The 66,309-nt window shown below is 38.0% G+C and overlaps 5 protein-coding genes across 9 annotated transcripts in view; 4 read left to right on the forward strand and 1 right to left on the reverse strand.

Moving 5' to 3' along the window:
* Window positions 1-13,389, reverse strand: part of LOC127662252 (zinc finger protein 106-like) — a 27,451-nt gene extending 14,062 nt beyond the window's left edge. The window contains exons 1-10 of one of the 3 annotated variants that reach the window (XM_052153370.1): window positions 13,287-13,389; window positions 7,248-7,295; window positions 6,930-7,030; window positions 6,613-6,674; window positions 4,299-4,493; window positions 1,658-3,481; window positions 1,111-1,513; window positions 471-540; window positions 230-384; window positions 59-119 (exon numbers count right to left, since the gene is read on the reverse strand). In XM_052153370.1, coding sequence (XP_052009330.1) covers window positions 59-119; window positions 230-384; window positions 471-540; window positions 1,111-1,513; window positions 1,658-3,481; window positions 4,299-4,493; window positions 6,613-6,674; window positions 6,930-6,983 — 2,824 coding nt within the window. In that variant the 5' untranslated portion in view covers window positions 6,984-7,030; window positions 7,248-7,295; window positions 13,287-13,389. Of the gene's footprint in view, window positions 1-58; window positions 120-229; window positions 385-470; window positions 541-1,110; window positions 1,514-1,657; window positions 3,482-4,298; window positions 4,494-6,612; window positions 6,675-6,929; window positions 7,031-7,247; window positions 7,391-13,286 lie in introns of those variants that run through there. The other 2 variants (XM_052153372.1, XM_052153371.1) reach the window with 2 other exon arrangements.
* Window positions 13,390-27,006: 13,617 nt separating this feature from the next.
* LOC127662842 (neudesin-like) lies at window positions 27,007-29,947 on the forward strand. Of its 2 annotated transcripts, XM_052154216.1 has the most exons (4): window positions 27,007-27,298; window positions 27,430-27,488; window positions 28,590-28,695; window positions 28,969-29,947. In XM_052154216.1, exons 1-4 carry the CDS (start codon window positions 27,158-27,160, stop codon window positions 29,143-29,145), a joined length of 483 nt encoding a protein of 160 aa, XP_052010176.1. In that variant the 5' UTR covers window positions 27,007-27,157; the 3' UTR covers window positions 29,146-29,947. The 2 variants fall into 2 exon arrangements, 1 of the variants encoding a protein (XP_052010176.1); XR_007972925.1 differs by lacking the exons at window positions 28,590-28,695; window positions 28,969-29,947 and adding an exon at window positions 28,013-28,386 and having other exon boundaries at window positions 27,430-27,491.
* A 1,587-nt stretch (window positions 29,948-31,534) lies between these two features.
* Window positions 31,535-35,859, forward strand: tagapa (T cell activation RhoGTPase activating protein a). The gene is made up of 10 exons (XM_052154204.1): window positions 31,535-31,630; window positions 31,993-32,071; window positions 32,216-32,269; window positions 32,653-32,722; window positions 32,911-33,074; window positions 33,209-33,370; window positions 33,498-33,607; window positions 33,703-33,871; window positions 34,121-34,229; window positions 34,541-35,859. The coding sequence occupies exons 2-10, from the start codon at window positions 32,045-32,047 to the stop codon at window positions 35,602-35,604; spliced, it is 1,929 nt and encodes a 642-aa protein (XP_052010164.1). The 5' UTR covers window positions 31,535-31,630; window positions 31,993-32,044; the 3' UTR covers window positions 35,605-35,859.
* A 2,126-nt stretch (window positions 35,860-37,985) lies between these two features.
* Window positions 37,986-59,653, forward strand: LOC127662776 (ezrin-like). Of its 2 annotated transcripts, XM_052154091.1 has the most exons (13): window positions 37,986-38,266; window positions 43,950-44,033; window positions 44,879-44,974; window positions 46,676-46,950; window positions 47,903-47,986; window positions 48,215-48,361; window positions 48,669-48,765; window positions 50,427-50,590; window positions 51,911-52,041; window positions 55,781-55,941; window positions 56,091-56,183; window positions 57,728-58,015; window positions 58,850-59,653. In XM_052154091.1, the coding sequence occupies exons 1-13, from the start codon at window positions 38,255-38,257 to the stop codon at window positions 59,012-59,014; spliced, it is 1,797 nt and encodes a 598-aa protein (XP_052010051.1). In that variant the 5' UTR covers window positions 37,986-38,254; the 3' UTR covers window positions 59,015-59,653. The 2 variants fall into 2 exon arrangements, with proteins under 2 accessions (XP_052010051.1, XP_052010052.1); XM_052154092.1 differs by lacking the exons at window positions 37,986-38,266; window positions 44,879-44,974; window positions 46,676-46,950 and having other exon boundaries at window positions 43,975-44,033.
* Window positions 59,654-62,430: 2,777 nt separating this feature from the next.
* Window positions 62,431-66,309, forward strand: part of LOC127662765 (potassium channel subfamily K member 3-like) — a 4,539-nt gene continuing 660 nt past the window's right edge. The window contains exons 1-2 of the mRNA XM_052154070.1: window positions 62,431-62,789; window positions 65,418-66,309. The exon at window positions 65,418-66,309 is cut by the window's right edge and continues 660 nt beyond it. Of these exons, the coding sequence (XP_052010030.1) occupies window positions 62,507-62,789; window positions 65,418-66,286 (1,152 nt within the window). The 5' untranslated portion in view covers window positions 62,431-62,506 and the 3' untranslated portion in view covers window positions 66,287-66,309. The remainder of the gene's footprint in view (window positions 62,790-65,417) is intronic.

Here is a 66,309-nt window from a genome sequence, read left to right on the forward strand (position 1 = left end):
AATAAAATGTATAAGGTAAATGAACGTGCGATAACATGTCCTTTTCTAATTTCTGTACCTTGCATTCCTTGTAGAATTTCAATTCGCCTGGTTCTCAAGGAGTTCATCTCTGTAGTTACCTGTGAAATATTTGAGTGGGTGTAAAATTAAAGAAGCAAGTGGTAGCATAGTGGAAGTGAAAAACAGAATACATTTTTCTCTGCGTTGACACTACTTAATAAGATCTCACCTGTTGTTTAACCATAAGCACGCGCTGCACTTCCAAATAGGCAGATTGCAGGGCAGCACGTGCCTGAATAAGACTACTATCCACTGCCTGAAGAGAACTGTTAAGCTCCTCCTCACGTAGAGATACAGCCAGCAACTGATCCACTTGAGAGCGTTCTGCAAAATATCATTAGTAGACACATTGAAATACCCAACAAAAAGAATATGGTGTAGTTTTGTTTCATAAAAAGTAGTTTCCTTACCTTTCTTAGCCTTGATCTTTTGCCTCTTACTTTTCCTGTCTTCAGTAGGAATCTCTGGAGACAAAACATCCTAGTGGAAAGAGTTAATAGTAAGATCTATCTTGTAAGATATACCATTACCACCCACTATTTTTGAGCTCAAGTAAATAAATGTATAATTTATTCAGGGATCATTTAGAATCATTGTTTGATTTGAAACGAAAGTAGCCTCTCATTAGCTCTATTCCAAAACCTAGTGATTTGCCTACCTAGACAGTATTTTAAGTCATCATAGGTGCACTCCCAACGCAAAGGCTGTTCAAAAGATTCTAAGAAACCTAATTTTTATATAATTCTATGGCAGCAACACATTTACTTTACATTTTTTTGCCACTGATCAACAGAAATGTTGGCTATAAATATACATTTCATTCAATACTGAAACATATAAATAAAAATAGTTAAAAGTGACTATTTACTATTTGTGTGCCATGTATTTTTATGCTTAACTCTAGAATAAACGGTTGCGTCTCTCATGCATTTCAACTGAAAAGTGCTATTTGAGTGCTGCCTATGTAGAATGTTTTAAATCAGCCACTTATGAGGTTCCATTTTGGTAAGGATGCTGCATTAGAACCAACATGGAAGGTATGAAGCTTACCCCAGGTGCTCTGCGTTTCTTCCCAACTCCTTGTGTGTCATTAAGCTCAGTGTCTGATGTACATCCAGAGATTCCTTCAACATCCACTTGACCCTGAGGTGGCCATTTTGAGCCCTGTATCTCAAGATCACCTTTTGGCTGTAGATCTTCTCTCCTTAATTGCTGGGAGGGGCTGCTAGGTGAAGAGTCCGTCATTCGATCTACAGTTTTGAGGAGGGAGCTTGTGCCAGCAGAGTGACCTTTTACCACACTGCTTTCAGACAAGCTACGCTTGCGGGAAGGGACAGGCACTTGACTGAAGTCCAACAGAGTGTCCCAATGAAAGCCCTCACAAAGAGGGTCATCATTTTCATTAATTTGGTTAGTACCCTCAGGTTCACAGGGCACCATTTCTATACCAAATCTGAAAGGATTCAGGACAAATATTGGATTAGTGTGTAATGTAGCTAATGTAGTGTGCAGTACTATATAAACCCAGACATAATGTTGTAATCATGGTTTAATTTTACGAGAGTAAATAGAAAATAAATAAAAACTCATGCAGTACCTTGGTAAGCCCTTGCCTTGCTCTTGCTTCTTGCGATTGACTTCCTGATAGACCTGGTCCCAGTTGACAATCCGCCGGGAGCAAGAGGAGCTAATGAGCTGCCGCAAGGTGGGCTTGAGTCCACAGTCCTTCTCCGATTCAATCTTACGTGAGCCACTTACATTCCTAATACGCCTGGCAATATTCAAGTTGGGTTCATGGGCTGCTGCTTTGCCTTTGGTACCCATATGGCGGTTCAGATCCCTTTTGAGACATGCAGGCAAGGCAAGCTTGCTTAAAGGGGGCACTGAACAGCCTGCTGTTGGTTGGGATAGACTACTATGGGACCCCTCACCAAGTGGGCACATATCTTCATCTAGCGTGAACATTGCTTGTTCTTGGACTGGTATGGGAAGGTTTTCTTCCCTTTCGCCAAATTCCTCATCTTCGTGGTCCATAGTGGAGGTGCTAACTTGCAAGGACTGCAGAGATAGCCTAGTGTTATTTTGCCAACTGCCAATCTGTAGAGATGTCTTAGCACTGGTGAGTTGTTGCTTGTCATTGCTAATATCTTCATCAAAAGCCTGCCCCTCTTGTACCTTGTGCTTGTTCAGTTTCTTCTTATGTTGATGTAATTTTTTATTCTTGTTCAGCTCTAAATTATCTACTTGCTGGGGTTCCTTAGTCTGAGGCCCAGTCTTGGTTTCTTTAGGGTAGTCCTCTGGGCTAGAATTGTGAACTGAGCCTTTTCTATTAAGCAAGGTCTCCTTGGCTTTTCGCAACATCTCTGACAGAAGATGCTCTTGCTCTTCATTAAAGATGGCATGTTGTGGGAATTCTGAGCTTGAAGGGGAATGCAGAAAGCCTTTAGAACTGACAGAATCATGAGTTGCCACTTGTCTGGAATTAGGCTTTGAACAACTTGTCCAAGACGCCCCATTTGCAGGATGCTTGCCAGGTTTCTCTGATCGTTTAATTTTGGAGGTCAATGAGAAGGTGAAACTATCCATGCTACTACTGCCACAATTCTTGAAGGACTGTTTCTGGTTCTGCCTGCAATCATTGTTTTCATGGTAGGGCTCTGCAAGTTTATGCTGCCAATTTCTCTGGTCTGCCTGGAATTTATTTTCCATGTCTTGGCTGCTCTTGTTAAAACTCTGTGCTTTACAATTTTCTTGAGATTCCACAGCTGACTTATCTGAGGTTGGCTGAGGCATTGTTTGAGATGAAGAATCTCCAAGTTTAGATGGTGCCCATCTGTGAGCATTTTCTGACATCTGATCATTACATTTGTTGTAATCATGCTCGCCACCAGATTCTTCTACACACTGTTGGCCCTCTGTCTGGCATTCAATGCTGTTGGGTGTCCTCGGCTGCTCTCTTCCAGGAGGTTTAAAGTGCCCAGGTGACATATATTGTCCCGGTCTAAAATTATATTGACTGTTTTTCCAGGAAAACTGATTTCTCTGTTTTGGTGGGCAGACCCCATAGCCACCTTGTCTACCACCCCAGAAGCTTCCTTGGTTGCGCATACTCCCTCCCTGTCGATCCATGGATCCCCATCTGTGCAAGTCAGGAGGTCCTCCAGCATGCCATGTGGCATACCGAATCTGTTGGTTAGGGTTAGACCAGTTGCTATGGTCAGGGGAGGAAAATCTTGAATTCTGCCATTTGGAGCCTTTGCCCCTTTTGGGCAGCTGAGGGAAATTACGGTAGGGTTGGTCCCAAGAGCCATACTGCTGGCACATCAAAGGCCTTGGCCCCTGCCGCTGAGCCTGATGCTCCTGAAACCTCCTAATGTTCTCCCGCTCCTCTTTAGCCTGCTTTGCAGCAGCCTCTTCTTTTCTGGTAGAGTTGAACATACAATGATAACAGACAATGATTTAACTGACAAAATCTGCTGACAAATATCAGATATCAGAGGATATTAGTTTAATAAGAAACTTTTGTTATGGACAGAAATATAAGATAATGAAAACTTCTAAGAGCTGCCATATCCTGTCGTTTGGAGTTAGGACTCTTAGGGGGTCATATGGTGGGATAAAATTTGGCACATGGCAGAAAGACAGTTGTGTTACCAATTGCTTGAGAAAATTCCACAGCTTTCCCCACCAAACTAAATTGCATTTGAATGTGCAAAGTGTGCTCATATTCATCTATGGAATATTAAACACAAATTTCAGGCTGCTTCCATGGAACAATTCTCTATAATAGCAATATCAATCTTATTTATACGAATGGATAAATAAGGAACAGCAAAGAGTTTGTGTTATTATTAAACGTGTAACACGTTCATTGTAACACTTCGTACATAAAGATAGTTGGTGTGAAAAAACTATTTAAAAGCATTCCATTTATGCTGTTTAAGGGTTGATTAGCTGCAAGGGAGTAGCGTGGTATCCAAGTAAGAGTATAAGAGTGCAAGTGTGCAGTCATGGCTGTTTTAGGGCTCCTGACACATGACTCCAAAGTTAGACCTGTTCGCTGAAAAGTTTAATATAGAACTGTAGGTGTTGTGATTACAAACAGATAATTAAATCAGAGGAATCACAATTCAATTACAAAGCTTTTGATAATTTACACCATACTGTCACTCCATAATTTTTTTCCTTCAGAATTAATCCGTAAATGGGCTAAAAACGTACTTAAAAAAAGTACTTACTTGATAATTTCCTTGCGTTTTTCAATGAGCTGCACAAAATCTTTGTCAAAGTACTCCTCATCTTTGTCTTCATTTAAAGGCTGGTGCTTAGGATCCTCAATGCGCTGTTTGTGTAACAAGCTGGAAATGTGACTGGCGTAGTCGGTCAGGCTCACCACTGTCACACCGCAGACTCGGCACTCATGTCCACAGTCACTGGGGATAGAGGGGCACAAAGGCTGCTCAATACTGCCCTCAGGCATATTTACTGCTTCTGAGTCTAATCAGTTACGGTCCTTTTAAGAGATCAGGAGGCAAACTGACTTATGAAATATTGGAGATGAAAACACATCCACCTAAAAGTTACTAATTAAATAAAAAAAAGAAAAGTGCAATCTTCCTGATCTTGCAGTACGTCTTCGGAGTGTTCAAATCAGGTTTAGAGTGAGCAAGCATGAGCAGGAGGCTCTGAGGGGTGACCACCCACTCAGCAGCAGCTGAGCCTTAGGACGCTGTCATGTCGGAGTCTGCTGTGCTCTGAGACATGGGCTGGGTGTGCTTTTTGATTTGGTGTGTAAAATGCATTCCCCCACCCCCGATCTCCACCTTATTCTGCTCTTTAGGGCTGCAACAAAGGCGGGACTCTTTAGTGATAGCTGTTGTGTAGCCCTCCCTGCCTTTGCTGCTCTATTTAGTGCCAAACTTGTGAGCTAAAAGATGAAGTTGCTGTTGGCATTTGGTTTATCCCCTGAAAATGGTGTCAAGGCAACTTGCCATTTTCCAGTCAGCACTCTTTGAATGTATTATTTAAATCTAAAAGCTTTTGTGTGAGGCTTCAGAATGAGGACTATGATTCATACCTATCTTCTACAGTTCACTTTGACCAATTATAACCAGTGAATTAGTGTTGTCACGGTACCAAAATTTCAGTAGTCGGTACCAATACCAGTGAAATTTCACGGTACTCGATACCATTTTCGGTACCAAAGTAAAACACAAAAACAGGTTACTAAACAACACTCTTAATAACAAAGTCTACAAAACATTAGCAGCAGAACTAAGAACAAAAATATGCCATTGAGCAACACTTTACTTTAAATATAGTATTTATATATTATTATCTCTCAGCCGGGTGCAGTTTCAATCTCTCCCCCTTAGATCGGGAAATTCGCGCAACTTATAGAAGAGGCACCGACCACACAGTGAAATGCCAGTTTCTGAGTATAGTTATTAACATGATCTGGTTCTGTATTATTTGAACTTGAATAAAGATATAACGCATTCAATTTTACTGCATTTAACATGTAAAGCCAGGTTTCCTTTAAAGAGCTCCTCCTCCGCTTATTTCACAACGGTACATGCTTCTGAATGTACTTTTATTTAATCATTCCCTAATACTTTGAGATCTACGTAAAAAAAAACCTCTGAAAGTTTAGAGTGCATCTGGACTGATCTGTGTAATTCTTTCTCCATCAGGCGTGAACTGATGCTCTCACATATCATCGTTACAGTTTATTGTGATTTCATGTTATGCTAAATGAGATCAAACGACTATTTTTGACAACACTACAGTGAATAATCATTGCTCTCAACTATACATCATATTTCTATTACAAACATCTTTATTAATATGAAATGCAACTAGTTAAAATGTGGCAAACCTGTGAAAGACACTGTTTTTGTCAGGCACTTCAGAACTGAATCCCCTCCTCATATAATCTTTTTCTTACTTTCCAAATTCCAGAGATCTACATAACTGTCACATGAGAGAGGCAGTTGTTATCTGTCAACCTTGCCAATGTCCCTATATATACTCCCTAGTTATGGCAGCTGTCTCAGCTTATCCTCCAACTGACCAGAGGATACACATGCCAGACAATACACATGGTTTTCATCATTAATCATAAAATCACATGCTAAAACTGGGTCATGAACTTGGAGTAGTTCAATTGATGGGTGTCATAGATCAGACTATAAAACAAAAAATACTAATGCATTTATTATGCTTCATTTTATCTTGATTTCAAACTGCATTTGGATGCATGTGACTGGAGAGCTTTGAAGAGACTTGCATGTTGTTTAAAGACAGGCTGGAGAAACTCTTGCAAATAAAGTTGTATTTCAGTAATTTATGTGGAACATGTGAGCTAAAGAAACAAGCAGACACTAGCTTACAAATGTCCATCTGTCTGACTTACAAAGAAAACAGACATCAAAACCCCTGAAGGCCTGCATTCTGGTAAATCCAATGATGCATAAACTTGAGAGTATAAGTACTGCCTTATAGTGTTGAACATTAATTGGCTTCCGTGAGCTGCATAACACCGGTTCTTACCGGCCTTTCAGATTCTCTAGCTCCCGATGGTGCAGCATACTTCTCATGTGCTCTTCCATCTCCTACAAAAACACAGAGACCATTAAGAACACTGAAATATTTTATGTAATTTCAGACATACTTGCTGCACAAAGGCTACTTGTAACCATAAATCTCATAAAAGAACAGTGCATGGCACTTGCTTGATATGGGAGTCAGTTGCTTAAACGAGTACTTAAATAACAGTTTGTCACAAAACCATTAAAATTCAGGCCATGTGGTCATATTCTACAGGGACTGGGAGAGGGTGTACTGTAGGTCTATATACCCAGGCTTACCTTTTTGGAGCTGTAGACAGTTTCACAAAGAATGCATTTCTGTTCTTTGCCCATCCTGGATGATGTTATTGTGTCTCAGAGCAACACAAATTAACAGAGTTCTGCACATGGAGACAGAAAATATAAATGATCTCATAAGATAGATTATAGATAGAATAGATTTTTGCAACTATTGTACAATGAGATTGTACCAAGTTGTACATCAGACAAAATTTAGCCAGTGACATCTAAAATTCAGCCATGCACATAGCTCACAGCTGACTGTCATTGCTTGTTTATTTCATACTGCAATAGGTCATATGTAGAGGTTCTTCTTACATTAGATTGTGTGGTATCAGCAATGCATGGGGGTTGGCCAAGCTCCACCTGCAGTCCATCAGACAGAAAAGTGGGTTAGTGTTTCTGGCCCCATATGAGGTTGCCAGAGGACACAAAACTGGGACAGAGCTCAGGTCAAGAGGCTAAATGCAGTATACAGCACTAATGCCAACTGCAAATCCAAAGCAAGGTTGTGCCTTGACATGTTCAATACTCAACAAACATGTTTTGGAAAACATGTTATATGTTACACCTATAAGGTTTTAATAAAAATTAGAGATGCACCGATCGACCGGCCAGGGACCGGAATTAGCCGATTTTCCGCATGCTCGGCCGGTCAGACTCACGTCTTTCCGATTCCAAGCCGGTCCGTTTTGTTGCCAGCGGCGCAGGCAATAACGTCACAGCTGCACGTAAACATGTCATTGGCGTGGAAGATCATCACTGTGAAGAATACATAAAGTTTGAAATGTGTAATAATTGTAAGGCCAAAGTAAACCGTGGGGGAACCACCACAATAACTTTCGGAACAACAAACCTAATTAGACATTTAAAACACCATCACCCAGCTGAAAACGCCCATTTAAAAAAAGAAGCTAATAAGGGAAAGCAGCTAAAGCTAGCCAGAGCTCTGAGCCAGCCACAAGTCAGCAGCCACTCCTACCATTCCTTGGAATGAGCAGCGAAAAGACCAAAGCAATTACGAGGAAAATTATGGAATTCATGGCTATGGATGACCAGCCGTTCTCCATAGTTGAGGACAGAGGGATCAGAAATCTGATACATTTCCTCGATTTTCCGACGTCACGTTGCCAGAGTTGTTTAATCTTGTGTCATGTCACACACGCAGCCTGTTATCTGTCAACATTTGGGTACACAAATCCGGGAGGGGAAGTGGGGTGCTGGATGGCAGAGGCAGGCTAAATACTATACAAATTGTGACGTTGTGATTTAATGTGCCGAGTAGCATAATTTTTCCCACCGTGTCCGATATTAAAATCAGTGCGACACACATTGCAAAAGGCGTGGGCATATTCGGTATGGCTTCGGGATATGAAATTAAATTCTTCCATCCAGCTGTTGTTAAATGTACATGTATATTTTTTTTTTTTTCACCGGAGCACCAGCTGAGTCTTCTCCTCCCCTCTACCAGTGATGCTTGATTTAACATCCCGCGTCTACTGCCTGCGCAGATATCAACAGCGCAAATGGGTTGTAGGTTGCCAGGTTGAGGTCACAAATGATTTGTAATTTGTATGATGTGTTGATTGTGTGAGTAGGATGCGTTTCATTCAAGATCTGGCAACTGGACCACCTTGGAATAATATATTGAAGTGATTATTCATATTACGTGGTTTGGGCCATAGACTGTAAAAAAAAGATGGATGACGCCCCTTCGCTCTTTTCCATTGGTGAGAACTGAAGCCGCCAGTGTCCCGATATGGCGCTGACATCTTGGGACTTGAGTCTGCGCAGTTGCGATTTCGGGACCAGACCTGCGCAGTAGTGAGCAGGAAGTAAAGCTGCAAAATCAAGCCCCGCCCTCACTCTCGCTGAATCAATCGCAAGCACACGCCCCTGCACTTTTGATGGTGTGAAATAATTAATTATAGAAATGTAGATATGAAATTTAAAGCTCCAATCTCCTCAGTCCTCCAAAGATCCCGAAAAAAAGTCTGTTGGTGCTTCATTGACTACTTCGCTCAGAGAACCTGTCAATCACAGCTGTCAAATCATGATGTCACAGCACCGTTTTTATAGCATCAAATAACTAACTAAAAACAAACTTATTTTGAAAACAAACACTTGAAATTACATCAACGTGATAGAAACTGCAGTAAATGACAGAAACTATCTTTGGAAAAAAGATATGTGAAGTGTAATTTAATTGTTTAGTTGGTCTCACGTCCCGTTGAATAACATGGGGAGGCGGGGTTTATGACCTATACTAGGACCAGTCACCGGGGGACGATCGAGACGTTTTGGCTTCACTTTTGAGGGCACACTTGGTTTGGGCCATACAAATTACGGGAGTTTATTTTGGGAGAAATAACAAAACGGGAGACTCCCAGGAAAACCGGGAGTGTTGACAGGTATGGTTACAAGCCGTTCCCGAAGCAGCAATCAGTTTTACAACTGATATTTGGACATCTAACATAAGTTGTTATATAAAGCAACTCATTTGCAGTTAATTGTTATTTCTACCTCTTTCCAGTCACAGAGCACTTTATTTTGAGAGTTGTTTAAGTGAGAGAAGATCCTGTAACTTAGTGCAGTTTGGGGGAAATTGTAATGTTTAATAATTTATTTTATTATAAAAATAAAATGTTACATTGAAAAAGGTAGATTTTGTTTGTATATGCGTTCAATAACAGTTCTTAGAAAGAAAATCAGAATCGGAAAAAATCGGTATCGGCAGGTCACACTTGCAAAAAATCGAATCGAATCGGCCAAGAAAATTGCAATCGGTGCATCTCTAATAAAAATAGGCCTACACACTCTTTGACATATCACCAGGGGATCTGAGATAGCAATTTAATCAGTGGTGTCTGCTAAGGCAAACATAACTATTAGCCTACTATTGCTATTTGAACAAACCCCATATCAATTTTTAAATTCGGCGAGTAACTTGTCTTGCATTGCTTGTGCTATGGACAAGGGATGCAAAAATCCAATACCTGGATCTGTCTCGGTTCTGATACTGCCTTTTTAGATCCAAATCCGATACAGTGTGTCTAGACAGTAACATGTTGTCTAGTAGGGCTGGGCGATATGGCAAAAAAATTCAACCTTGATTTTTATTAAACTTATGGAAATTTCACGATTCACAATTACATTTTTTTAACTTTCAAATTACTTCAACATGATTCAAATAGCATGTTCTTTATTAGAATCCAAGGCAACCTGGTTAGAGAAATCAAAGTTATTTTAATTGTAGGAAACAAAGGGGTGTAAGACACCACAGGGGGAAGGTGTCAACATAGTGTAAATGTAAAATAAATAAAATTTTAATACATCCATATGTTTAGAAATAATAGAACTTCTTAGTTAGTTTATCAAACAACGTGTGTGTATATTCATAAACCTGAGCATATAGAGGTTATGCAGTGCAGCAATATGAAATCATTTCTCATTATAATTAAAATCGCAAAATGATATGTTGACTATAGATACAGTACACTTGAAACACGTAACAGCACAAAGCAATAATTAGTGACCCGTGAATCATCATAGCATTTAGGCAGCATAAAAGTAATCGATACGACTCCAGTTGATCAATTAATGTCTTCTGAACCGAATCGATACATTTGTGCAAAAAATACATTGATAATTAAAACTTTATTAAAATGCTTCCTGCCAGCAGTTGATGCATCATGTTACTGTTGCGTGATATAAGCAAAAACGTCAGTAGCATGCTTTGTAACAGAGCAACGAACATGTCATGCGAGAGTTAAGTAATTTCAAACAGCAATCCAGTGCTGGCCGGAAGCATCAATTTAATGAAAAAATCATTTTAATTAACTTTAATTAAACCTATCGGTTTGCTACCGAAGACATTAATTGATTGATGGAGTCATGTGGATGTATGCAGCCTAAAAATGCCTTTTTGACCGTCAAACAGCCAGCAGCCTGATTCGGTTCTGTTGAAGAACATAAGTCATACACATCTGGGATGGCTTAAAGGTAAGTCAATTGTGACAACCATACTGAGAATATTACCGCTGTCTTTTATATCAGTCCCTGTGTCGTTAACCTGTCATGTTAATTTGGAGCACACCATACACGTGCAGCTGATCAGATCGGGAACAGCATTAAGACAAGCACTGTGAATCCTTTTTCTCTTCCTTCTTCAACCTTGGTGGATTTACAGCGTATCTAGGCTAATTATAGTGTTTGCAATGTTTTATGCAAAATCTTGATTTCTTGATTAAAAAAATCTCTAAACATTACATAAAAGAACCATAAAAGCACAATTAAAGTAGTCCATGCAGTTTATTCAAAACCACTTGAAGAATATGCTGTGTTTAATAAGTAAATATATAGTAAGCATGCGCAGCTTGTAAGTGAATGGCCGACTCTATTGAAACACATACATAGCAAGCACATGCTTTTTGGGTCCTTGCGGCCCTCAGAGCTGTGCGCAATATGTGAGAGCTGCAAACAAAATCTCAGATGTACAATCTCAATAGTTCGGTTTGCTTATTAAGAATGGCACCAGAGGAGCATTTCAACAGATTTCACCAAATAAAAAATTTCAACCGAAGACTGCAATTACTGTTAATTTTGCTGCAACATTATCCAGGACCAATAAAGTTTTACTGAATTTGCTTTACATTTATATTGAAATAACGATTAGTTAAAGGTTTGTGATTCTTAACATGTAAAAGAATACCCCATATAAATATAATAGAGTGAGGATTATATATTATAAAATGATTATGAAAAAAGAAAAGAAAAAAAGAAAACACAACATCGGATCGGTATCGCTGATACTATGATTTCAGGAATCGGAATCTGACCGGAAGAGAAAAAGAGGTATCAGTGGATGCATACTATACAACAATTGATACCTCAGCATTATTATGCGGTTTGCTATTACTTTTCTAAGCCCTCTAACGTAAAATTTTCACCTGGTGGAAAGAGATTTGAACCAAAAAAAGGACCAGAATCACATGTAAAGATAAGTAGCTAGCCTTTATCAAAGACTTGGGATGGGGCTAGTAAGCAACCCCCCAGAACACACTAGCAACAGCATAGAAAGGCACTAAAACCCACTTAAAGCACCTTTCCAACTGCATAGTAATGGCCTGGCTTTAGCAAACACACCGTTCACATTTTTTTGTGGAATTACAACTGCTGAGTTTGACGTATACAAGAAATATTAAACATTGTGAATTTTTCATCTTTGTGCATTAGGCAAAAAATAAAAAATAATAAGTTATATACACACACACACATATATATATATATATATATATATATATATATATATATATATATATACCAAATTTACCACTGCAAAAATGTTTGGAGGAGATTGGGATCTCTGAAAAATCATAGCGCCTATGTAAATAAATGACACAGCCCAGAAACAGACATAAAGGCAGTAATAGTGTTAAATTACATTATTTACGGCTAAATCTAAACTGGGATGGAAAACATGATTCATGCTATAAAGGTCAATACATGAGTTTTCAGTTGTTATGCCTGTTGCAATAATAGCTGATATGGTGCAACAGTCATTCATTTATCAGACAAACACTATGGAATGGGGTGGAATCACACAGCTCTTCAAAAATTGTAGGGCATGGCTGTGAACTGACACACTTTGAAAATGAATACTTTTTACTGGGCCAAAAAATCTGAGAGATTAGGATTGGTTGCAGTGGAAAGAGTAACGTTACACCATATGAATGTGGCACAATGTCAGTGCAATGAGGCATGATCTAAGAGATTCTTCTTTGCTATTTTTTTGTTTGTTTTTTTTAAATCAGTGCCACTGATAATTGCAATCTCAACAACAGGTCAGTCTGCATGTCCACTCTCTTGAAATGTTGTTCGTTGCAAACTTCTGTTGCAGTAATATAATGGGGTTGACCACGAGACACACTGAAGGTTAAAAATAAACTTCGCGAGTTACTGAAATGTATCATTAGACAAACACGTTAAAGTGCTCTAATGATCAGTGAGAACAATTCTCTAACTCTTTCCTGAAAATAACGGTGTACATCTTTTGGTAGGCGTTCGTTAGCTCGTTTGCTAATGCAACTCTGAAGATAATGCTAATTTGTTACTGGACAAAACACTTTTGCAAACTCATAACTAGTTTAACTGTTTCTTTTGGCATTAAAAATGCATGTATGATAAAAAAAAATAGACAGTAAACAATGTTAACATTTTGCTGTGTTAATCATTTGCCGATGTTTAGCATCCAGGCTAACAAACCGCCTGTGCCATCCGCTAACTGCATGGACTAAAATGTGTTTATATAAGCGGGAAAACAACGTGGGGAAAGATAAATCCGAATTTAAAGTATACCTCTTAATTCAAGCGGAGAAAACATCTCTTTAGATTTCCATGTAAACACGCCATTTCTATTTATATTCCAGACTACTTAGCAATGTCGAGTGCTCTGAAAATGTGAAGACAGAAATGAACATCCGTTTGTTTAGCTTAAAAACGGAGGGCAACATTTTGACATAAAAGTCCCCAAGAAACTGGCTTGTTAAAACGTAAACAAACGCACGAGTCACTGTTTATAATTTTAACAACAACAACAACAAAAAAACCCGTAAGAATAATTTAAGTTATTTTTAATAAAGATATAAAGCTCGCACACAACAACAACAAAAAAACAAACAAATAAAGCAAATATGTTTTCTCTTTCACAACTGTGGTATACATGGATCAACCACAACATTAAAACCACCTGCCTAATATTTTGTAGGTCCCCCTTGTTCCGCCAAAACAGCTCAAACCCGCATTTTAGAATAGCATTCAGAGATTATATTCTTCTCACTACAATTATACAGAGTGGTTATCTGAGTTACGATAGACTTCGTCAATTTGAACCAGTCTGGCCATTCTCTGTTGACCTCTCATCATCAAGTAATTTCCGTCCGCAAAACTGCTGCTCACTGGGTGTTTATTGTTTCTGAAACCAATCTGATTAAATTCTAGTGACTGTTGTGTGTGAAATCCCAGGAAATCTGAAGGGTATTCCAGAAAGCAAGGTTAATTTACCGTGACATAAACCCTGAACTCTCGGTTGATTAATTTAAAACTGCTTACTGGCAGTATGTTGGTTCCTGAACAACTGCGCGGGTGTACTTCACTCAACCATGTGTTTGAAACTCAGGGTTTGTGCGCGTTCTCGGTAAACTCAGAAAGGCATTCTCAGCAGATTCCACGAGTCAACATGAAAACAGACGCTTAGAAGAAAGGCGCTCATATTTAAGTGAAGCAGAACATTAAGTTTTAATGACAGCAAACCAGCATTATTTCATTTTCACTAGTAATAGCAATAGGAGCTACATTGGTTTAGGACTGAGAGTTTGCCTGAGATAAATTATCATTGTGTGAATAAAACTATTACATAAGCTTAATTCAACATTAAGACCTCTCTCGCCTACATTAATGTTTAATAGGTTGACCGTCACGTTATTCAGAGTGACTGATGAATGATGCCAGTGAATTTACATGGCATCTGCAGCTGTTTATGAATGATGCCAGTGAATTTACATGGCATCTGCAGCTGTTTATGAACGATGCCAGTGAATTTACATGGCATCTGCCACTGTTTATGAATGATGCCAGTGAATTTACATGGCATCTGCCACTGTTTATGAATGATGCCAGTGAATTTACATGGCATCTGCAGCTGTTTATGAATGATGCCAGTGAATTTACATGGCATCTGCAGCTGTTTATGAACGATGCCAGTGAATTTACATGGCATCTGCCGCTGTTTATGAACGATGCCAGTGAATTTACATGGCATCTGCTGCTGTTTATGAACGATGCCAGTGAATTTACATGGCATCTGCCGCTGTTTATGAACGATGCCAGTGAATTTACATGGCATCTGCAGCTGTTATGAATGATGCCAGTGAATTTACATGGCATCTGCCACTGTTTATGAATGATGCCAGTGAATTTACATGGCATCTGCAGCTGTTTATGAATGATGCCATTGAATTTACGAGGCATCTGCCACTGTTTATGAAAGATGCCAGTGAATTGACGAGGCATCTGCCACTGTTTATGAACGATGCCAGTGAATTTACGAGGCATCTGCCACTGTTTATGAATGATGCCACTGAATTTACATGGCATCTGCCACTGTTTATGAAAGATGCCACTGAATTTACATGGCATCTGCCACTGTTTATAAATGATGCCATTTAATTTACGAGGCATCTGCAACTGTTTATGAACGATGCCAGTGAATTTACGAGGCATCTGCCACTGTTTATGAACGATGCCAGTGAATTTACGAGGCATCTGCCACTGTTTATAAATGATGCCACTGAATTTACATGGCATCTGCCACTGTTTATGAATGATGCCAGTGAATTTACGAGGCATCTGCCGCTGTTTATGAATGATGCCAGTGAATTTATGAGGCATCTGCCGCTGTTTATGAATGATGCCAGTAAATTTATGAGGCATCTGCCGCTGTTTATGAATGATGCCAGTGAATTTACACGGCATCTGCCGCTGTTTATGAAAGATGCCACTGAATTTACATGGCATCTGCCACTGTTTATGAATGATGCCAGTGAATTTACATGGCATCTGCCGCTGTTTATGAATGATGCCAGTGAATTTACGAGGCATCTGCCGCTGTTTATGAATGATGCCAGTGAATTTATGAGGCCTCTGCTGCTGTTTATGAATGATGCCAGTGAATTTATGAGGCATCTGCCGCTGTTTATGAATGATGCCAGTGAATTTATGAGCCATCTGCCGCTGTTTATGAATGATGCCAGTGAATTTACATGGCATCTGCTGCTGTTTATGAATGATGCCAGTGAATTTACATGGCATCTGCCGCTGTATATTAACGATGCCACTGAAGTTAAACTGCATCTGCCGCTGTATATGAATGATGCCAGTGAATTTACATGGCAACTGCCGCTGTATATTAACGATGCCAATGAAGTTAAACTGCATCTGCTGCTGTTTATGAATGATGCCAGTGAATTTACGAGGCATCTGCCGCTGTTTATGAATGATGCCAGTGAATTTACGAGGCATCTGCCGCTGTATATGAATGATGCCAGTGAATTTACATGGCATCTGCCGCTGTATATGAATGATGCCAGTGAATTTATGAGGCATCTGCCGCTGTTTATGAATGATGCCAGTGAATTTATGAGGCATCTGCCGCTGTTTATGAATGATGCCAGTGAATTTATGAGGCATCTGCCGCTGTTTATGAAAGATGCCACTGAATTTACATGGCATCTGCCACTGTTTATGAATGATGCCAGTGAATTTACATGGCATCTGCCGCTGTTTATGAATGATGCCAGTGAATTTATGAGGCATCTGCCGCTGTTTATGAATGATGCCAGTGAATTTACATGGCATCTGCTGCTGTTTATGAATGATGCCAGTGAATTTACATGGCATCTGCCGCTGTTTATGAAAGATGCCACTGAATTTACATGGCATCTGCCACTGTTTATGAATGATGCCAGTGAATTTACATGGCATCTGCCGCTGTTTATGAACGATGCCAGTGAATTTACGAGGCATCTGCCACTGTTTATGAATGATGCCAGTGAATTTACACGGCATCTGCCGCTGTTTATGAAAGATGCCACTGAATTTACATGGCATCTGCCACTGTTTATGAATGATGCCAGTGAATTTACATGGCATCTGCTGCTGTTTATGAATGATGCCAGTGAATTTACATGGCATCTGCCGCTGTTTATGAAAGATGCCACTGAATTTACATGGCATCTGCCACTGTTTATGAATGATGCCAGTGAATTTACATGGCATCTGCCGCTGTTTATGAATGATGCCAGTGAATTTACGAGGCATCTGCCGCTGTTTATGAATGATGCCAGTGAATTTATGAGGCATCTGCCGCTGTTTATGAATGATGCCAGTAAATTTATGAGGCATCTGCCGCTGTTTATGAATGATGCCAGTGAATTTACACGGCATCTGCCGCTGTTTATGAAAGATGCCACTGAATTTACATGGCATCTGCCACTGTTTATGAATGATGCCAGTGAATTTACATGGCATCTGCCGCTGTTTATGAATGATGCCAGTGAATTTATGAGGCATCTGCCGCTGTTTATGAATGATGCCAGTGAATTTATGAGGCCTCTGCTGCTGTTTATGAATGATGCCAGTGAATTTATGAGGCATCTGCCGCTGTTTATGAATGATGCCAGTGAATTTATGAGCCATCTGCCGCTGTTTATGAATGATGCCAGTGAATTTACATGGCATCTGCTGCTGTTTATGAATGATGCCAGTGAATTTACATGGCATCTGCCGCTGTATATTAACGATGCCACTGAAGTTAAACTGCATCTGCCGCTGTATATGAATGATGCCAGTGAATTTACATGGCAACTGCCGCTGTATATTAACGATGCCACTGAAGTTAAACTGCATCTGCTGCTGTTTATGAATGATGCCAGTGAATTTACATGGCATCTGCCGCTGTTTATGAAAGATGCCACTGAATTTACATGGCATCTGCCACTGTTTATGAATGATGCCAGTGAATTTACATGGCATCTGCCGCTGTTTATGAATGATGCCAGTGAATTTACGAGGCATCTGCCGCTGTTTATGAATGATGCCAGTGAATTTACGAGGCCTCTGCTGCTGTTTATGAATGATGCCAGTGAATTTATGAGGCATCTGCCGCTGTTTATGAATGATGCCAGTGAATTTACATGGCATCTGCTGCTGTTTATGAATGATGCCAGTGAATTTACATGGCATCTGCCGCTGTATATTAACGATGCCACTGAAGTTAAACTGCATCTGCCGCTGTATATGAATGATGCCAGTGAATTTACATGGCAACTGCCGCTGTATATTAACGATGCCACTGAAGTTAAACTGCATCTACTGCTGTTTATGAATGATGCCAGTGAATTTACGAGGCATCTGCCGCTGTATATGAATGATGCCAGTGAATTTACATGGCATCTGCCGCTGTATATGAATGATGCCAGTGAATTTACGAGGCCTCTGCTGCTGTTTATGAATGATGCCAGTGAATTTATGAGGCATCTGCCGCTGTTTATGAATGATGCCAGTGAATTTATGAGGCATCTGCCGCTGTTTATGAATGATGCCAGTGAATTTATGATGCATCTGCCGCTGTTTATGAATGATGCCAGTGAATTTACATGGCATCTGCTGCTGTTTATGAATGATGCCAGTGAATTTACATGGCATCTGCCGCTGTATATTAACGATGCCACTGAAGTTAAACTGCATCTGCCGCTGTATATGAATGATGCCAGTGAATTTACATGGCATCTGCTGCTGTTTATGAATGATGCCAGTGAATTTACATGGCATCTGCTGCTGTTTATGAATGATGCCAGTGAATTTACATGGCATCTGCCGCTGTATATTAACGATGCCACTGAAGTTAAACTGCATCTGCCGCTGTATATGAATGATGCCAGTGAATTTACATGGCAACTGCCGCTGTATATTAACGATGCCACTGAAGTTAAACTGCATCTGCTGCTGTTTATGAATGATGCCAGTGAATTTACGAGGCATCTGCCGCTGTTTATTAATGATGCCAGTGAATTTACGAGGCATCTGCCGCTGTATATGAATGATGCCAGTGAATTTACATGGCATCTGCCGCTGTATATGAATGATGCCAGTGAATTTACGAGGCCTCTGCTGCTGTTTATGAATGATGCCAGTGAATTTATGAGGCATCTGCCGCTGTATATGAATGATGCCAGTGAATTTACATGGCATCTGCCGCTGTATATGAATGATGCCAGTGAATTTACATGGCATCTGCCGCTGTATATAAATGATGCCAGTGAATTTACATGGCATCTGCTGCTGTTTATGAATGATGCCAGTGAATTTACATGGCATCTGCCGCTGTATATAAATGATGCCAGTGAATTTACATGGCATCTGCTGCTGTTTATGAATGATGCCAGTGAATTTACATGGCATCTGCCGCTGTATATAAATGATGCCAGTGAATTTACATGGCATCTGCTGCTGTTTATGAATGATGCCAGTGAATTTACATGGCATCTGCCGCTGTATATAAATGATGCCAGTGAATTTACATGGCATCTGCTGCTGTTTATGAATGATGCCAGTGAATTTACATGGCATCTGCCGCTGTATATTAACGATGCCACTGAAGTTAAACTGCATCTGCTGCTGTTTATGAATGATGCCAGTGAATTTACGAGGCATCTGCCGCTGTATATGAATGATGCCAGTGAATTTACATGGCATCTGCCGCTGTATATAAATGATGCCACTGAATTTACCCTTTACTTTTTCAAACTTGACATTATTATAATTTTATTTTTTCTCAGACCCTGATCAGCACAACACCAGCAGGTCTAGGGCCACAACCTGCAACACCATCTACAGGTACATTAGATAAAGAGAGCAAAATGACAAGGCGTCAGAGGCTTTAGGCCTTGCTCTTATGTGTATTACAGTAGGATAAAACAGGAAAAATACACAAGTTCTGCATGATGTTATTGATTTGGCTTCCAGTTATTCTGAGGATATAGCCTATTTTAAGATATTAATATCTGTCTTTAAGTCATGTACTTTCCCCCAGGATTTATAATTGATATGCTGTCAAAATAAGTTTCTTGTAGAGCCCTTGGATCCACAGACTTGCTGATCACAGTGACAACACATCAGATCAATGTGAACCCACCTTTTGCATTTTTGTACTCTAACTCTTTAATACAGTCTGCTTTGGCATAACCCCTAATAAACATTATTCACACTGTATAAAGACATTTCAGTACAATTTTTCAAAAATGTTATTACTTAATGTTTCAAATGTTACCATCTTCTTTTATGTTTTTATACTTTCACTGTACATTTATTTTCACTTTCTATTTATTACTTTCTTATATTTGACTGTAAATTACTATAAATTTAAATAAGTATTGGTTTTGTGTTACTTTGTATGTCAATCAGCACCGATTGGCTGACATTTGCTCATGTCAATTTGCGTCTGCTGTAGTAAATACAAATTCTAATAGGTTTCTGAAATGTTTCTACACCTCCTCGATTTAGCTACAGGCACTTAGCCAGAAGAAAGGGTGTGTGCTCACTGTACAACAGGTGAGGTCGAGACAGAGGTGCACTTTCTCCTTCACTGCCCAAAATTTCAAGATACAAGGGACATTTATATAGATAAATTAACAAACAGCATAAACAAATTTATAACCATGACAGAACAAGAAAAAATTAACATAATACTTGGAGAGGGACACACAGCAGCACTGACTGCAAGATACGTTTTAACATGTCACAGCCTGAGAGACAGTGGGTGAATCTGTGTTATGTGTTTTACCCCCTTGTGTCACCCCAATGTTCACCACAGTGACCCTCAGTTTATGTGTGTATATTCATTTATGTGTAAGTATACGTCAGATTTCTTCAGCTATTTTAACACTGTGGTCTTCAGCAGTTCTGATCTTGTTTTTTTATTTATTTCTATTATTTATTTTTACATTTGTTAAATTGTTCGACTAAATTTAATTATAGATGTAGTTCTGTCTTTATACAGCCTCTGCTTTGGCAATATTGTACTGTTTAAACTCATGTCAATTAAGCTACATTGAATAGAGAGAGAGAGAGAGAGAGAGAGAGAGAGAGAGAGAGAGAGAGATTGATTGATTGATTTGTAGACAGCTGTCTGACACCTTTGTGCGTTTGTCTTTTTGTTTCAGTTTTATATTAAACTATTATTTATATTGTCATGCCGGTTCTCGCCTCCTCCTTTCCTTTAACCCCTTTACAAATATTAAGTTGCCTATGCCAATAGAAAAAGGCCTTTTTAATATGATCATGTTGTATTATAGGTATGACACAATCAAAATACTACTGTTAGGCCTAATATTTTTATCATTATTGCTTGATTGTCCCTTACAGTGTGTTCTTAAATATAAGACATATCACAGACATTATTCTCTCATCACTGGGAATACTTGGTATTCATATAGCCTACAGCGGCAGATGCCATGTAAATTCACTGGCATCATTCATAAACAGCGGCAGATCCCGTAGAAATTCACTGGCATCATTCATAAACAGCTGCAGATGCCTCTTAAATGCAGCAGCATCATCCATAAACAGAGGCATATGCCATTTAAATTCAGTGGCACCAGCCACAAACAGGGGCACATGCCGTAAAGTCAGCGTTATGTGCCGCTGCTAGATGCAGCTTTTAGATTCCAGTTTACTGCAAATTTGGTGCAAATTCGCCACAGATAATTTTCACATGCTTGCTGCAAACTTGCAGCAAATTGTCCATTATTGAAAAGGTTTGCTGCAGGTTAACCACTACTGAAGAGCTGCAAACATCTGGCAAACATTTGCGACGAATCACAAGCTCATTTGCATGTATCCAAGCGCTCGCATCTGCGTTCATGTTTTAGTATTCATTTTTCGTAAAGAAAAAAAAAAAGACGCAATGAATGTAAATGGTGTCTGAGGCTGTCATTCTGTTTAACATCTTTTGTGTTTTTGAAACAATATGAGGGTTAATAAATGATGACAGAATTTTCACTTTTAGATGAACTATCCCTTTAAATTTGAGAGATACTGTAAAAAATAAAGAAGAGAAGAAGCATTCTTAAGGCATGCCTTGTTGAATGCTATGGGCATGAGATTGTTGTCCCCGATATCGTCATCTGTAATACAGTGAATGCTTGTTTCAAAACAATATATAGGCCTACAGTGAAAAATAAAGATACAATTAAAGGCATACAGATATAAACACATTAAATTAAAGTCCAGACCTGGTAAAGGATCACTACTGGCTCCATCATTCTCCACTTTGGAAACGTCATTATTCTGGTTAGATTAATTTGGCCCAATACTGTCCTCACTATTAAACTACAATGTAATAAGCAACTTATTTCTCACATGCACTTTCTCAATGGACATACATATACAGTTTATTTCCAAGTTTTATTTATTGGTTGATTACTGACATGTCTACAGCAGCCAGACATAACATAAGTAGTGTGCACACTACTCTGGGTTCAATACAAGTTAAACTCAATCGACAGAATTTGGGGTATAATATTGATTGCCACAAAAATGAATGAGAAGGGGTTCAATCTTTAGCTAGCTGGCAGGAGCCGCCGCTGGTGGATCACGTGACCTGCCACCAACCACTGGCAGATGGGGAGACAACAGTGGCTGCTCACAAGACCTGCCGTACTAGCAGGAGGCAGCCACCTAGTGGCAGGTCATGTGACCATCCATATCGGAAAGTGCCAGATTTACGAGGATTTTTAATCTCTTGAATCTATTTCCCTTCCTTCTACTGTCACTCTAAGGAATTATAATAATTTATTCTCATGGATCTAATCTTGGCTATAGTCATGGATCCTGGATTTTTTATGGAACTTGCCTTTAAAGAGGTCGAAGTACCATGATCAATGTCCACCGCTATTGCGTTTATAGCTCTGAAGTTTGTATTCCACCTTCGGCCCTCTACAAGGAATTACATTAATTTATTCTTATGGATCTATTCTTTTTATGGAATTTATTTGTCTTAAGAGCTGTTTAGGTAGGGAAGGAGGTATTGCCCCAAGTGAAGGAGTTCAAGTACCTCGGGGTCTTGTTCACGAGTGAGGGGACAATGGAGCGGGAGGTTGGCCGGAGAATCGGGGCAGCGGATTGCACTCGCTCTATCGCACCGTTGTCACGAAAAGAGAGCTGAGCTGGAATGCAAAGCTCTCGATCTACTGATCAATTTTTGTTCCTACCCTCACCTATGGTCATGAAGGCTGGGTCATCACCGAAAGAACTAGGTCACGAGTACAAGCGGCCGAAATGGGCTTCCTCAGAAGGGTGGCGGGCTTCTCCCTTAGAGATAGGGTGAGGAGCTCAGTCATCCGTGAGGAGCTCGGAGTAGAGCCACTGCTCCTTTGCATCGAAAGGAGTCAGTTGAGGTGGTTTGGGCATCTGGTAAGGATGCCCCCTGGCATCCTTCCTAGGGAGGTGTTTCAGGCACGTCCAGCTGGGAGGAGGCCTCGGGGAAGACCCAGGATTAGGTGGAGAGATTACATCTCCACACTGGCCTGGGAACGCCTCGGGGTCCCCCAGTCAGAGCTGGTTAATGTGACTCGGGATAGGGAAGTTTGTGGCCCCCTGCTGGAGCAGCTGCCCCCACGACCCGACTTCGGATAAGCGGTTGAAGATGGATGGATGGATGGAAGAGCTGTTTAATGACCATGGCCTTAACTGATCAGAAACATCCGCTCGCACTGGTCGGTAAATTCAGCCAGCCACTATTGCATTTAATAACCCTGACTTCTGCAATATTCCATCCATTATCAACCCCAAGGAATAAAATGAATTAATTAATGCATAAGAGAATAGATCTGTATAACAACATAATATTAATAGGCTTCACTTCACCTTCACTTGTCAAAACAAGTGAAAAATCTACAAGTGCTGAAGAAGTAATCCAAAGTATTTAGAATACGTTACTGACCTTGAGTAATCTAACGGAATACCTTACAAATGACATTTTACAGCATACATTCTGTAATCTGTACTGGAATACATTAACAAAGTTACCATGAACAGGAACAATAATCATAAGCTTCAAAGTGAAATAAAAATTATTTGGCTATATTAGCAAATACTTGTGCAGGATGGGAACTATTTCTTCTTCCTCTCATTTTAACAAGCACTCTGAAAGACACAAGCACTTGCGCCGTCACAAGACTCATTCAAACAAGAGGGATCAGTGCCTTGTAGAGGTAATGGAGTAAATTCACACTAAAATAACATAACATCTAAAGGTGACATTTCTTATAATGAGTGTTTGTGTGTAATTGTTGTTAATTATTAAAAATAATCATGATTTTGCTACAGTAATATTGTAGTAGTATCCATGGTTAATTGTGTGGTAGCAATGTTTTAACTAAATCCCATGGTTAAACTAGAGTTACTGTAGTGAAACCATGGTTCATTTTTGTAAGGGTAAACTAAACAGAAGTTTAATCATTTTCTGTGAAGTCTCACAAATGTAAAAAAAAAAAATTACTTGAATGATTAAATTACCCATTGTATCCGAAGAAATAAAAAATATATTGTCTATATTTTAATAGAAGTATCGTATTGGTATCAATGATTTTGGACTTTCAATTATTGGTATCAGATCGAAAAGAAAACAAGTGATATCGCCCATCACCACTATAAAATGAAAATGCGAAGACAAACTAATTATAATAGTGATATTTTTAATATATTTTACATTTGCCTTTTAGAACATTTTAATTTATTCATTCATTTTATTAATTTTTTTATAGTTTTAACAGTGGTATTTGTAACAAGACCATAGTAACCCTAACCCTAACACATGAAAGCATGGATCTACTTCACTACTATGGTTAGATGCAACATGATTACTACAAAACAAACTGTAGCATTTTTGTAATTATAAACAGTAGACCTACTCTAAACACATGTAAAACATTAAATACAAAATATATATATATTTATAAATTGTAAGAAAATGTGTTATATTCCCTCACTCCCCTAATGTAGCCTGACAAATTTAATAGAGCTGAAGTAGTGACATGATAATATTTTTTAGCAATCGATTTCTACCTACAGTTAGTGTTACTATAGTAAATTCAAGGGTGGTCATGTAGAATTCTGTGATGAAATCAAATGGTTTCCGCTGCTCGTGCTGTGCTTCTCTGCGAGTTTAAGAGCTCGAGCTTTAAGCGCTTTGCGCTCGTGCTGCTCCCTCAATTAAACAATATGCGTGTTCATTTTAGTGTAATAAAATCACTTATACTATCATTTTCTGCGAAGTTATAACCAATTTTGCAACTTAGTTGCGATGACGTGTAATGTCAACAAACACTAAAATAACAGTAAAAATAACAATCTATCAACTTCACAGCTCAGTTGTAACCGAAGAATTAATGTAAGTGCTTTTATAAAATCATCAGCTTCACGTTTCCTTTAAACCCTCCAGAAATTGGCCATATTGACTTCCTACAGTAAGTGCCTTACTGTATCCTCGAATTTGATATTTTTTTATATATAAAAAATTATTATTTTGGTAATCAATATTTTGCCACAAATGTTTATAATGCTTAAATGCTTAATTTGTACTAAAGCGGCATATTCTTTTAAAATGTGGCAGACAGTAGCAGACATTTGAGGTTCCACAGACTGCCACACTTGAACACATTAGATTATTTGAAGCACCTTCTAATCAAAGGTGTGTCCAGAGACTCTTCAAAGGGTTCCACCAGTGTGACTATATCTGAGGAACCCCAAAATGATTAGAGATTTTTGTTTTGTAGGCTGATGCAAGTGGATAGAGACATTCCTATATTTTATACTTTTGCTTGATATTATACAAGCATATTCATGTATCCACAACATTTGAATTAGAATATAATCATAAACTTCACATTCATGAAACTAGAATATGGCATTATCATTGTATAAAGACTCCGTGTATTCCCTGTATGTCCATCCTTGTATTCCTATGTCGTATACATGTTACCAGACACAAGCCTTAAATGTTCAATGTGTGTGTGTTAGAAGATTACTTCATGCTTCTCTATCCTTGTAAATGGTTTGTTAAATGGTTTGTGTTTTCTGTGCCCAACATTCCTGTGAGAAACTGGAGCGCTGTTTTGGAAAAAGTATATGAACTTGTTGCCCTTTTGACCTGATGAGGATTCAGAGCTGAATTCAGAGAGCTTGGTGCTAACTTAGATATAACTAGGTGTTACTGTTACAAGCAATGTGCAGACGGGAATCTTGCACATATCCACATATAGGATAAGACACACATCACAATCCCGGTTCTCAAGGCCACTTAACTGCACTTCACACTTCAATGGGTCATAACAATATGTCCTTAAAACCTTGAGTTAACTCCAAACCATGCAAAACGCGCTGTACCAAATAAGGAATCTTCTTGGCACAGTCTCAAGAGGGTATAAATACATTAACTTAATTTATGGTCCTCAGAGAGACTAACAACTCAACTCTCTCGCTCTTCGCATCTGATCTCCATCTTTGAGGCCTCATCTTTAACTTTGACTTCTTTCATTTAATTACTTAGTTCATTTTCACTAGACAAGACATATTATTGTCAGATTAATTCCAGGATTTAGTCCTTGGATATATCCTTAAGATATATCTACTTTACATTACTGAACCAAACGTAATTATTATTTTTTTAATCTCTTTTATTACATTTAATCTCATTAATTAATATTCTATTTATTTTACTAATTTTTGTAAAAAATAAAATGTGTTATTCCTTCTACAAATCATCAGATTTATTGAAGTCATTTGATTTTCCATCTGCTGGATCTCACTGCATCATCGGCTTTACATGTTCCGCTGCAAGCGTTCCGCTGCGATCACATGACTGCAGTTGTACATCTCTGCACACAGATCCTGTTATTACGATCACAACCGCTGAATCTAAACTGCGGAATACTGATAGCGCGCGCAGCCAAAGAAACACAAAATAAGCTTGTGCTCGACCTGGAACAAACCACATTTCATACATGAGTTTCATTACCTCCTGACAGGATCGAAATGTATCTCTGCTGATCATTTTACTTCACCTCTGACAATTTCGGGCATTTAAAGTGTGCTGTCAACTTGCCGTATATTTCACAAGTAGTGAGAAGAATATTGTATATCGTTAAATCAACAATTCGTCGTAAAATAGCCAAACAAACCCCGTTGTTTTCTACTAAGTGCCGGTTTAGGGATATTTTAAGTATATTAATGCTCAGACGGTTTTTTCGGGAGTGGACGTCACTTCCTGACCATCTCACGTGAACTATAAAACAGAAACTGAAGCCAAATGGAAGTTTAGAAACTTCCCAAAGCAGAAGTGGCCACTTCATATGCATTGCAAAACATTAATGGCCACGGCCCCAAAACAACGCTACATTTCAATGCGAAACTAAGTCCGAAAGCACCAGCTACAGGATCCTGTCCGAAACAAATCGAGCGTTTCCCACATGCACATTGTAAAAACTGATCTGAGATCATCGTATGAAAAACCGAATGGAAACACACAAACCCTCCCGTGACAACAAGGAAACTGAAGTGGAATACTAACCCTACACCTTGTTCCAGTTCCAGCAACTAATAAGTAGTCCAAAATGTTTTACACACAAAGTGTTTTACTCTTCGTGTTACTTAGTGGTTGTTCTGCAAATGAGAGTACGTTAAACCTAAAACCCGCATCGATACCGGTGCGCTTGTTCACCGAGGAGGAATTGAAAAGATACGATGGGAGCGAGGTATGTGTTAAAAGAAACAGTACTGTACTGGTCCTTTGTGAAATCTCTGAGAAAGTTAACTCAATGCAGGTTATAATTTATTGCAACATGCATTTACTGAACTGTTTTAAACGTGCCCGCTCCTCTTACAGGAAGGACAACCAATTTACATGGCCATTAAAGGAGTTGTGTTTGACGTCACAACGGGAAAAGGGTAGATGGATTTAAGCATGAACCCTTCATGAACATGCATTAGACACTTATTTATTTATTTTTTTTAAACATAAATAACTATTTATATTTTGTTTAAAGAAAATCAGCCTATTTTAAGACCACTGATATTTTATGAAATATTAATTAAAATCATATTCTCATTACTGTAAAATGTAAGAAACATTGTCAAAATGGCACAAACTTACCCTCAAATGAATGTGACATTAAATAAACAAGAATTAGGTCAGAAGTAATCTAAAAGCAATTACATTTGATTACCTTAAAATGTAATCCATGAGATTACGTTAGTACAATTTTAGTAATGGTATTTGTAATCAGATTGCAACTACAACTAATCTATCTGTTACTGTATTACAGTAATAAGAATCAAGTTAGAATAATCTCTAAGATTAATTATGACAATTAAAAAAAATCAAAGTTATGCATTGTGGAAATGAGATTTTGTCACAAAAACAATTTCACAATGAGAAATCGTTTTTTTCTCTCCCCTTTTCACCCCAGTGTGCCCGAAGTCCTCGTGGTGGCATAGTGACGAATCTCAGTTGCATCTCACGCATCTTATTACGTGGGTTGTGAAGTGCATTACCACAGAGATATAGCGTGAGTGGAGGCCCACGCTATTCTACGTGGCATCCACGCACAACTCGCCACATGCCACACTGAGAGCGAGAACCACACAGTATAGCGACCATGAGGAGGTTACCCCATGCAACTGGCCCAATTTGGTTGCTTAGAAGACCTGGCTGGAGTCACTCAGCACACCCTGGATTCGAACTCGCAACTCCAGGGGTGGTAGTCCGCGTCTTTACTCGCTGAGCTACCCAAACCCCCATACAATGAAGAAATCTTTTCAAAATAAAAAGATGAAAAATGAGGTTTTCATGACATTCACCTAATCATGCAAACTCTTCTAACTTTGAAAGATTTAGAGGTAAGAGATCTTAGAGGAAGTACCCTTTCAGAGGCAAATAAGAAACAGATATCTTTAGCCTGGTTCCCTATTTTAGTATTTTGGTATGTAAGCAGTGCATTGAAAACCATGCCTATTCTGTCATTATTGATTTGTAATTTGATTTCCAGAGTTTTATGGCAAGGGTGCACCCTATAATGCCCTTGTGGGCAAGGATTCAACCAGAGCTGTGGCCAAAATGTCCCTTGACTCGGCCGATCTCACACATGATACTGTAAGTTGGTGATTTTAACAAGATCACAATTTTGCAACAACAGTTGCAAATTTTGCAACAACAGTTCAGGGTGACAGGGTAGTTTTGAAATAGGTCAAAGAAATCCTATCTAGGCTTTTCCTGCATGAAACTGAAACATTCACTTTCTGTTTCCTCAAACGGAACTGTTGTATGATGGAATAGGCCACTGGATTCCACCAGACTTTTAGTGCTTGCTTGCTGTTGCCTTATGGTTTTCTAAACTTTTGCCTGTCTCTTTTTTCAATTTTTCAGACCGGCCTTACAGAGAAACAACTAAAGTCCCTAGAGCAGATATTCACAGGCACATACAAAACAAAGTACCCCATCGTGGGATACACCAGCAGACGCATTCTCAATGAAGATGGCAGCCCTAATAAAGACTTCAAACCTGAAGACCAATCTAATTTGAGCATTAGAGATGAATTTTGATTCTAAGACAGATTTTAAACTAAGTACAACAGAAATGTTCTTTATGATTAAACAACCCAATGATATAGTGCAATTCTCAATCTCTATCATAGTTATTTGTGACACCTCACTGTAATCTAGGTGGGCAGGTGTTGATTTTTTTGGTGCCGTATGGTGGTCTTGCTGCCCACAGTCTTGAAAAAACTATGACATACTGTCACACTTGGGTTTTTCCCTGGTGGGCCGGTTTGAAGGTCATTCAAATGAGGCCACCTACAGGTGTGATATATGTATATATATATTAAAAAAAAAACTTTACTTAACTATTTCTTTCTTTTTTTATTGTTGTAAGAAATTACATGTTTAAGTTGCAAAAAGTCTACTGTTGTAAACATGCATTAGATCACTTGGTTCCTTTCACTGTACACAAGGGGAAATTTGGTGATTCACATCAGTTACATTTAGAAATTGAAATTGCTTTGTGGTCAGGGGTTTGATGTTATATATTAAGAAGTTAAGTATTGATGTTTGTCATTCCTCAATTCAATAACATGTTTTACTCGAACACCATCTCAGTCATAATTATAGTGTTTGTGTCTGTTTTCTAAGATATGACCACGATGACAGAAATGTTTCACTCCACTCTGAGAGAGATATGTTTGTCACGACTTCGCTTGTTGTATAATTGTCATATTAGTGTAATAATATATGGATATTTTTGGTCTGAATGGAATGTACTGTAGTTAAATTAGACTGTTCTATGAACTTGAATTGGACCATAGTAATGATGTGACAACAAGCATAAAGAAATAAATGATATGATATTGAGTAGACTCACATTAACTTTTTGAACTCACCTATTGTCTATAGAGTCATTTTTGACCCAGCACACATAATACATTATAAATACTGCATAGTTTTTGGTATGGTAACCAAATGTGAATTTATCAAGAACATCAAAATAATAAAAAATATAATAATGATAATAATAATAAATATTTTTTTAAATGAATTGTTTAAGAGAAATAACTATTTAAAACCAATTGTTCTTTCCATTGTCTTAACGGGTCAATTCTGACCCGTATGGGATGAACCAGTTGTGACCTTCACCTTCCGACTTTCTGGAAGTTTTACAGCTTTACATTGTTTTATTGTGTGTAAATGAATCAAATTGAACCTAAAAATATAAAAAAAATTCTCAAATTTAGCTCCTAGCCCCATACTGTTTTCTAGCTCCCCAGAGGGGCTATAGTTCCTGCAATGGTAAAAGACCATTAGATGTTATTTTCTCTGAAAGCATTAGACAGCAGAAATAACGGTTACAGCACCTTCCTAAACCCCCTGTAACAAGAAATGGATTTGTTGCAATGGATGTGCAAAGTAGGCCCATTTTGACTGTTGGAAAATGCAAGAGTAATCGATAATTTATGCATTTTGATTGGTTTTAAATACAGGTCAAAAATTACCCGAAGGACAAAAGGAGGGTAACGTTTCTGAAGACAATAGGAGGGTTCACATTGCTCCGAATGTTTAACGTTTAACTTCAAAACCATTAAAAAGGCACTGAAGAATCAGTGACCTAATTTCCATGGAGATTGTAAGCAGTAGGTGGGTATGCTAAAAGGTATTCAGTCTAGTGTTGTTCCTTTATTTTTATGTTGAATTTCCAATAATGCAGCTCACATAAAAACATGGGGGCTGGGTGGTTTTGTGAGAGTCGTTGAGTCAGTTAGCAAACACTCAGATATGGAGTCTCAAAATGATGGTTTTTGATTCTTTCAAAAATTCCCTGGTTACCATTAGCATTTACAACAAAATAATGAATCACTGAATCATCAAAGTGCCTTTACAGTAAATACTCCCCAAGTTTAATTCTTGTCCAAGCAATTCTCTTCTATCCAATCTCATCTCATTCATCATTTGTGTTACAAAGTCAGTTTTTAAGAAACTGAATGTGAATTCAAAGTAACTACCAACAAAATACAATTATTTTGATATCGAGCACATAGGTTAGATATATTGAAATATAAAGTAATTCTGATTGATGGCGGGTTGGCTAAATATACTAACTAAATATGGTAACTCAGTTGATTATTACTTTATCTTCATCCTTTGGTAAACTGTTTGGATGTCATAATCTGCATGTTATTTAAAGTACTGGTCATGTACTTCAAAATGTACTTTCTCGCGGTACCACCTATGTGTTACCTGTTATGTCCACGCTCACATGAGTGACGTACTATGTCACACTTTCCACCCTCTGCCACAACATGCAGTTGACTTTTCATACAAGGTGTTGATGGTTGGAGCCTGTGATGCTGCTGTCTCCATTGCACATCAGAATTTCCCCTTTGCCTGCCCACTTTCATTTTGTGTGGTGTAGTGGGCTGTTTCACTTCAGTCTGTCTAAGTCTTTTGGTAGAGTCTATTCTGCTCATGAATCAATGTAGCTTTCTCCAGTCTTCCTACAGTGAACAATTAACTGGGTGATTGAATGTTTTACATGGTGAGTAATGCATTATATTTGATTTAATAGTGCTGTGCCATCACCTGTATTTCTTTTTCAATATTTTGAAGCTGTTAACTTCTTGATAATGTATTATAACACATACAGTGTATGCATCTAATACCTCATTGTACTCAATGGCATGTTTATTAATTTGATTGTATTTTCATTTAAGAAACCAGTAATATTTATTGTACTTAAGCTTTTTAAAAAGTTTTGATTATTCACAGTTCAGATCATGAACTCTGAAAGTTGATTCACCAATGCTTGAATGTATGTTAGGTGTTGTATTGAGTTGCTGAACAAACATATAAATGAAACTACAAGCTCCATATTCACAAGTTCCCATTTGATTTCGACAGATCATTTGACCAAGAAGAGTGTATCTATTGGTCATCACAACAAAATAAACCTATGAAGGTGCTGAGTAGCCACGGCGTGGTAAGTTATCACTTTCACCCATCAGTTTCACACACCTATTGTCCCTTAATGTCATCATGGATAATGATTAGTACATATTTGAATTGGCTTACTTCCCTAAATCTCATTGGCATGTTCAACACATATTGAATCTTTCTGTTTCAGTCTAAATCGTTGATCCAAAGCAATATGGACCTAATCACCATGCCACCCTCAGCTGTAAGTATACAGTATTGATCCCAAGATCTTACGCATACAGCTCTTCTTAACACTTGTTGATTGATAGATTAGTGAAATGATAGATGCCTTTGAAGGTTGAGCACTGTGAACACAGCCTAAAAAAGTAATGGGACAAAGCCCCTTAATTGTCAACACATGGTTTACATATAATGTTGACATAGCTTGCTCTGTTAAGCTCTTGTTGCGCCAACCCCCCATTTACCACAAGTCTAGTTCTGACTGTTGGATTTTGAAAGTTAATATTCACTTCATTTTCACATTATTGCTTGTGCTTTTGAAATGAGATGAGTGAACTGGTTTTAAAACAGGGATTTATTTTACTGTCTAGTTCAATCTAGCAATCTTCTTCCTTGTTTTATTAGGTTCACACACAATCAGGACTCTCCCTATGTCAGCAGACTAATGCCAGTCTGACCAACACCTCCCACACTGGTAAAATAAAAATTATACTTCTTCTTTTTTTAAACCGTATTGCTCTTAATGTGATTTCTTGGAATTTTGCTGTAGAAGAGAAAAACAAAATCTCCAAGACCACAGAATACATGCAGTTTACTTTAAAAACTATGCCATCTAGAAGTTGCATGTGGAGATTTTTACTCTTTCTTTTTAATCTTTAACAGAAAATATAAACATCAACCAAAAGCGTTGGAGGAGCATTTTTCGACATGTACAGAAAAAGAATATAGATTCCAAACAAGCTAATGTACATCCCCAAAGACCATTGTTTGGACAAGCCTTGTCTGATATCTGTGAAAAAGATGGATGCCCTCCGAAACCAATTATGGTATGTTTCCACTAATTTCTTTGTCAGGATTTAGGCAACAATAGTAAATACTCAGTTACTCAACAGTAATATGATTTTGGCATTTTGAACATTTCAGTGGCTCACTGTTGGATTTATCTCCATTTCCTTTTCAGGATATACTTGCATTGCTGCTGAAAAAGGGTCCGTATACTGAAGGGGTGTTCAGGAGAGCAGGCAATGCCAGGACTCTGAGAGAGATCAAGGCTCAACTTAACGATGGGATCAAAGTTGATCTGAAAGAGCAGTCAGTCTTTCTGCTTGCTGATCTGGTAAAGGTATGGACTGACTTTGTGCTATGTGCTGCTTGTTTTGAGGCAATTAGAGAAATTCAGTTGAACACTTATTAACTATATGTATATCTGGTCATTAATATCCATTGTATCAATGTATTTTTAATTACAGGACTTTCTAAGACATCTACCTGGCAGTTTGCTAATGGTGGACCAGTACAAGGCCTGGATTACTGCAATGGAAAAGCAAGATATGATTGAGAAGTATGCAGAAATTAAAATGTAAGTTATCATCTAATAAAAAGACACAATTGGTTTGAATTTAATTTAATGTCAGAATATGTTATGCTAAAAAGCTGCAATTGTTTTGTCTTCAGAGTGGTCAACAAGCTTCCTGAGGCAAATATTCAGCTCTTGAAGCATTTGATTGTTCTCCTCTACCACATAAGTGAGAATGCAGATACGAACAAGATGGATTCCAGCAATCTAGCGGTGTGCATTTCACCCAACTTGCTGCAAGCAGATAATGTAGAAAAGATAAAACAGGTGAGTGGATCATGCTTTTGTACAGTGAAATCTTGACCTTACAGACCGAGTCCTTTTAGTGCAAAACTATTGAACAAACTATTCCTTTTAGTGTCCAAAATGGCCTCTTTTTCAGAATTTTTCCTTTGCATGCACTATTTTCATGGGATCTCGTTTTACATATTTTCCAGAAACAGACCTCTGTATCGCTTCCCTATGTTGAAATTGCTTTTGTTCAATTCTCATGTTGCTGTGGGTTTGTAATTCCAGGTGACCAATCTGACACAATTCCTTATTGACAACTTTTGTCAGATATTCGGTGAGGATGCCCTGACACTCCTTGGAGACTCTGATGAAGATGAACTCAGTGATAACCAAGGTAGCTTTTTTGAAACTATGTTTGAACTTTGCATAAGTGTTGCACCATAATGCAACCAAAAGTTGAGAAAATGTTAACTTTTGTGGCAACACCTGTTGACCAATGAGAATTTCAGCGAGGCAGGTTTAGTTGTCCCTTCAGAAATCTAATTTGTTGTATTCCCACTTCCAACCATTCACTAGTGCGTAGGCAACCTCTACATACTTTGAGTCACCTCATAGGGTAACACGGAGATAGCAAAGCAAATGTTGGCAAATTCTTGATGTGATCAGATAGCGTTACTGAGTATTTATCCTTGATTTCTCCTTTAGATTCTTTTTCTTCACACAATCATGACTCTGCGTACGACAGTAATGACCCTGATGCAGATGGCTACAAGGGCAGTTTTTCTGACATGGACTCTATCAAATCTGTCATTAAAGAGAAAAACCAAGAAGAACCCAGTGCTGTAGAACCATGGACTACAAAAATTTTAATTCGTAGACGTTCAGAGCCGACATTTGTCTTCAGCCAGAGTGTTCGGCAGCACTTTTCTCTTACCAGGAGCCAGACAGAAATGGACTTTCATGACAAACTATTAACAAAGCAGATCTCCGATGACTGTATTCTGTTAAGGGCAGGTAACAGCTTGGGGACAAGCTCTGGTTTGGTACCTAAAAGTGGGGCCCGTCTAGCCTCCAAAGACTGCTCATATTGTTCTTCAAGTTCACTTGAGAGTTGTTTCTCCAGTGCTTCTGAGAGCTCTATCCACAAAAGTCCTCCTATCGCCCCTTCATCCAGTCAGAGAAAAGCCCTTCAGCGCAAACATTCCATCTCCACACGCCAATCAGAGACTCCCAAAAGACGCTCACAGTCAATGAAGACTGCACACATCAGAAGCAGGACAGTTTTTGGGCGAAGTGGCTCAACCAAGCAGGCGATCAAGAGAACCTTGATTCATAGCCAGACTTTACCTGAGGTACTGAATCCCAATCCGGAATCATTCACCCCTTTATGTGAGCCAAGATGTCTGTCTACAGAAGAGGTTTTCCAGCAGGTGGACAGCAGAATTCCAAGTGATCCTCCGAGTTATCAGCAGGCTGTTCAGAACAATACCCATCCCGCTCTCTCGAACTGTGGCTCATTGACTGTTCAGAATGCTAGGTGTCTATCAAAACAAACACGCAGCTGCTCCACATCCCCAAGTGAAGAGACATTGTTTTCTGGGAATGAAACTTTTGATATCCAAAACAGAGACAATAAGGAGTTAGGTTGTGATAGTATGTTGAGCGGAGCCTCATCAGAGTTGAGACAGAGGTCCACATCTGAAACTATGTGTGAAGATTCGTTACCAGTGTGGTGTTATCAGGAACATATCAGAGAGACATATGTGTGACTTATTGTTTACTCTTGTATTCTCTGTTTAAGTGTTTAGTGCAGTTTGCAAATTTGAAAGAGAGCTTATTTTGCATATGACCTCATAATGAGAGCTTCATGTACAATTAAGAATCGATGAACAAACCAATAGATTAATTGTGCTGAATTTTTGTTCTGAAAAAAAAAAAAAAAACCTGAAAGATTTTTTGGGTTTTTGTTCACCACCCCAACAACAAATGATGTAATTGAAAGGCACTTTGAGGAAATGTCACTACATAGGATCTTGAATTTTTGTGCAATGTTTGCAGAACTGATGTAACAGTTTAAATGTGAATGTCTTGAAATAAAGTGAAGACATAAAACAAAGACTGGCCTGTTGCCACTTTATGCAACTTTGAAAAAATGTTGTCCGAAATCAAATAAAAATAATAAAATCACCTTTGCCTGTACAAAAGTGGCCCCAAAAGTACTTGCCACATTTCAAAATGTATGAAGTCATTGCATTAAAAAACTAAATATGAAAACAAATGGCATCTACAAACATTTGATGCTAGAACTTTTCTCAGAACAACTTAATTTTTATTGTAATTGACATTAAATACTTTTTATCATGTCCTGCAGTGTGAAATGCTATAATCCAAATGAAACTATTTTAAACAACATTTTTGCTTTTTTAAAATTGTACAATTTTTTTTTTTTATCGGCTGGTTTGACCTTGTATTATTTGAGACTGGGACATTTGTACTTTTAAAAAGTACTTTGTCACACCGCAGGACCATTTAAAATGAACTAGTGCTGGTTAAAATGTGTTTAATATCACGAACAATTCAAAAGAAGTGACCAGTCACCTTCCCTTATACATTCATGTCAATTCAACCTAAAATCATGGTGTTGATAAAAAACAACCCATGGACACATTATGCGTCAACTACTCACTTTTAACCATGTGGTCTCAAGGTGAGTTTTGTGGATGTATGAAGTCATTTACCCTCACATTCACACAGGTGTCCTAGCAGAGTAGCCATGTCAGGTGTAGTTAATTCATCATATGGACATATTCCACAGAACATGTACATATACTTTTATGATCATTTTGAAGTATGTGTATTGGTTTATAATAGAAAATCTCACAAACTTAATTCTGTGAAATGCCTGTGCTGTCCTTTAAAATAAATGCCACTTGGTTTGATATTTAGTTATTGTACATTTTTATTTTGACCTTAAAGGAATAGTTCAACCAAAAATAAAAATTCTCTTATCATTTACTCATTTACCGTCATGTCATCCCAGATGTGTTTGACTTTCTTCTGCAGAACACAAATTAAGATTTAGAATAATATTTCAGCTCTGTTGATACATACAATGCAAGTGAATGGTGACCAAAATTTTTAAGCTCCAAACAGAACATAAAAGTGGCAAAAAAGTTATCCATATGACTTCAGTGGTTTAATCCATGTCTTCTGAAGTGATCTAATCAATTTTTGGTAAGAACAGACCAAAGTATTTAACACATTTTTCACTATACATCTGGCCATTGCAGTCTCTAAGCACTATCAAGATTTCAAGCTCAATTAATATTCAAACAAACTATTACTTTTAGTGTCCAAAAAGGCCACTGAGAGTGTTTATTACTGTTCTTGTACTAAGGTACAAAATGAAGAGAACTGACCAGATATTTACCATGCGGTAAGTTAGGTGTCGATCTTGTAGTAGTTTCTGCCAATTTTGTGAAAAATCACTCAACATCTTTGGGATTTTGATTTCAGAAGAATAGACTTTATTATCACACAATAAAGCCGAGTTGCCTGCAGTAAAACCACAACAACAACTAAAGCATCTCTGGGTTTTGTTCACTTAAATACATCTCCTCAAACAAGGTGGGGCTTACACTTTTTTAAACATGCATTATCTATCATCCTCTTCTTTGAATCTGGTCTGACCATTTTAAGAAGTAAACAGAACCACCATTGGAGGACATAAATTCTCCCAGTGGTCATGTGAGCACACATGTAAAGCTATTCCTGTTTCTGCACACACCTTCAAATAGTCACACATAGGTTGAGCACACATTCAATCACGTCCACAGGCCTTTACATACACACACAGTAAACTGCATGTTTGCCCGTCAGACATATCTGTGGTACAAAATCAACAATGTTGTCATTGATTACACCTGATTAATGTATAATTAACTTGATAAAAATATACTACAATCTCAGGCGCACCCAGGCGTTCTCCTCCCAGCGCATAAGGAAAGGCATGATGTAATGTGTTTTGTCTGTTAATAGGGCAGGATTTCTATTTTGACACTCCATCTACACATCTAGCGACGCAACGCAACAAAACTAGAAGTCCATTGCATCAAGCTGCGCATGCGTAGTTTGCGGCGCGCTTGCAGTGAAAACCGGGAGTGAGACCGATCAAAGGTCGAGTTTCCACAGGTGCGATGTAAGCAGAGAGCACTCTTTAACTCGACTTGTCTAACGTATCGTACTAGATCTCGTTGGGGCGAGGCTTTGACACCATCTATAGAAAATGAGTCAGAAATGAGCCTCACAGCCTGCGTTCACTGCGTGACTCTCTCATCGGACGCATAAGAGCGCACACAATCCAGTGTGTTTCTCTGGTTAACTTTTCTCGCTTGATCCGAGTCCCACACAAGACTGACAATGCCTAAGCCTGTGAGTATCACTTTTCTTTCTGTTAAACGTGAAGCAATTTATTAGCCTACTGTACATAGAACAAATTAGGTCATATGTGTAGCTAATTTTAGACATGAGGTTGCTTAATTAATTATTTGAGTAATTGAAGTTGTTTTGAACAAGTAGCCCAATAATAATCTAATATATTAATGCATAGGCTTAGATAGTATAATGCCATTATGATTCTGTTTCTCAGATTGTATTAATACATTGCATCCTATTAATATGTCTATTTAGAGGTTTTGCTTGCATTGTGTTTCATTACAGTGTATTAAGATTTGAAATAGGCCTTTGCATATATGCCTGTAAAGAAGCCTTACATTCCATTACATACAAGTTACATTAAGCAATGTCAATTTCAATATCACAATCAATATTTTGGGTAATCTTTTCTGAATGATAAGATCGAAAAGAAAGCCTGTCATGTGTTGTAAAGATTGATCTTTAGCAGCACTTTATTGATGTATTACCTCACCATTTTCCCTGCAGTTTTGACAACGTAGAATGACTTATATTATTAATGCTTACAATTAGTGGTTTTCTTCTAAATTACATTGGCAGTTTTATACCCCTTCTTTCAAAGAAGGTGGTAGTGATTACCTCCAACTTTAAGAAAACAATAACTATTCAAGTGATGGTTAACATGCCTCAGGAAGACGAGTCTTTACACATTAACTAGACTTAGACAATGGCGATGAGTTCATGCTGTGTTTGTGGGCACAGCTGTAAAGTAAAATATTAGCTAGATGCAGATTGTGCTGCACAGTGAACATACTTTGTTGAATTGACTTTGGCATTTGAATGCCAGGATGTGATGTCATTAACATTCTAGAGAGGTTCCTTGTAATCCAACTTCATTGATCATGATTTTTCTTTATGCAACCCTTAATATTTGAGATCACTTAAAAGATCTTTTAGTAATTAAAAAAAAGACTGGGATCTTACAATACAATGATTAAAAAAAGTATTTGCACACTTATGCTACACTTGATGAGTTTCACTGCATTTCAAATAATCTAATTAAATCATATGTATTTGTTAGTGTTTAAATTATAAAAAAAATTATTCAAAATATAATACAAAAATACAAAACAAGATCTGGTGGTGGACACTTTCTGGTTGTCAAACTTTGTGGGACATGTCCATGGTTCATGTAAGGAACACCTTGGTACCAGTTGGTGAAAGTGATTGCAAATGGATAAGAAAAGTTAATGGATAATTAAAAGTAAATGAAAATAAAAAGTATAACAGCTTCATTTGTTTGCAGATGCAACTTGAAATTTTACTATTTTGTTATATTGCAATAAAATTAATACATTTTTAAGTGACCAAAACTTTGTTTGTTTTTTGCCAAGAAAAGACTTAAAACTTATTTAGGCCCTGGAAACCTGTGTTGTGTGCAAATGCATATCTGTGATTTGAAGGGAATGGAGTGTATACAGTAATGGCATCTTGTTAGGAACTTTATGCCCCCCATGGCAACTTTCCTTTTGCGTTTCCTGAGTTTTAAAGGAATATTCTGGGTCCTGTATACAAGTTAAAATCATATTGATTACCACAAAAATTCATTTCTAACAGTCCCTCCTTTTCTTTAAAAAAAAAGTACAAATCAAGGTTACAGTGAAGCACTTACAAGTGAATGCGGACAATATTTGTGGGGTTTAAAGGCAGAAATGTGGAGTTTATAATTTTATAAAATCACTTATATTAATTAATCTGTTAAAAGTCATGTATTATAGTGTCATTCTTACAGTCATTTTAGGGTTGTAGGGTTTGTTGACATTACATTGTCATTGCAACAAGTTGTAAAATTGGATATAATTACACAGAAAAGTTAGTAAGTGATTTTGTCACATTAAAACAATGTTTGCACACATATTGTTTATGTCTTGTGGCTATACTTTTCAAACCGTAGGTATTTTAACGTTCATAAATTGGCCCCATTTCACTTCCATTGTAAGTGCCTCACTGGAACCCTTTTTTTAAATAAAGGAAGGGGCAAGTCAAAATAAATGTTTGTGGTTATCAGTATTATGCCACAAATGCTATCGATTGAGCTTAACTTGTATTGAACCTGGAACATTACTTCAATCACTGTATGAATCTTGATCATTGTATGAAATTGGCCAATCAAAATGGATATTTAAATGGCGCAAAGTCATCTGCTTCCATCCAAAATTCGTCTGAAAGATTAAAGCCTCCTCTCATTAGTAAACTGGCCAATAAAAATGGATATTTAAATGGCGCAAAGTCATCTGCTTCCATCCAAAATTCGTCTGAAAGATTAAAGCCTCCTCTCATTAGTAAATTGGCCAATAAAAATGGATATTTAAATGGCGCAAAGTCATCTGCTTCCATCCAAAATTCGTCTGAAAGATTAAAGCCTCCTCTCATTAGTAAATTGGCCAATAAAAATGGATATTTAAATGGCGCAAAGTCATCTGCTTCCATCCAAAATTCATCTGAAAGATTAAAGGCTCCTCTCATTAGTAAATTGGCCAATAAAAATGGATATTTGAATGGTGCAAAGTCATCTGCTCCCATCCAAAATTCATCCGAAAGATGCAAGACTGAGTTCTTAGTTCTGAGTTCTGAGTTCCGCATTCATCATTATCAGTGGGAACCAGTCAAGCCAATCAGCTTTCAGTATCATGCCATGCGTGATCAAGTCAAGTGGAGAAATGTAGTTCCTCTACACATACTGCATGAGTAGATGTTGTAAATGGAATGGGGGCCTCCATTCATTTATAAATGTTTGCATTGATCATAGTCAGTAGATGGCACTGCATGGTTTGTTCTGTTCGTTTACTGTATAGATTATTGTTGGGTTGGTGATCAGAAAGATTAAAACAAATCGGTAGTTATCAAGACTATCTTAAGACATCAGGGGCTGGAGATCATGGGATGGTGTTCGGAAGCATAATTACCAGCAAAAACACATTATAAAACATGATATTATACCCACTGCGATGTTTTATTGCTTGGATATTTCAATACTGATTTACATATTTTCCACCTTGGAAAATTCCCTCACGGATTGCCACTGGGTCACACTGAGTTCTGATGTATTTTTATCCATTCTACTGGCTAGATGAAATTTGTAGCTCTGGTAAATAGCTCATGGTTGCTAATGGAGATGGTGACTGCTGGATTAAACAGTGGCCCTCATGCGTGCTGTTCCATTGTGAGGACATATCCAACTGGAAGGAAAGCTTTAAAGATTAAGTCTCCATACTGGCATTGAGATTATTAATTTTATTTTCTGTGGATTACAACACATTGTATGCAGTATGTGCCAAAAGTAAGCCACTCAATAGATATAGGAACACCATCATGTCTTGGCCTCTTATAGACAAGAACCTCAAAGTCATAAGATATTTCATTGCTTTCAGTATTATGTTAGTAGTAGCCTTTATGTAGGCCACATGGGTTCAGATACAATACTAGTGAGACCTGTGACTTAAACTCTTTTACGTGCTTTATCTAACGTCTCGTTGATGTACACTGATAGTCTTGTATACTCCAAATCCCCTACCTTGGACACTTTGTGCCTACTCTTTTGTTTTAATGTACGATGTGACGAGAAGGGCTGATCAGCGTAAGAGCGAGATAAAGGGGAGCCGGAGATGCCAGTTCGAGAGAGAGCGAGATAGAGACGCACGCAGCCACGTTGCATGCGTGTCTGTGTTTGTTTATGCTTGTTTTAAGTTAAGTTTGACATTAAAACTTTATGTTTACTGTTCAGCCGGTTCCAGCCTCTTCCTTGCCAATCCTTGAACTGGTACAGTGGTGCCGAAACCTGGGGAGGTGGAGGGATGTACTGTCATGAAGTCCTCGCTGCTGCCATCCACCAGGGGATGGTGGTTAAAACTGCTACTGAAGGGGAGCCGGAGACGCCAGTTTGAGGAGAGCGAGACGTATGCGGCTGCACTGAATGTGTGTCTGTGTGTCCTTAAAATAGGGGTCTGTGTGTCCTCAGCCGGTTCCCACCTCCTCGTTGCCCATCCTTATACTGTTACATATTATTTGCAACATCAGATCTCCAACTAAAATTTGCACTTAGAATATAAGTAGACAAATTTATATGTTTGATTTATGAAAGACCATATGAAATGACTTGACAAGAGCAGTTTTCTGTACTTTTTTGACTCATTTACAAGGAAGTTTGGGCAGGATGTATCTATAAGGGCTTGTTATTTTTTAAACAGCGAGTAAGCTTTAGTTACATTACAGCCATGATTTGCTACTTGCTTTTCAGTTGTAGGAGAGGGACATTGTCCTTCTAGTGAGCATATGATTTAACAAACATCGGTGCAGTTCAGCATGAGTCATCAATATTTTTGGTCCCTTTTCCCAGAAGTGAAAGGCTTTAAATTCTGCATATATCTGCTAAAAGTTCATTTTGTCAGCACAAATTTTGTCAACACTTGCATATGGCCTCAGAGATAATAGTCATGAACTAAAAGCAACAAAATTACAAGATTAAATTAATGGTGTATTCAAATATGGATGGGTTTTGTTTTACTTCACTAGCACTAAGTGTTCGTAACAGAGGTTATGCATTGATTTTATGAGTTTATTTTTATTCACATCCAAGCAGTGCATTTTGTTGCAACCGTGACAAATATCTAGTGTTGGGTCTAAACTGCAGATCATATACTTGCTGAGGTGGCTTAAGACTATGATATGCCAGTGAGGGTTTCCAGTTATTGCATTGTATTTACCACTTTTCTCCTGATTTGAGGCACTGATGTTTCTCTGCTCTTTCTCTGGTTATGATATTTTTTTCAATTCCATACTTTGCCAACAGATGCCAAAAGGAAAGAAGCATTAGATAAAATTCATGTGCACATATCTTGGTTACTCAAAAACATTTCTAATATTTGTTGCTCAAGTTGAAAAGGTTTATCTTTACAGCTCTAGAGTAAGCTCACATGAAGGTTGTGTAACTTTGACAATGCTTGTAAGGCTCTGCCAAGGTTCACTGGCTTGTTACGAAAGGTTGTGCAAAGTGTGCTGGACTGAGACGTGATCATGAACAAGAGATTTCTGACTGTTTTAGTTCGATTTTTTTTATTTCATATGTGTACAGAAAACCCCTAATTGTTTTACGACTTGCACACTACTTGTTTAAACAGTAGTTTTATTTGCAAGAGTACAGTACACGTTAAGTTCCAAAAGCATTGAAATGTTCATGTTCAATATTGAATGTTTACTTTGTTAAATCATAGGCTAAACCACATAGATCGGGAGTTATATTAGAGTATCACATATTAATACTGTCACACCTTGAAATATCTGTTGAATTTGTGCAAACCATCTATAAATGTCATGATCTAGAGAACATCACATAATACATACTGTATTTATCAGCAAGGCATTATTGAAGTTGACTTTATGATTAGATGTAAAATGGGTGCCATTATATGTCATCATAATACGTATTTATAATCTTGCACACAGTACATCTGGCAGGTAACATAAATTCTCTGGTGTGAGATGCATTTCAGGTGTTTGCCATTTGAAATATAAAAAAATATATATTTTAAGCACATTTAAGCAAGATTTCAGTACAAGTACCAAGTCATTTGTGGTGTAATATTCAAATACTTCGATCAATGACAATGAAATAAACTTTTCAATTTGAATTTGTTCTCTGCAGATCAATGTCCGAGTCACCACAATGGATGCCGAACTGGAATTTGCAATCCAGTCGGTTACAACAGGCAAACAACTCTTTGAGCAGGTAAGTTTCAGCTGCTGTACACTCAGTTTAATGAACAATAGTCCAACAGTCAGAACAATAAAGGGAACTGATTTTTGTAATTCATCATGCATCATATTACTAAATTAGAAGAACTCACCATTAAAATCTCCTTTAAAGTCTTACCAAGACATTTAAATATATTAGCATATACTTACGCATGCATGTGCACACTGATACTACTATGCACTACATGCACTACTACTTCTGCTGTATATGCACTATTATAAGATGTAAAATCACTCATTTGTTTCTGTAACAATGACTTAAACTGTTCAGACTTAAAACTAATTGCAAAAGCATTCACTGTCACCTTAGACACACCTAAAATCATTCTTTGAGGTAGTCATTAGGTGTAAATCATTTGTCAGATACTGTTCACATTAGTAACGCAGGACAACCTTGTTATATGGTAATGTTTATGGTATGACATGACATATGGAAAAAAACAGCAAGGTAGTGGACACCGTCTCTGCCTATTTGTTCACACCTAACTAATAAAGCATTAAAGTTGGGTGAAAAGGAGTTTCCCTCCCTGTTGATAGCATGAACTCTCATTCAGGAGTTCCTATTTTTATCTTCCTCATATCTCACAAAAGGAAAAACCCTCCCATTGTTTGACCTATAACAATAGCGTCATGCTGCACTCTTGATATTTGCATTCTCAGTGCTGTGGTGATTTGGTGTAAAGTGTTAAATATAGGTCATAAGAATCAAGGTAATCAATATTTTTACTCATGCATGTATTACTTTCTTATGTACTTGTAATTACAACAAGTTGAAAAATGTCAACAATCATAATTTTTCCCCTGTCTCGCTGTGTTCAGGTGGTTAAGACAGTGGGCTTGCGTGAAGTGTGGTACTTTGGTCTGCAGTACACGGACAACAAAGGCTTTCTTACATGGCTGAAATTGGATAAAAAGGTATACGATATTATTATATTATAAATATGTTTTTTGTATAGGACATATACTTTAATTCTTATTTGCTTTTTGTTACATCGGATGCAATGAATTCTTCATGTTCAGATTAAAATCAACATGAACTCAAAATGGACCCTATTTACTTTCTTAATACATATTCATTGGTGCACGTTATTAAACAAAAAGTTTGTCTTCCTATTTTTTATGAATTCCAATGAATAAAATCCTGTTCAATATTTCCTGTTCACTTCTTTCTGAATATCCTGCTTCACTTGCAAATATGTTACATTGCAGAAGAAAAATGGGTTGCAAACACTGTTTCATGTTGACTATAACATTAATAATATTCACAGACAATACAGAGCCTGGAGAGTACAGAATCATAAAATGTCAATAAAAAAAACAATATCAAAGGAAATCATTGGCAAAATTGCTATAGTGAAATACAATAAACTCTAATTATTCAACATAGTCTTGAGAATTCGTCACTATATTACAAAGTGGCGAATTCGTATCAATTCGAAAACTGCCCTAGTCTCAGAGAATGAACGCTAATTTACTGTAACGACATTTTTGCAGAATTTGATGTGCCGAAATCTAAGGGTGCTTTCACACTAGCACATTTGGTGGGCACCCTCAAACCGCACCCAAGCCCACTTGAAAAGGTGATCTGGGGTACGGTTCATGTGAACTCTGGTGCGGTTCGCTGCTCATATGAATGCAATCGTACCAAATAGTGAACCACTATTGATGACATATAATTCATGTCTTTGCTGGCTCCCAATCGCAGTTATTATGGTTTCATGCATTTTGTCATACCTGCTTGTGTCCAAATAAATCCCCTTCAGAGAGCAGCTCATATTTTTCACATCTCTTGCAACGCATCAGCGGGCTCACGGCAGACCAACACTTATATTCTTCAAATCATTGCACATTCAATGCATCCGTGGCAGACAAACATAACTGTTGTTTTGTGCTTGTATAGTTTTGGTGGTAAATCCAAAGAGATGAATACTTCAATTCACAGACAAGCTGATGTCTTCTTGAGTTGTTGCCTAGATACAGTAGTAAACAGCTGCTGCACTTATTTCCATGTGATTAGCTTCCGGGGTAGCTCACCTCATAGAGTGTTGGATTTGAGTCAAGCATGCAAGCTGAGATGTGAAACCAAAGTGTCATAGAAGCGACAGGAGATGACGTGGTTGCTTCAGAAAATGTGCATCTCAATTCTCATTTTGTTTTCTGGACACTTTCGTTTAGGTTTAGGCATTGGTTAACGATTAGGATGTCTCTTTTGTTCACCCCTCATTTGCTTTTAGGACACTTGCTTAGGTTTTAGGTTAAAGTTTAAGGTTAGGAAGGTACGTTTTACTCATTAAAACCTCCATCTGAAACTCATGTGTAAAACATTGTCTGATTACGACACCATTTTACTCACTTTGGCACTTTCATGATCCAACCTATTCCCAATGGATAAAATCCTACCTTATACCTTTTTCTCATTGAATATTATGTTTTACTTAATATGTCACATTACAGAAGAAATGTGGCTTGCAAACACCATTTCATGTTGACTTATATTAACTCGTGTTTGCTCTCATTTTGTATATTTGTCTTATTTTATTGTCCATAATGTGTCTAATCACAGCATCCCAGTCAGACAACTAACCAACCATCATTCTTCATTCGGATTTCTAATAGGTATCCTCTCAAGAGGTAAAGCAAGAGAACCCTCTGCAGTTTAAGTTCAGGGCCAAGCACTACCCTGAAGACGTTGGTGAGGAACTGATTCAGGACATCACAAAAAAGCTGTTCTTCATGCAAGTAAAGGAAGCCATCTTGAGCGATGAGTTCTACTGCCCTCCAGAGACGGCAGTGTTACTGGCCTCCTATTCCGTACAAGCCAAGTTAGGAGACAACTCGAGCGAAATCCACAAAGATGGGTACTTAGCATCTGAGCGGTTGCTGCCCCAGAGGTAAGATGATAAAATGCTATCTTGGCTAGACTGATTTCACAGTGAAATCAGAAACAGTTGGTTGACTTTTCTTTAGCTATAAATCAGTTTCTGTACTTACTGAAATTTAAAACACTGCCCCCAGTGGCCAAAGCGGTAAGTGTTGTTAGGCGAATGGGCACGGGTGTGACCTCCATTTTCCGGGTGAAATGTCCACAGAGGGGTGCCAAAAGCGAGTTGTGAAGTGAGTTGTTTTCAATTGTACAGGCTGTTGTACAATGCAGAGGAATGCCTGTTTTATAAACTGTACACTACTACCCAAACACCATCCTAACCAAGATGTAGTGTTAGAGGGAAAAATCAACCTCCAAATTGCACTTGTCACTGATTATGCTCCTTGGTGTCAACATGGTCTCTAAACCTGGGTCTCTCACGCTGCTGACGTAACATGGTTCTGGTCACACCACAGGGAAAGTTAAACACACTGGAGCCGTTGCAAACATGTCTGAGAGGAGATGGTGCTGGTCAGTGTGTCGGCATAATGGGGCCCAATCAACCCATTGAAATTGAAACTTAAGTTTAATTGCTACCGTTAATTCTATAGTAAAATCAAAGTGTGCCAAAGTTACAACCTACAGTGATAAGTTTATTGCACTTTTATCGACCACTTTTGCATTACAGATGAGGAAAATTGAGTTGAAACTCTGAAAACTAGAAAGGTAGATAAATAAAAACAATAATGTTGTCATAGCATTACATTTACAGTGTATTTGCATATGTTTTGAGGTTCAGGCCACACATTTGTTGAATCGCATTAAGAATCTTGAAAATGTCAATGTATTTTTATTTTATTTACATACTAGAGCACATTGCATAATAGTGTTTATCCTGTGGCCATGACACTTTACATTTTGACATGTGGTTCTTGCCATGGCTTGCAGATGTTGTGACAGTTTTATATCCTGTCATACAGAGTGTTCGACCAGCACAAACTCTCTAAAGAGCAATGGGAGGAGAGGATCCAGATATGGCATGTGGAGCACAGAGGCATTCCTAAGTGAGTTTGACAAATATATTCCACCAGTCAAAAGTTTGGACGCACCTACTTATTATCTATTAATACAATTTCCCACTCTTTAGAATAAGCATCATAACTATTGACAATCCCAAATTGAAATGTGTAGTGACCAAAAAATCTACATTTTCTCCAAACTTGGACTTTTACTGTATATCCCTTTAGTGCTGTGCACGATTGTAATCATCTTTTTGAATTCCTTGTCACTAGAGAAGATGCCATGCTTGAATATTTGAAGATCGCACAGGATTTGGAGATGTATGGCGTCAACTACTTCGACATCAAGAACAAGAAAGGAACAGACCTGTGGTTGGGAGTGGATGCTTTGGGACTTAATATCTATGAAAAAGATGACAGGTAAGAATTGTCAGATTTGTGAAGAAAACCAGTAATAATTTAGAAATGCTGACAGATCAGTCCGGGATATTTGGGTCAGCGTGGTAGCTGTCATGACTTTGTGGTCAATGATCTGTGGAGTCACTCTTCAAACCCACATAAATCCGAGCTGTGAGGGATTTGAGTCAATATGACCGCATGGTTGTTATTATTGGGAGGTCATTGCACCTAAGGACATCTGATATGAATTGACAATGCACAAAAAAGGCATTAAACTTAAAGGTTAACATTGTCAGTTCCTGAAATCTTCTTGTGCTTCATTACGTAGGTTGACGCCAAAGATTGGATTTCCATGGAGTGAAATAAGGAACGTCTCATTTAATGACAAGAAGTTCATTATCAAGCCCATTGACAAAAAGGCCCCAGTAAGTCTTACAGTTCGCTCTTTGCATTAATTTTAGATTATAACAATGGATGTGTGTTATTTTCCAAAATGAAATAGGTATTTAATGCAAAACATGTCCATTTTCTTTTTTTAAATCACAATAAAATGTTTAGGTTAAAATGCATAAGAGAATTGTGCTGTGATGGGTCACCATTTCTTTTAAACTTTTCACCATTTTGAACCACATTGTTGCCTTGACTAGTTCATTTTCAAACTTGTGTTTATCTTCAATCTATTTAATTTTCTAGATCTTTTGGCATGAAAAAGTTATCTTTAAAAGTACAAATATTTAATGTATTGCATGCATAATAATAAAGAAATTAGCAAATGCTGTTTAAAAGTTTCAGATGAAGTAGATTATGTCACACTGCACAACGTCAGCTTTCCCAGAAGTAGGTCGACCACCCATATGCCATAAGTGTAGGCCTAAAACAATTATGTCTGCAGAGTTTGAAGTATTATATGGCCCATAGGTGTGTCACTAATGTCTGTTGTTTGTCTAGGTCATACACCCAAACTGATCATGTTACTGTACCATTGGAAAACTACACCTCTCGCTCTCTCTCTCTCTCTCTCTTTCTCTCTCTCTCTCTCTCTCTCTCTGTCTCTCTCTCTCTCTCTCTCTCTCTCTCTCTCTCTCTCTCTCTGTCTCTCTCTGTCTCTCTCACTCTTTCTCCCAGAAAAACTTTTTTTGCATATTATTGTTTGTTGCAACCAAAGATAATTTTAAAGAGTCTTGTGACCAGTCTACAGGAAGGACCTCATATTTTTATTCCAAATGATATTGCTTTTCATCCTTGAAAGAATTGCATGCTTTTTTCCGTAAGCTGCCTGACTCATATTGCTTGCAATTATTTCTTTAAATTTTACAATTAATGCACAAATATTCCCTAAAAATGTGGAATTGGTCTTTCATATAAGCTTTCTTTCATATGTTGAGTAAAATGTAAAAGAATATTCCAGGTTCAATTCAAGTTAAGCTTTTTTGACAGCATTTGTGGCATAGTGTTGGTTACCAAAAACAAACAAAAAAACTAAAAAAAAGATTCAGATTTAATAAAAAAAAGCAAAAATCATGGTCATAGTGAAGCACTTACAATAGAAATGATTGGAGCATGAATGAAATTGTTTTTGATAGTTATAAGGCAGAAATAAGAAGCTTATAATATAAAAAAAATACCTTTCATTAATCCTTCTTTTACAACTTGTGTAAAGTTCTTTGAATCATCATTTTTATGGCTGTTTTTGGGTTTACAGAGTTACGTCCTCATGCCAACAAAGTTAGGTTTTATTAGGTAGTACTTTTCTCAGAAAAGACAAGCAATTTTATCACACTAAACTCATGTTAACATGTATATTGTTTACATCTTGTGGCTATTCTTTGAAACAGTGAGTATTTTAACATTTAAGGATTGGCTCCATTTACATCCATTGTAAGTGCCTCAATGTAACCTTAATTTTTGCTCTTTTTAAAGAAAAGGATAATCATAATCAACATTATGCCATAAATGCTGTCGATTGAGCCTAACTTGTATTGGACCCGAAATATTCATTTTAAGCATAAAAAACACATTTACCTCATATTTATGCTTACAACATTATTAAATGTTTCACATACTGTACTCGCTCTTGGTCTTCCAGGAATTTGTGTTCTATGCATCGCGCTTGCGCATTAACAAGCGCATCCTGCTGTTGTGCATGGGAAACCATGAACTTTACATGCAGCGCAGGAAACCTGACACTATTGAGGTGCAGCAGATGAAGGCACAGGCCAGAGAGGAGAAACACCAGAGACAGATGGAGAGGTGAGGAAGCGCCATTCATTGCTCAGAGTGCATCATTACATAGGAAAGACAAGCTGCCCTGTTTAGCACAGCAAGAAACTGAGCAGGTCAGGACAGATCATAATCACTTTAATTATTATAATCAAATACATTTTTTAATTATATCTATTGATCCATATATGTATACAGGCACACACACACACACATATATACATATAAATACATATAGTTTTTTTTTTAGATATTTGCTGAAAAAAACAGCTTAAACCAGCCTTAGATGGTTTACTGGTCTTGTCTGGTTAATGATGGTCTCCTAACCTGGCCAATTTGGTGCTCAACTGATTTAGTTGGGACTCAAGCTGGTCTCCATGCCTAAAAAAGGCCCTAAACCCCTTTAAAACGAGCCAACAGACCAGCCAGACCAGGCTGGGAGACCAACTATTCAGCTTAGGGGGGGTTTAGTTGGGTTTTTTCAGCAGGAAAATTCTTGGGCTGGGTGGCCTAAGGCTTTGGAAGTCCCTGGTAGTCTGAGACCCTGAATACTGGTCCTACTAGCCCAGGCCATAATCCAGCCTTTCATTTGCCTTCAGTGTAAATAACAGGGCTGAAGTGTCTTTGAGGTAAAGGCACATTTGATTTTCTCCCTAAACCCTAAATAGCAACAAAAACTCACAGCATTTTCCTGTTTGTCACTATGCACTGCAAAATGTTCCTGATCCATTAGGTCATCACATGCAATGTGTAAAAGTTAATTTTGAGCTAATTTGATCTAACAAAATACTTATTTGTCATTTTTTGATCAAGGTGATTAAATAAAAATGTTTTTTTAACTAATAAGAAAGGATAGTATTTAGGGTAAAAAGCTCCATTCTGCAGGGGCTAAAGCCCCCCCATAAAACGCATTGTTATTCTTCATGGGGCAAATAGATTTGTTCTGAAGAATGGACAAAGTGAGCTCACATTGACTGATCCAATCACAAGGGAGATGTATTTGTTAATTGGGTGCTAGATTGAAATAACCAGGAAATGGCACATCCCATTCTGAACTGGTTATTTTGAATATGTATTATCTAAATTTGTTGCTCAAGACAAAGCAAAACCAAAAAAAGCATGTTGCTGTCTCATTTTGAAAGATGTCAAATATTTCCCTATAAGAATTGCTGCTGTATCTACACTAAATCACTCCCCACACTTGGATTAACACCCCCCAATCAAAGATACACTTTGCGACAAGAATAAAAATATTTTTTTCCTTAAGGGGTGCCTTTAGCCCAATGTGCAATCCATTTTTAAATGTATCACATTCTGTATGAGGATGCTAACTATTTGTATTCTTCACAGGGCTCAGCTAGAAAATGAGAAGAAGAAAAGAGAGGCAGTAGAGAAAGAAAAAGAGATGGTGGAGAAAGAGAAGCAAGAGATGATGTTGAAGCTGTACCAGTTTGAGGAGCAAACCAAAAAGGTTGAGAGAGGTAACAAAATTTAATGAGCAAATTATATCTGTGATGATGTAATTCATGTTTTTTTCAGTTAACCAGTTAAACAACACTATGAAGTATATTAAAGTAGTTAAGTAATGAATATTGTACAGTTTCCTAGTTGCTACAGCAAAATAAATCCTTTCAGGGTCATCAGGACCATGCTGTGAATCCGAGGAGTCTTATACTCTGATGGGGTATATTTTGCTATAATAACATATGTGAGATCATTTATGAAAGATATAAAACTAGCAAATAAGAAAATGGATTGGCTGGGACAACCTTCAATATAGTTTCTAATGTTGTACAGTATATTAGGTTATCTTTAGTGTTATTTTAGATTGTTTATATTATACTTAGTATTATATATATATATATATATATATATATATATATATATATATATATATATATATATATATATATATTAGGGCTGTCGATTTAATGCATTAATTCAGTGCGATTAATTTTATTAAAAATGTTATCGCAATTAATCGCAATGCCCCTGGACCGTAATAAGGAAGATTCCTGAGAAATGCAAGCTTGTAGTACCACCTGTTTACTCCAGAGGGCAATAAGTGAAACTTCAGCTGTGTGGGCAACGTGCAGTTTATACAGTGAACAAAACAACACTTCAGCAGACAGAAGAACACAAACATGCATCACGTTCTTGCGTTCAAAACATTTGATGGAGCGCTAATTCGAACTAAGGGATCTTAAGATGCGTTCTAAGTATTAAACTATATTTAACTTGACACAGTGACCTAAACATTTTATGTTTATGATGCAACGCACCCAAGATGCTACACAAGCATCTGTCTGACGCAGGTGTACATTGACGGTCCTTAAACAAGCCCTCGTAATAAATCTCCAACTGATTGACAAATTCACTTGTGAAATGGATTGCTGTGAACTGTATGCCAATGATTGACTTATGATCAATAATATGGTAGTAAACAATACATTGTATTCTAAAGCCGCTTTATGTATTATTGATTAAGAATGTAATGCATTTTAATTATCTGAATATTTGTATTTTATGTATATATATATATTAGTGTTGTCACGATACTAGAATTTCTAACTTCGATACGATACCTTGAAAAATATTGATATTCGATACCATTTTCGATACCACAGAGAAAAAAACTGCCACAATATTAAGAGGGTAGAACTGTCTAGAACATGACAATGAGGTATATTTTACATGAACAAAATGTCCTGAGGTATTGCACTTGTTCAAAAGCCTCTCAGATTGCCATACATTCAAAAACCAATAAAGTGCAAGTAAATAAAAAGTGCAATCTTTTGTATTTCCAAGTCAAATCAAATCCAATCTCAATGTCAACAAAAGATACTTAAACGCCAAAGGGGGTTGGAGTTGACTAGCTTTCATAAGGTCTCTCGCTTCTCCCTCTCTGCCGTGCACGCTTATGTATGTTGTGTGCGCGCTATCTATGTTATGCGTGCAGTATGTTCTATGTGCGCTTATAGATTCCGGAGATTTGAACTAAATTGCGGGCATCAGGGAGAAGCTATCAATATGCGGGAGACTCCCGAACTTCCGGAGACTTGGGATGTCTGGCTTCATATCAAAAATATTTCCAGATAGCACTCCTGCTGTGTTCTTTATCAAACAAAACTGGTCGCTGGGCGCTGCATGCACTCGCCATCTTTACATTCACTTCACGTTTGCTATTTAACCAGAGCGTAATGAGAGGAGTGCGAGTGTGTGTGGTGTTTGTCAACGCCTTTGGAGAGAAGTGAAAGTGACAGCTCGGCTAGTATCGATACTTAGGAATTTAGTATTGGTACCGTTCAGATATTTCAGTATATATATATATATATATATATATATATATATATATATATATATATATATGTATATGTATATATATGTATATATATATATATACACTCACCTAAAGGATTATTAGGAACACCATACTAATACTGTGTTTGACCCCTTTCGCCTTCAGAACTGCCTTAATTCTACGTGGCATTGATTCAACAAGGTGCTGAAAGCATTCTTTAGAAATGTTGGCCCATATTGATAGGATAGCATCTTGCAGTTGATGGAGATTTGTGGGATGCACATCCAGGGCACGAAGCTCCTGCTCCACCACATCCCAAATATGCTCTATTGGGTTGAGATCTGGCGACTGTGGGGGCCATTTTAGTACAGTGAACTCATTGTCATGTTCAAGAAACCAATTTGAAATGATTCGAGCTTTGTGACATGGTGCATTATCCTGCTGGAAGTAGCCATCAGAGGATGGGTACATGGTGGCCATAAAGGGATGGACATGGTCAGAAACAATGCTCAGGTAGTCCGTGGCATTTAAACGATGCCCAATTGGCACTAAGGGGCCTAAAGTGTGCCAAGAAAACATCCCCCACACCATTACACCACCACCACCAGCCTGCACAGTGGTAACAAGGCATGATGGATCCATGTTCTCATTCTGTTTACACCAAATTCTGACTCTACCATCTGAATGTCTCAACAGAAATCGAGACTCATCAGACCAGGCAACATTTTTCCAGTCTTCAACTGTCCAATTTTGGTGAGCTCTTGCAAATTGTAGCCTCTTTTTCCTATTTGTAGTGGAGATGAGTGGACCCGGTGGGGTCTTCTGCTGTTGGAGCCCATCCGCCTCAAGGTTGTGCGTGTTGTGGCTTCACAAATGCTTTGCTGCATACCTCGGTTGTAACGAGTGGTTATTTCAGGCAAAGTTGCTCTTCTATCAGCTTGAATCAGTCGGCCCATTCTCCTCTGACCTCTAGCATCAACAAGGCATTTTCGCCCACAGGACTGCTGCATACTGGATGTTTTTCCCTTTTCACACCATTCTTTGTAAACCCTAGAAATGGTTGTACGTGAAAATCCCAGTAACTGAGCAGATTGTGAAATACTCAGACCGGCCCGTCTGGCACCAACATCCATGCCACGCTCAAAATTGCTTAAATCACCTTTCTTTCCCATCTTGACATTCAGTTTGGAGTTCAGGAGATTGTCTTGACCAGGACCACACCCCTAAATGCACTGAAGCAACTGCCATGTGATTGGTTGATTAGATAATTGCATTAATGAGAAATTGAACGGGTGTTCCTAATAATCCTTTAGGTGAGTGTGTATATATATATATATATTTATTTATTTTTGTTTTGTTTACTATTATATAATTTTTTAATATTTAAAGATAATTATGTATAATTATTTCATCAATATGTATTGAATTATTGTTATATGAGGGGCTTTCTCTGCAAATATTTGTGTATGCAATTAATCGCGATTAATTAATCGGGACACCATGTAATTAATTTGATAAAGAAATTTTAGCGATTGACAGCACTAATATATATATAGTGTATATTATCATTAAATAAAATTATACAAAATATTTTACTGCAGAAACACTGACTCAACAGTCAGAATCAAGTGTTCCAGAGAGCCATGTAATAAGCCCGATTATTAGTCTCATATATATATATATATATATATACACACACACACATATATAGATAGATGGATGGATGGATGGATGGATGGATGGATAGATAGATAGATTATTAAGCAAGCTATATTTAACTGATGCCTTCTCTGGATTGAATGTACATATGCAAAATGTCTGCCAGCTCAACCCTACTCAAGAGTTGGCATGTGCATCAAATGATGCGTTATAGTGGAATGATTGCTGCTACCTTCTGGTTGGATGTGTGTATTGCTCAGATCTGCAAGAGCAGTTTGAAAGGGCCCGGAAATTGGAGGAGGAGAGGAGAAAGGTAGAAGAGGAGGCAGTACGATTGGAGGCTGAACGACAGGCAGCACTGATGGCTAAAGAAGAGTTGACCAGGAAAGCTGAAGATCAGATGAAAACTCAGGAGCAGCTGGTGAGCACCTTAAACAGTGGAGATCAGTAACAAACATACGATTTTCTGCCAATTTGTGTAAAAGAACATCTGGGGATAATATTATGAATCTAGAGTGAACTGGAGTAGAGGCTGCTGATGATGATACCATGCTGATGTTGTTTTTAAAGGCAGCAGATCTGGTCGAGTACACAGCAAAGATTGTCCTGCTAGAGGAAGCCAAGAGAGTAAAGGAAGAGGAAGCCAATGAATGGCAGAACAAGGTGAGTTGCAAGAGGATATATTAAGGCTCATAAATAATAATATTAAATATAAAAGGGTCCAGTGATGTTTTATTTTTACATATTTCAAAGAGATGATGCAACAGATATAGAACAGGATTCATTACTTCAACACTGAAATTTCATGAGACATAACTGGCTGTTAAACACACAAGCTACACACAAGTTACATTTGAGTCTAAATAGATGCACAACTTCAGTAGTACACTGAAATGACAATCGCCATATTATACTGTTCATGTGTTGTACTTGCTATAGTTTATTTCCACAATTCTTTGTCAAATAGCAATTTCAAATGTAAATCAAGTCGATTAATTCAGTGAGCTTTATTGGCATGACTGTAGTACATACAATATTGCCAAAGCTGTTGATTTTTGCAACAGTGAATCACTGAAACATTAGCGCCACCTTGAGTAAGAAATATGCGTGTACACATACATATTATACATGCTATGGAATCCTGATAATTCATACTTGTCACACAGAAAATCAATGTGATTGTAGGTATTTGTATGAATATAGTACTTATTCGTCTTGTAATATACAAAAGAATAAATATCATGTGATAGGAATAAATATCATGTGATAGCAAACTTATATATAATTAAATAATCATAAAAATATGATTTATGGAAGTGCAAAAAAGTGACACTATTACATATCCCGGGCTTTTAATGGCCTTATGTATTTTTGGTAATTAAGTAGTTAAAATATGTTTTTTTAATGGCACTATTGTTGTAATATTCATAAGAGAATAGATTGAGGAATACTGAAGATGTGTTGGCATAACGGCAAAAAATTTAATGAGGTATATGGGGTGGCAGGGCTGGACTGGTAATCTGGCATACCGGGAATTTTCCCGGTGGGCCGACGTTTTTTGGGGCCGATCAGGGGCGGACTGGCCATCTGGAGAACCGAGCAGGCCGGTGGGTCGGCCCGCGAAACGGGCCGAATGGGCCGCGATAAGCTAAAACGAGCCACCGCATTATGTAGAGCAGACCACAAAAAGGTCCCGCGATATGCAGAAAAGGACAGCGTTCTTTCTTACATGAAACACTAAAGGAGATGTTTGGCAGAATGTTAACGTTTGTTACCATTTACTTTCACTACATTTTTTTAACACAATGAAAGTGAATGGTGACTGGGACCCACCTGGGCCCACCTTTTTGTAGCTTTAATGAAACTATGGACTAAAACAATATTGACAGTTTGACACCTTTTCACATTACACAGCACAAGATGAAGTTTATCAGAGTTATCTTTCTCAAAAGCCTGCTGTGGCAGTATCATGGCATAGTGATGTAGGGAGGAATACCCATGCTTGGACGGCTATTTTTCCACAGAGAAAATATGATGCATTTGACAAATTTGACATTATCTTCAGAAAGCAGACTAACCCAGAACATTCCTTTAATAATCCATTTTGGGAGTAGGTTTCTTAAAGATTATCCATTTAAAGTGTAATCCCATAAATAGTCACAATATGGTCACATTCTTATCTTAATAATTGACTCCACTGCTCTCAGGCTAAAGAGGTGCAGGATGACCTGGTAAAGACCCGTGAGGAGTTGCAGAATGTAATGGCGTCCCCTGTGGTTGCCTCCATGGCTGCACCTATGGCTGCACCTATGGCCACTCCTGCCGCTCCGATGGAGGAACCTTTGGAGAGACTTGAGAATGAGCACGATGATCATGAAGAGAACAACAGCACCTACAGCGCTGAGCTCCAGGTGGAGGGCATAGAGGACCACCGTAATGAGGAGGAGCGCATCACAGAGGCAGAGAAGAACGAGCGTGTGCAGAAACAGCTCATGGTAACTTATGCACGCATGTATATTCAATACGTATATAACAGCTACAATGGTCTATGAATTAGTAGTAGAAGTAGACTGATATATATCTGTTTTACTGATTATTCAGTGTCGATATTTACCTTCTGGAACAATCGGTTATCGGCAGAAATCTATGCCGATAGTTGCCGATAGTTTGTCAAGAAAAGAACTCTCGTGCAAACAACAATGCAATGCATATATGTATACATGGATATTTACATTTTACATTTACATTTATTCATTTGGCAGACGCTTTTATCCATAGCGACTTACAAAAGAGGAAAACATACGCGACATTTGTACGAAAAGTGCCATACTACAAAGTTTCACTAGCATCAGGATAGCATTCAAAACAGATTTAAGTGCAATAAGTGTGACTGGTTAAGTGCTCTCTGAAAAGATTTATACAGTATATATACATATACATAAGTGATAAATGGACAGACAATAATTACAGTCTATTTTGGTTGTAAAAAAGGGGTAACTATTGTTGCCACAAGGATCTACGTCTACTTAACCCATACACATGTATTCAGTTGGTGTAACCTAATTTATCAGATTGGTTTAGTCAGATTAAATACATTTTTTTTTTACTTGAATAAAACCATTTTTTGGGTTGCCTGACAAAATGTAATTTTTTTCCAGTGTGGAGGTAAAAAAATTATGATTTGTTCACTTAACAGTTTCGCTCATTAGCGAAAGTCTGAAACACTACTAGTATGCATTATACAGTATTTCAGTTTCAGATCTTTGATTACACCTCCCACTTTCCTCTGCTGTCTAGTGAGTGATTATATTTATTTTTTTTATATGCAGGCCCTGAGCTCTGAGCTGGCCGAGGCCCGAGATGACACTAAGAAGACTCAGAATGACATTCTGCACAATGAAAATGTACGAGCCGGGAGGGACAAGTACAAGACGCTTCGTCAGATCCGAATGGGCAACACTAAGCAAAGAATTGATGAGTTTGAAGCCTTGTAATGCTGATAAACCCTCTGATAAACCTCCATCAACAGCAGCACTCTGCTCATCTCCCCCATTACCGTTCAATGGTGAATTTGTCTAATTATAACACATGGTCTCACTTATTTACATACTAACTCCAGTAAAATGTGTACTCGTATACACACAACACAAGTAACTTGTATTCTTTTGACCAAAAAAAGTGTGCATTGTGACCATTGTCAAACGTATGTTTACATTGTCCAAGTGTGCCTTCTACGCTCAAGATCCTATTTATGCTAATTGTGCCAAAGCTTTTGGCTTGAGAAATAATTTATCTGTTGCCATCTTTTATTGAAGCTTTTTGAAAGATAATTTATATTGTAGTGTGTGTAATGTTGTAGTGTGGTGACTGCAGCTTCATGTAGTGCCATGAACACCATAACGTCCTATGAAAACAGATGGTTTATAGCTGAAAAGGACAAATCCATGAATCAGCATGTGCAAATATAATATGATGATAAATAATTATGATGAACTTAAATGTGATAAAGTAGTGGCCATAACAAACAAGTCAATGTTTTTTTTTTTTTATTACAAGTTTTGGATAAGAAAGCTGCAGAGCAAATTAGATTTGTAAATTTCCATGTAAAATAAAAAAATATATGAAATTGTTTAATGATTTGAATTTCATGTGCTGTCCAGTTACTATGAATGACAAATGAATGGTCAAACATGGTTAAAGGGATAGGTCGCCCAAATATGGAAATAACCAAACTCGACTAACACATTTTTTTTCATCTTTATAACACAAAATGAGATGTTAGGCAGAATGTTCTTTTTTCACACAAGGAAAGTGAATGGGGAATGAGTCATACGAGTTTGGAATAAAATGAGGGTGAGTAAACGATAACAGAATTTTCATTTTTGTGCAAACTAAATGTCCTTACTACTGCCAAAGGATTAATTGTTTTACAGGGCAGAGGTCTGTGCCACGTGCTGTAATGTTTCATGTCTTATGTTGACCAAACAACTGTTACATTCTAAATCTGGGACTTGTTTTACAAACACAACCCCACTCTCAGTCTTGACAGTGAAATCATTTGAAATAACGGTTTGCCATGTCTATTTACCCAGATGTCCTTCATGTATATTATGACCATTAAAGAACCTAAAGTGCCATTGGCGATGATGCACAGAGAGGCTGTTAAAAGGCAAACTGTTATATAAAGTGTGTGCCAGTACGGGCCCACAAAGGGCCACTGATATTTACTCAAGCACTAGAGCGTTAATTACGTTGCTAGACAACATCTTATGAAGCCTGGAAACCATTTGTTGAAATATGCAAAGGGTCAAAAGTGTGAGGGGTCAGGATCACTGTGTACCATTGGAAAACGTTTCAGTGATCATTAGCTACATTGAGTTATTTCCCCATAAAAGTCTTCCATAGATGATTCCGACTTTCATTGAAATCAGGACTAACAGATGGGATTTTAAATGATTCATTATGATGAGACACTGGTTTATGATACATGGGGCGGCTGTGGCTCAGTGGTAGAGCGGGTCGGCTGCTAATTGCAGGGTTGGCGGTTAGATTCCAGGCCCACATGAATCCACATTCCGAAGTGTCCTAGGGCAAGACACTGAACCCCAAGTTGCTCCCAATGGCTGGCTAGTGCCTTGCATGGCAGCTATGCCGCCATTGGTGTATGAGTGTTTGTGTGAATGGGTGGTTGGGACACAGTGTAAAGCGCTTTGGTAACCTCTAAAAAAAAACGTCTACCATTTTCTTCATACCAGACTGTACATTGTAAAAAATGTGGTTACCTGCAATTGTTACCTTAAAGGGATAGTTCACCAGAAAATGAAAATTCTCTCATGATTTACTCACCCTCATCCCATCCCAGATATGTGACTTTCTTTCTTCTGTGGAATACAAATGAAGATTTTTAGAAGAATATTTCAGCTCTGTAGGTCCATACAATGCAAGTGAATGGTGACCAAAACTTTGAAGCCCCAAAAAGCACATAAAAGCAGCATAAAAGTAATCCATACAACTCCAGTTGTTAAATCCATGTCTTCTTAAGCGATCCAATAGGTTTTGGGTGAGAACAGACCAAAAAACTCCTTTTCACTATAAATCGGGACATCAGCTGTCTCCTTTGCGATCATGATTTCAACATTGATTACACTTCCTAGTGCCATCTAGTGCTCTGTGCATGGGTCAAGCACTAGGAAGTGTAATCGAGCTTGAAATCATGATCGTACCTAGACACTGCAGTGGCAAGATGTACAGTTAAAAAGGAGTTATATTTTGGTCTGTTCTCACCCAACATTTATTCGATCGCGTCAGAAGACATGGATTAAACCACTGGAGTCATATGAATTACTTTTCTGCTGCCTTTATGTGCTTTTTGGAACCATTCACTTGCATTGTATGTATCAACAGAGCTGAGCTGTATGTATCTACAGATTTTGGTTTATGTTCCGCAGAATAAAGAATCTCGTACACATCTGGGATGAGGGTGAATAAATGATGAGAGAATTTTCCTTTTTGGTTGAAATATCCCTTTAAAGAACTACTTCCACTTAGTCTAAAAATGAGTTTTGTTTGTATTCAGGTTGAATGAATGATGGAAAATAATATTTTTTATCTTGAAGCAAACCAGTTAATTTAGATTATGACCACATAAAGAACATTTCTGAGGTTAACCTTTTTTTAGTACAGTTTTATGTTGCTGACTCTTCGATTCTTTGATTTTACTCAAAGTACTCTTTGTGCACCACACATTGCATCTTACCTTCATAGCACATGGGTGATTCATTGCAGCAAAGCTTCTTTATTGACCCTTGTTTCCAGAAATAGGCACGTTTTGCCAACATGTGAATGATTCACTGTAAAAAAAATAATAATAATTTTATAAAGAGAAAATACAGTATAATTCAACATTCATTCCACATTTTTCAAAGTGTGAATTTCCCCTAAAATACATTTATTTATACCAAAGTTACACTTTCCTCATTACTTAAGAGATAATATGTGTTACTGTGGAAAAACCAAAACAGGCATTCTCCTTTAAATTAAGGTAAATGTAATTAATTTTACACATAATAAATGTCATTTTAACCTGAGACTCTCAAGTATACCTAAGTACATTTAGGCAAGTTAAGTAGAAAATGTATTGCTTATACCACGTAATTACAATGTAACATGGTCACTGTACTGTAAAGTGTGGCCAGATACAAAAAGTTTGCCCCCTCTTTTCGTTAATCCCAGTTGACCAGCCAAACTGCAAGGAACATATGACCATATATGGAGCGTGTATATTTCCCTGGGGGTGGTGCTGAAAGAACAGCTCCCACTAAACACAGCTTCTTTGAATAGCGGTCCCTTGTGACAGGTTTTCCAGTGACCCTCTTCAGCTGGATCCTTGTGCCAAGAGGCTGCACGGGAGCTATGAATCACGAGAGTTCCCATACATGTACCGGAGCTTTAAAAACTGACGGATATTTTGAGGTGACTATGAGAAGATGAAGAGACAAAACGTGCGGACACTCGCCTTAATTATCTGCACTTTGTCCTATTTACTCATTGGAGCGGGAGTCTTCGACGCTCTGGAGTCAAAGCTGGAAAAAAGACAGAAGGGACAACTCGATTATTCAAAATCTCAACTAATGCACGAATATAATCTCACGAGATCTGACTTTGATCAAATTGAAAAGGTCGTGTTGCTCCTGAAACCTCACAAAGCCGGAGTCCAGTGGAAGTTCTCCGGATCTTTATACTTCGCCATCACTGTGATAACGACTATAGGTAATTTTCACTCAAGTCATAACACTTTGATTGTCCCGGTATACAGTGTGTGTGTGTGTGTGTGTATATAATTTTCACTCAAGTCATAACACTTTGATTGTCCCGGTATACAGTGTGTGTGTGTGTGTGTGTGTGTGTGTATGTATGTATGTATATAATTTTCACTCAAGTCATTAAACTTTAATTGTCCCCGTATACAGTGTGTGTGTGTGTGTGTATAATTTTCACTCAAGTCATGAAACTTTGATTGTCCCGCTATACAGTGTGTGTGAGCGTGTATTTATCACTTTGTGGGGACCAAATGTCCCCATAAGGATAGTAAAACCCAAAATGTTTGACCTTGTGGGGACCATTTTGTCGGTCCCCATGAGGAAAACAGCTTATAAATCATACTAAATTATGTTTTTTGAAAATGTAAAAATGCAGAAAGTTTTCTGTGAGGGTTAGGTTTAGGGGTTGTGTTAGGTTTAGGGGATAGAATATAAAGTTTGTACAGTATAAAAACCATTATGTCTATGGAAAGTCCCCATAAAACATGGAAACACAACATGAGTGTGTGTGTGTGTGTGTGTGTGTGTGTGTGTGTGTGTGTGTGTATGTGTGAGCGTGTATTTATCACTTTGTGGGGACCAAATGTCCCCATAAGGATAGTAAAACCCGAAATTTTTGACCTTGTGGGGACATTTTGTCGGTCCCCATGAGGAAAACAGCTTATAAATCATACTAAATTATGTTTTTTGAAAATGTAAAAATGCAGAAAGTTTTCTGTGAGGGTTAGGTTTAGGGGTAGGGTTAGGTTTAGGGGATAGAATATAAAGTTTGTACAGTATAAAAACCATTATGTCTATGGAAAGTCCCCATAAAACATGGAAACACAACATGTGTGTGTGTGTGTGTGTGTGTGTGTATATAATTTTCACTCAAGTCATAAAACTTCAATTGTCCCGCTATACAGTGTGTGTGTGTGTGTGTGTGTGTGTGTGTGTGTATAATTTTCACTCAAGTCATAAAACTTTGATTGTCCCCGTATACTGTGTGTGTGTGTGTGTGTGTGTGTGTGTGTGTGTGTGTGTATATATAATTTTCACTCAAGTCATGAAACTTTAATTGTCCCCGTATACTGTGTGTGTGTGTGTGTGTGTGTGTGTGTGTGTGTGTGTATAATTTTCACTCAAGTCATGAAACTTTGATTGTCCCGGTATACAGTGTGTGTGTGTGTGTGTGTGTATAATTTTCACTCAAGTCATGAAACTTTGATTGTCCCGGTATACAGTGTGTGTGTGTGTGTGTGTGTGTGTGTGTGTGTGTGTATATAATTTTCACTCAAGTCATAAAACTTAATTGTCCCGCTATACAGTGTGTGTGTGTGTGTGTGTGTGTGTGTGTGTGTGTGTGTGTGTGTGTGTGTGTGTATGTATGTATATAATTTTCACTCAAGTCAAAAAACATTAATTGTCCCGGTATACAGTGTGTGTGTGTATGTATGTATGTATATATATATATATATATATATATATATATATATATATATATATATATATATATATATATATACACATAGAGCATATATGTGTTATACATTTTAAATGAATTTAAATGAAAGCACAAAACAATTATCAATATACATATAGGTGTGAATATGGGTCTAAATGTTTGTATTTTATAATATAGCAATGGACTGTGACATTCCTCATACATATCACCACCTTCTGGGTAGAAAGGACAATTTATAGGTAAAAAGATTTAACCACTGGAGTCATTTGGATAACTTTTATAATGCCTTTATGCACATTTTGGAGCTTCAAAGTTTTAAACCCTGTTGACTTGATGACCTACAGAGCTGAAATATTCTCCTAAAATCTTCTGGAGAAGAAAGAAAGTCATACACATCTGGGATGGCATGAGGGTTATTAAATGAAGAGAGAATTTTCCTTTTTGGGTGAACTATCCTTTTAATTTTAGAATGACAATGATAATGTTTTTCACGCACAGCACTGGGGTCTCTGGGACTCCAATCATAAAGAAAATCAATTTCAACAGAACTTGATGCTTAAATTCTCTAATTCATAGAAAATTATAAATGTCTGTTCCCATAAAGACTAGAATGTAGATTCTGTAATGCCATAACAACATGACTAGACTACTAGTAGACTATATAACTTTGTTGTCCTAATTTGATGTTGAAAAATGAATCAATGGTTATGTTTGTCATCCCAGTACTAAGAGCTGAGAGCTTCAACAAATCTCAAAAATCTCCAGGCTAAGGCTGTTTTAATCTGCCCTCATTGGGGAGTTCATACCATCATCACCATCATCATAACAAAATTGGGATGGCTAAGTGCAATGGAAGTCTGTAATATTTACAAAAGTACATTCAGTACAAATAAACCTGGGTGGTGTACATCTGATGAACAGTCTGTTTATTTCTGAATTTATCTTTCTGACTTGTTAAAGGTCAGAGGTTATTTAACTGACGTAAACCCCCAAAGAGCACTTCTATTATTCTGTATACAGCTATGGAATGGTACTTTATGGTCTCGAGGCAGTCGTTAATTCTATGTTCCAAACAGTATGTCTACAGTAAAAACAAAATAAAACAACCTATCCTGTTCTGCTCTTCTTCTCAAGGTTATGGCCATGCCGCTCCCAGTACGGATGCTGGGAAAGCATTTTGCATGGGGTATGCGCTTCTGGGCATCCCCCTCACCCTGGTGATGTTCCAAAGCCTGGGCGAACGTATCAACACCTTCGTCCGCTTCCTGTTGCACAAAGCCAAGAAATGTATTGGCCTGCGGCGTCCGGAAGTCTCAATGGCCAACATGGTGATCATCGGATTCTTCTCCTGCATCAGCACCTTGTGTGTGGGAGCAGCTGCCTTCTCCCACTATGAGGGATGGAGCTTTTTCCATGCCTTCTACTACTGCTTCATCACCCTCACCACCATTGGTTTTGGTGACTACGTGGCCCTGCAGAAGGACAACGCTCTCCAGAATGACCCTCATTACGTGGCCTTTAGTTTTGTCTATATTCTGATGGGCCTCACTGTAATTGGTGCTTTTCTCAACCTAGTGGTGCTACGGTTTATGACCATGAACATGGAAGATGAGAGAAGGGATGCAGAGCAGAGGGCTCTCCTCTCAATAGATAAGCAAAAAGCTCCTCCTCCACGGTGCACAGACCCTCCAACCCCTGTTGCCATGGGGCGAGACAAAAGGCGAGGACTGAAGAGCGTCTATGCCGAGGTGCTTCACTTCCAAACAGTGTGTTCCTGCCTGTGGTACCGAAGCCGGGAGAAAATGGTGATCCTTCCACAGGATCTGTCCTTCACTGACGCGCTAATGGAGCAAGGGGATATTTCACCCCACCACTTCTTTGAATCTGGCCACACGGGCTGTGTGTGCAATCCTCAACGTTGCTCAGCCATCAGTACTGTGTCTGCTGACCTGAGAAACATCTCACCATTCAAGCTGTTCTCCAAGAGACGCAGCTCTGTCTGAATAACCTCAGGTTCTTGTTAGGA

This window comes from Xyrauchen texanus, chromosome 22, assembly GCF_025860055.1.
Source record: "Xyrauchen texanus isolate HMW12.3.18 chromosome 22, RBS_HiC_50CHRs, whole genome shotgun sequence".
Taxonomy (NCBI): Eukaryota; Metazoa; Chordata; class Actinopteri; order Cypriniformes; family Catostomidae; genus Xyrauchen; species Xyrauchen texanus.

Bases quoted from the DNA above. Each gene is read 5' to 3' on its own strand.
- LOC127662842 (XM_052154216.1), top strand. From the start codon at position 27,158: ATGTTTTACACACAAAGTGTTTTACTCTTCGTGTTACTTAGTGGTTGT. The intron at 27,489-28,589 runs AGGGTAGATGGA...AATTTGATTTCC, and splicing joins TTTGACGTCACAACGGGAAA to AGAGTTTTATGGCAAGGGTG. The intron at 28,696-28,968 runs GTAAGTTGGTGA...TCAATTTTTCAG, and splicing joins CCGATCTCACACATGATACT to ACCGGCCTTACAGAGAAACA.
- tagapa (XM_052154204.1), top strand. From the start codon at position 32,045: ATGAAGGTGCTGAGTAGCCACGGCGTG. The intron at 32,723-32,910 runs GTAAAATAAAAA...AATCTTTAACAG, and splicing joins GACCAACACCTCCCACACTG to AAAATATAAACATCAACCAA. The intron at 34,230-34,540 runs GTAGCTTTTTTG...TTTCTCCTTTAG, and splicing joins TGAACTCAGTGATAACCAAG to ATTCTTTTTCTTCACACAAT.
- LOC127662776 (XM_052154091.1), top strand. The intron at 55,942-56,090 runs GTGAGCACCTTA...TTGTTTTTAAAG, and splicing joins TGAAAACTCAGGAGCAGCTG to GCAGCAGATCTGGTCGAGTA. The intron at 58,016-58,849 runs GTAACTTATGCA...TTTTATATGCAG, and splicing joins GTGTGCAGAAACAGCTCATG to GCCCTGAGCTCTGAGCTGGC.